We start from the raw sequence: 72,089 nt of genomic DNA on the forward strand, positions 1-72,089 counted from the left end.
AGTGTTTTGAAGATAATCAAATATATTACAAATATTTGTTTATGCAGGAATATAAACTACAACATCCGTTTGCTAATCGTTGTCGTGAAGGTTGAAAGTACAATTTTGAAACCTTTTTACAAGTGAAACGTATCCTTATTTAGTTAATGATCGAAATGTTGTAAAATGGCGTTCTAAAATTGATGTATTTGTCAAAAGGTAGGGTCGAAAACCAAGCAAAGCATATCATGTTCACCGAAAAATATGCAAAACGGGTATGTTTTTCCATTTAAGGTGTCTAATGATTCTGTTGCTTAGGAACCCAAATCTAGAGTTTCACTCAATTAAAAGGTTGCCTAGGTTTCGATAGTATAGTTTTCAGTAGCATCAGCAGTAACGTTTGAAATCTAACAAGGGGTGGATAGCTCACCGGTAAAGAGAACTAAATGGCAATGATACAGGTGGTTTTTTTAACAAAAAATGAACAAATCGGTTTTTGAAGAGCAACAGATATCTTTATGTGCGCATACAATTACTATTGTCATAAAAGGCCTTTAATAAACTTGTTTTAAGTATCGTGTCAATGTTTAATGAACTTTAAAGGGCTTGATAAGTCTGATATGAACGCTACACTTTGATTTACATGTCCAAAATAGATATATATTCTACCAATAAATGTAGGACATAACATCCCATGGACAAACCCTCCCATGTCCTTTTTGACTAGGTGGAAAAAATCTCCCACATCATTGTTATAGGGTGAACAAAACATCCCAGATCATTTTAACATGGTGCACAAAACACCCCAGATCGTTTTAACATGGTGGGCAAAACACCCCAGATCGTTTTAACATGGTGGACAAAACACCCCATATCATTTTGATACTAAAAGCCCATTAACAGTGAGGTAACAACCATTTACATTTAGAAATAATTTAATGATTACTAAGAAACCACCTTTGTTGTGATAATAAAGGTGTGTTTATACTGGCAAACATTATATAATATGTCCAAGATGGGATGTTTTCTTAACTATGTTTAAATGCTCGGGGATGTTTTGTCCAGCTATTCAAAAACGCAATGGGAGCCTTAGTCCATGGGATGTTTTGTCCGGCTTTCTCTAACAAGTATAATGATATCACGCAATGGGAGCCTTAGTCCATGGGATGTTTTGTCCGGCTTCCTCTAACAAGTATAATGATATCACGCAATGGGAGCCTTAGTCCATGGGATGTTTTGTCCGGCTTCCTCTAACAAGTATAATGATATCGACATCCTATGAAATTTTGATAAAAAAATCTCAAATAATTTTAGTGACAATGGCCGGGCCATGATTACGAATCGTCTCAAGTCTGAGTTCAGACTCAAGTGACAAAACTTCATATCATTGTATTTGAGTATTGATGGTGTAATTTGCTATATTATATTACTTTTTCAAATTGTACAATAATTTAAAAATATGTACAACTAGCGCAATAAAGACGATTCTTTTTAACTTAATAAAAGTGCTTTTCTGAGTCTGAGCTGGGAACAATACTCCTACTCCCAGGTCTGAGTCTGAGCTGGGACCAATACTCCTACTCCCAGGTCTGAGTCTGGGCTGGGACCAATACTCCTACTCCCAGGTCTGAGTCTAAACCCGGACTTTTATAGATTGTTCGTAATAAAGGCTTAATATCGTTAGTTTCCGTGCGTTATGAACCGCTTTTTTTGGCATAAACTGCTTTTCAAAAAAGAAATATTTTAAAAACCTTTATCGTATAGATTTTGTCAATAACAAAGTGATTGTCCTCGAGCACTCTTAAGCAGCGTATAAGGCTTTCCACTATGGTAGGTTATTCAAACAAGCCCTAGAGGACCGGCCTTATGTATTATATCATAACCAATTACCATTTCCAATAAAGTTATTTAACAACACTCCTTGCAAAGTGTAAAGGTTATAGTGAAATAACAAATCAGTCTCACCTATACTGTACTGCGTATTTATATAACATATCTTTCACAGATACATGGAAAATATCGGTGAAGGGTAAAAAAAGAAATATACTTTCAGCCCTCAAAGATTGCTTACGTCGTAAAAAATGTCATAAACCCGTCAAGTTTCATAATCATAAGGAATTGATTAAAATGAATGAACGTTTACATGTATTGAAAGTGTCAATAAAATAAATGAACTGAACGAAAGACTAGTCAAAGGCCCGTCTGCATATTAAAAGTTCAATACATGACATAATATAAATATTTTCTGTAATAGCTATTTTTCGGCAATATAATAAACTTAACATAGAAATTCGGTCAAGCGCTGTAATGATTCTAACAGCGACTAAATACTGTCAAGCTTGGTTATTTATACTCAGTTCAAACTGTTTGTTTACGAGTTTGGTTTGTTGGAATGAACAAGAGTTGAACTAAGACTCATTCGGGCCATCGGGTTAGAACAATTCAAACCTTTTGGTTATACATTTATATCCATTTTACCCATCGAGTAAGTCTCATTCGCCCATCGAGTAAGACTCATTCGCCCATCGAGTAAGACTCATTCGCCCATCAAGTAAGTCTCATTCGAATATCGAGTAAGACTGATTCGCCCATCGAGTTAGACACATTCGTCCATCTGGTTAGACCTGTTTGGCCCATAGGGTTAAACCTATTCGGCCCATAGGGTTAGACCCATTCGGCCCATAGGGTTAGACCCATTCGTTCCATAGGGTTAGACCCATTCGGCCCATAGGGTTAGACCCATTCGTTCCATAGGGTTAGACCCATTCGGCCCATAGGGTTAGACCTATTCGGCCCATAGGGTTAGACCCATTCAGTCCATAGGGTTAAACCGATTCGGTCCATAGGGTTAAACCGATTCGGTCCATAGGGTTAGACCCATTCGGTCCATAGGGTTAGACCCATTCAGTCCATAGGGTTAAACCGATTCGGTCCATAGGATTAAACCGATTCGGTCCATAGGGTTAAACCGATTCGGTCCATAGGATTTAACCGATTCGGTCCATAGGGTTAAACCGATTCGGTCCATAGGATTAAACCGATTCGGTCCATAGGATTAAACCGATTCGGTCCATAGGGTTAAACCGATTCGGTCCATAGGGTTAGACCCATTCGGCACGTAGGACAAGACCTATTCGGCCCATAGGGTTAGACCTATGTGGGTCATCGGGTTAGACACATTCATCCATCGGGTAAGACCTATTTGGGCTATCGAGGTAGACTCATTCGGCGGGTACTAGATTGTTTAATTTAAAACGTCGCCACCTCTGTAGTAGTGATATAATCATGCACAAATTTAATATTTCAATGAGACTGTGTCTATTCAAACATGTATGTTTACGCATACTAATTAAGTTATCATCATTGCAGATCTACAAAAACAGGTCCCTTTGGCATAATTCATATATAAAGAGAGCGACGTTTGTCCATTAATGTGGTCGTTCATTTGGTGGTGAAACGTGTTGTCACGTTTTTTTAAATACCATATATTTTTGGAATAGCGTCCTTAATGTTTCATCATACTTGTGTACAATAAAGGAGTATTAGAAAAGATGGAGGTTGCTTTCTTGTTTAGGTAATGTTTTTTGTCCATTCCTTCGTATCATGGTTTACTAAAATCTTTTTATTGTATTTAAAGTAGTAATAGTTTGCACTAAATTGTTATTTAAAGCATTTTTGTTATATAAATAAATAAGATTTTAGTTTTGGTTTGTGTTGCTAATATGTTTTGACGAACACGTGAACACGTGCACATGGTCGACGAGGTAAAAATCATTTATAGCATTGATTTACTAACAGTTTGGATATCTTTCCAAATTTTACCAATCCTAACTTTGTCAATTATTGTGTAGTATACAAATATACTCAAAATCTTTAAAGCACTGAATCATGTACATTTTATGCTGTGTCTAGACTAATCAATTAGGCGTACATAGTAAAGTCGAAGGGGGTATTTTTAATGTACATGTAATGAAATTGTACGGTTGACACATTGTGAACATTCAAACTGTCACATAAGCATGTACATGAAATATTTTCATAAATCACGCCCGTAAATGGTGTCCGCACGTCATTTCATTCAATTGATGCAATGTTTCATCGGCTCCGGTAGCTCATGTTACTCGGTCTGGCTAGCTCCATTACCTCGCCCGAGTAATTCAATATAAACACGCTATCCAAGGTCCAGTGACAGCCATGTGACATGTTTTAGGGGCAACCCTGACAAAAGCATCGTACTTGTCATCAAATTTGCAATTACCTGAGTGTATTTACAAGATGGCTATCACTTTTCCATCGCTACCAAACGAAAACATCCTCTGTATCCCAAGGCGCTTGGCTGCGGTTGACATGATGATCACGTGATCTCGTCACGGTCTAAAGTAACTTAAACTTTCGGATATTTTTCTTTTTTTCGGACTACAAGAAAATTGGATATCTGTGTCGTACTGTTTATTGAACATACATAAAAACGTATTTTTATGAGATAGCTAGTGACGTGTTAATGTTATCTATTGCATCCACCTTTGTTTAAATTAATTGTATGTTGAATAATTGAACATTACAGAGCCGGACATACAAGATTCCACACGGGATTTTATGCATGTATCTATACGAAGGATTTCAATATATTCATTTCAGATGTGAGTAGTAACTTCTTTACTTCTTAACAATATTTCATGTGTGTATATCTTGCTCGCTCTTAAATGTATTTGAAATCAAGAGTATATTTGTTTTAACTAAGCTCGGAAAAATCATTTCAAATATTTTGTGCAAATTGCATCGATTTTAGACATCTTTACACATATAGTATCGTATACTGACAATATATATATTTAACAAAAGTTATTCATTAATTGTATACAGATATGATGTCAAAAATATCGGCATACTTTCATTCTAACCTCAAGATGATCTGAACCGCTTATTTTCACGTCAAGTACCGGGTTACAGTTAATTAAATGGGGTGGATTTCTATTGTTACATATTTATGAGCTACTGAACACTACCCGGACACCTCGAGCGTTAAATTTCGTGTCACTGTTTGCACGGACAGCTAACATAAATGAAATGGATTTATTAAAATAACAAATTGTATACAAATTCGTAAATTTCCTGTATTTGCGCAATATCATTTACACATCAGTCATTATATTTTGCTTTTGAACATATACAAAGTGTAAATTATTGAAGGACATTTCATTAATTATCCGTAAATGGGGCATTTCTACTGACCAGTCGGACATCGGTGTAACAGAAATAAAATGCAATGTATTTTTTGGTTTAACTCATAAATGTTCCAATCAGGATATGAAGTTAACCAACACGGATGCAATCCGTACATTTCTGACTATATTGTTGTAAATAAGTAAAGTAGTTTGATTAATTAAGCGTCTTTTAATGGGAAGTTTAGTTTACGTTCAACTGAGCAGGTTAAAACTGTCCAGTATTTTTTTATTAAGTATTTATTACAAATGATTAATTCTAAACTATATCTGTTCTGTTGATTACGCTTAGATATATGTATACATTTTGATTTATTTGTTCGCGGTAAAACTTTGAAAAGCTAAACTATTTTGCAAACTTGTGGTGTTTAAATTTATGTTAAATTTAGTATGTTCACTACCAATTAAGGTAAGTTATATCTAAGCGTAATCAACAGAACAGAACAGAACAGAACAGAATATAAGTATATTACATCTTGAAGGCTAGAAGACAAACATGTCTAGTTATTGGCACGAACACCATGACGCCGCAAGAAAAATGCCTAAATTGATTGACTCACAGTGAACGCATGAATGTCCACAAAACTAGAGAATAAGACTGCGGGGTTAGCTGAGATGCAACCAAAGGTTAATGGCACCCTGAAGAAATGACTATAATGCTACGATTAAAGGAGAAGAAAATATCGACGCTATGTACACCAGAGTTGAACCACCCTGAATAAACGACCATAAAGCCACGAAAGAAGGAGAAGAAAAAATCGTCGTCTGTAGATCAGGGGTGAACCTCCCTGAATAAACAAACATTCACGAAGCTACGAAAGGAGAAGAAGAAATCGTCGCTATGTAGACTAGGGGTGAACCACGGGGCGACATCCTTGTCTCCTGCCTACATTCCAGCATGAGACAGTGTGTCCTCCCTTGGCTCGCTTCCGCCAACCTCATGACAGGCTCCCCTTGACGTCATTATAATTCGAAGACGTTATCTAACTCATCATTCACACCACAAGATCTTGAAGGAAGAAACAAGTGTACCTGGGATTATTTACTGGAATGACATGAATTCTCGGATAAAAGCTTTTCAGTATAGAATGTAAGTATTATGCTCATTCAGACAATTACAAAGGAACTATGATCAAAGGCACATAATTTCAATAAGACGAAATACTTCATATTGAAATATATGAAAGAAATATTGTTCTGGGCAAATCGGTGGCTCCTTGGGAAATATAAAACGTAATAGAAATATAATTGCATATCGGGAAAAAAAGCTTTACTCTAGGCAAGAAACAGGCCGAGGAAGGAAAATGAAACGACTTACAAACATCATCACAAACAACATCACACCGGACCTGATTTCTAAGGGTTGATATGCTGTTACCATGGTGATAACCTTTAGCATGAGACAGTGTGTCCTCCCTCAGGCTATACAGGTCGCAGTCTGCGGAAAACGAGTTAAAATTAATGTGGAATACAAGGAAAACGATTTGAAAATGGTAATATAAATCAACATGATCATTGCTGTTGTTGTTCTTTACAAAAAAGACTTTGGAAACATGAAGAGATTAATCAATTGATACTGTTTAAAAGGGAATGAGGAATTGAAAGAGTAGGTCATTCTGAAAGGGACTGAAAATAAAAGGGACATAAATGGACCAGAGAATTATCTCATTACTTGATTTTCAAGCAAATTGACAAAGACTATCGTTAAAGCTAGTTTATAGACCAATTTCTGTTTTTGGCCATTTCTGCAAACATTTTACTTCGGTTCTTAATGCTAGCTTGACTTTATATCTAAACGAGAAATATGTGTTGAATGAATATCAAACCGGCTTCCAATCCCCAATAAAGGACCACATTTTTCTTCTACTTAAATTAATTGAATGCCTGAGATCAAAGAGAAGGAAACTCTTTTGTTGCTCCTTGGTTTCGCTGTTTTTGATAATGTATCAATAATTATTCTTTAGAGAAAGTTAGGAAACTTATTCATACTGGTTCATAAATTATACCAATACATATTTAAGTAGAAGCAGTGTACTAACACCCAAATGTAATTAAATAGTTTAACTGCATAAAAAAAATCTATGAAAATTCTTATTTTCCCCGAACATCTTGTAAATAGAATATTTTTTTTTTTTGAAATCAAATAGCTACGCAATTGTACAAGCTTATTAATTAAAGTTGTTGATTAATTTAGATTGATTAATGATAAAGATCATTTGGTTTATTGTATGATTGTTTATTGTATTGTATTACTGTTACAATGAACAAGTCAAAATCAACATTGTTTTTGTTGAAACTAACTTTTAATACTAAAACATTATATATCTGATATGAAGGATTAGAAGTTAATTTCAACAACAAATAAATTTGGGTGCCAGTCTAATGGTGAAAATACAGGTAAGTTGGAGGTGCGAGGACAAAATTGGTAGTTACTTTAATTGGAGGCAATTAACGGTTGGCAAAGTGAGAACAAACCCTTTCTTATTTGTAAAACTTTGAGAACAAAAAAATACAAACTTTTCTTTCCCGCTAAAGTACAAACACTAATTATGCTACAACTTCAGGGGCGTAGCTAGGACCAAATTCCAAGTTCTTCCACCAAGAGGTGTTTAAAAACTATCGGATATGTGCATATGTGGGGAGCGTGCTGGAGTGGTGACCCATCCACACGTCGACAATTTGCTAAAAACTTGGTAAAATGATGCAACTTCAAGGGTATATGAACACATTAAAGTGAATTAATTATGCGCAAAACATCTTAAGTATTTGCATTTTGTAATGTCAAACCATTTTTCGAATAAACAATGTAATCCAATCTAATATTTATATTTTAATATTTAGAGCTACATCAAAATTGCACGGGTAATGGCTTCAAATATAGTCAAATCTAGATCTAGATCTAGTCTCGTACTCAACGTTTTCTTGGAACCGTAGCAGTCGTTAAGCACAATGTTTATGCTACCTGCTGTACGGGCCCTATCATGTTACTAGCATACATTTCTAACGCAGCTTAAATGATTGCTAAATTAAGGTTATGTGCTTTACAGCGATTGTGCAGAGCTCACAAGATTCGATGTTTTATCATTGCTTTTACATCCTTATGAATAACAGACATGTTTGCGGCACCGTCATAGCCCTGGCCACGCTTTTTGCCCAAGTCGACATTCGCTTGTTCAAGGTTTATCAAAAACGCGTTGGCCAACAACTCGCCCCTGGTCGACTTACATTTAGCGAATCCTATTAAATCTTCCCGTAAGTCACAGTACCGGAGACATTATATATAGGTGAGACTCCGACTTCGTTTAGCTGACAATGATTTTAGAAATGACTTACTCTAATACAGGAAAAAAATCCTCACCAATGTCTTAACGCGGGTGGAAGGTCCGGCAGACATGTGGCATTGGGCACACTTAACACCTTTAGAGGCCAACGAATAGCGTTACCAGGAGTACGACACAAAATAGTTCGGTTGAAGTGTTCGAAGCTTTCATTGGGCATACCTTAACATAAATCATTAATAGTAGATTATGAAATATAAGCAAAGGGGACCGTACTGATTTAAGTATACTCAAGTCGGGACCTTGGCAATTTGTATTTCTAAGACCTACATGGAGCAAGTTCATTTTTCATGAAGAAACATTTTTTTTGTATATATGATAGATCTACATGTACACGTGTTCGAATACTTGTAGTTTCAGTTTGGGTGTCTTCGACGTTAACCCTTACTGCACGGAACCATCAATATCCTTAATGATTATTAATGATTATATATCCATTCATTGCGCCTTTGTTGTGTAAGAAGGCTCTGTATTCATTGCACAGTATATTGCTCTGAAATTATGAAAAATCAACCACTGAACGTTATTAAAGCAGTTTTGAGTCGGGGGAAATGTAGCATGATTTTCAATTCACAATTGTAATGTAGCTCTACATCATATCTTACATTGTTGGAGAGTCATTCCAAGTTCTCGAAAGCAGATTGTATTTAAGCTTCTTGCCGTGAAACTATAGAACGAGCGCAAGTTCCGTCTTCTAGAAAAATGTCGGGATACAGCAGTCCAGACGTTTAATGTAAAAGAAGCAATTTTATATTTTTGTTGAATCCACTGTTTATAGGTGAGTCAAATTTTACGAAGAAAAAAAGACGATATGTGCCAATGTAACCAGAATACAATGATAAACTAACTATAAAAACGGACGATAAAAGTCTGTTACAGTCAAAATATGAGATTCAATGAATTGTTTGTGTATACTGTAAATAACCTTATGTTTTATATATGTCCATTATGTGTGTGTTTCTATGTCTATACTTTGTATTGTTTATAGTTGAAAGGCTATACTTATCTGGAGGATAAAAACAATACAAACTTAACCAAACAACAACTTAGGAGTAGGTAATGAACAAAACAGAAATATAAAAAAATCTTATTCAGAAAGTTTTTTGTGTGAAAACTGCGGAAAGCTAAGAAGACAGAAAAAATAACATCATTTTGAAACATTAGGTGAAAGTGAGACTATTCGGGAAAAAGGATCGGAAGAAAGGGAAGACGGATCACTTTCATAAGTGAATAATACGATACGAAAGTTGAGACCACTTGGAAAAAAGATCAAACTGCAATGTTAAGAGTTCAAACACACTTATAAAGATAAGTAAGCGCAGCGAGATCAAATTAAAGTGAACGTTCTTTTCAAGTAAATAAATGGAGATACATTGTTAATGCAATGTTAAGGTACATTTGAATAAGTATTTTTAGAACCTACAAGGGCGTAGCTAGACCATTTTGATATGCAGGCATCAAACTATTGAGACTGACTAATGGCGCATTTTGACATCTATCTAAAGGGGATTTTACCCTGAAAGTTCTTAGCATGTCTAATTTACGGTATTTTATTCTTTCATAACAGGAAAAAATGATGTGCAGACCGGAGCCCTTAAGCCTAGTGGAAGCTTCGCCACTGGCCTATGCTAATTATCTTTGGTAATATCCTATCACATAATGCACTTAAACATAGGTGGGCTTATAGCTGCTGAAATTACTCTTTGTCTAAAGTAAATGCCACATCGCTCGTTCATATCCGTGAATAATCTCGCTTATATGCACCTCGCTTTTATTTCATTCTGGTATAAAAATGGCGTGTCAGACGCTGGAGATCAGCAAATCTATTTAAGGTTAAACAGTACTAATTCATTTCCCTATACATTTCTAAGTAAACAGGCAACACTTCTGGTTGGGTCAAGACGAATGTTGATGTTAGGCAGCAAAGACGCGGCTGAATGGGGATTGACCCAAATGGACGTCAGTATCACCGTTTACGTTACCATAGTAAACATCAAGCATATATTGCGGACAAAATAAATCATTTCTAAACCTAATGGATGTTGGCAAATCATTATGCGATAAATATCGAGCCTCGTTTATACTTTCGACTATGTTAGAATACAAAGCATTTCCCTCATTCAGTATACAGTCTACATCGACAGCCGTTAATGAGGACATGTGGTTGTGTTCGTAACTAAAAAAAGCCAATAATGCAACCAGAGCCATAGCGGTACATTGCATGCCATTGTATGGAGAGTTTGCCCTTGGTGAACATGTCCTAAAACACCTCTTACCATAGTGAGTTTTCGCGTTTTCTTTCCCCGCAAAAGAAGGAGGAGGAAGCTGAATCGTTGTGGCACGTGAAAAATATCGATACCCAATTGGCTCAATAAAGTCATGTGACAATATATACAATTGTTAAAATTCCGAATAAACACGGACATAGCCGAACTATGACGGTTTAATCAACTTTCTAGATCGTAGTTACTCGGTCGTCTCCGGCATGCGTAAATTATTTAGACTGGTACCTTGCATTATCACCGATAAAATTATTGGTGTCGAGTCGATTCGGCCGAGATATCATTTCGGCCTGATCCTTTTCGGCCTACTTTTATTCATGAATGTTTGTTTTAAATCGTGTGAATTACGCTTTGAACTTTCATTTTATATCAGTTAAATTTAAATTGTGTTAATTTTGTTATTGCGACCTATATTTGTTAGTAAAATCGTGTGAATTAAGCTTTGTACTTCCATTTTATATCACTTAAATTTAAAATAGTCAATTAATGTCGTGTTAAGGCACTTATATTTGTTATCAAATGCATAATTTAAACTATTATTCACAATATGCCCGTATATATTCTCACATGCTTATTTACTACCACAGCGTGTATATAAATCGTTTTCACAGAAAGTAAATTTCTAAAATAACGAACTCGTATGACCGGCGACCAGTCAATACAAAAAACACAGAGAATAACTTTTTTTAATTTCCCGTTTTAAACATTAGGCTTATTCGTTTTATATGACGTTTTGGAAGTTTTACACGCATCAAAACGGTTATTGACGACAAATTTTAAGTAAAGTTGAATAAGAGTTGATATCACTAACAAATTTTTTGTTCATAACTAAAATTTATCCGTATACACTTCCCCATTGACAATTGCAAACATGTATCCCTATGGACGCGGCCTCGTCGAATAATTGCCATTTCTTGATGTACGTGAAGTTAGCGGCCTAGCGGCGTGAAGTGAGCGCCCTAGCGGCCTAGCGGCCTAGCGGCGTGAAGTTAGCGGTCTAGCGGCCTAGCGGCGTGAAGTTAGCGGCCTGGCGGCCTAGCGGCGTGAAGTTGGCGGGCTAGCGGCCTAGCGGCCAGGCTGCCTAATTATTTTTTCTATTTCCAAGCAATTGTTAATGCGTTTTTTAAAAAAACAACTGATATATCATTCTATCACTCGCAATCTTGAATATAGAGAGTGCACCCTTGACCACATACGGGCACTAATTTAAATGGCATTTAGTTAAAAAGTACCCTAATGTTTTCCATTAGAATAACACCAAAAGAAACGGTGCACGGACAATAAGTAAGTCATCACGGTCTAATACAGGAATCGACTCAGTCACGTACCTGGTATATAAAGGTATCTTAAATATGCTAAGAGATGATAATATTCACTCAATAATTGAATCTTGAAGAATGATTGGGTATAGTATCAGCCACAATACGAAGTCCTCAAAATTGATATTCAACACTTTCATTTAAAACTTTCCGTAATTGTATATAATTCGGCAAGCTGAATAACCTCGTGCGATCCTATGACATGAAATATTAAACTTTTATTGAAGTTAATATTATAGAAAATAACAATATATTCTTACAATAAGCTCATGTTCTCCTTAATGTATGCAAAACTCGTATTAATATCGCAAATTATGCGATGTTTACATTCCACACGATCTCTTCAAATATCTTCTTAAATATTTTTTATCAAAATTATACTATCATACATGCTATTAAAATTTTGAAACTTTTAAGGACACAATCACACACGGTAACATGTATGTACTGTTTCTTAGGTTTACCGATTTTTCGTTGAATATCGTTATGGAGGGTTGGGATACACGACGACTCAATGTTTATGCAAAGACATATTTAAAGGGACTGTACACCAGATTGGCACAAAAAAAAATCTGTAACGAATCTGAGGACAATTATTTATTAAAATGTTTTACTCTTTGATATCATACTTGAAAAAAATCGAGTCGGAGACCGGGTTTGAATCGGTGTCGCCAAAATTGCATTTTAGTGTTGTATCCACTGTGCTACGAAGGCTCACTTTAAACAGTTTGAATATTTAAGGTATATATCTAACTTGGTAATATCACGTGATAACATTGACCAGCCAATCACGCATAAGGAATGAATTCTACTAGGTAGACATACCTACATGTAGTAATCTTTTTTTAATGGAAAAATACGAAAAAACTGCGAAAAATAAATTAATTGTAAACTATGTGGTACTTCAGTTAGTAAGTATCAATGCATTGTACACATCGATACCAAGTTTATGTCAGTTTTCGACAATTTTTTTGTTTCGCTATTTCATCATACATAGCCCCTGGACTGCTGGATTTTGCATTGAGGTGCGCAGCAGTGGACGTATAAATAATAGTGAGGAAAGGAAGTAAACTACATAGCGCAACCTAACAGGAAACTATAAAAAACATATACCAGGAAAATAATGATTTAACAAAATTTCAATCAAGAAACTGTTTCCTTAAAACCGATATAATAGTTTTCAAATATTCATGGAAGTTAACATTTATGTTGAACACCACAACTCGTAGCATTGCATTCAAAGTACTTCGGACCCGTTCTACAGTAAATTATTTTAAAGTTTAGTAAAATATTAGACATTATACTTAAGTTGAATGAGTGAATTGCAAATCAGATATGCTTTCCGTACACATTGTCCTAACTTGAAAGCATATCCGAAATACATTTTCACTAAAATTCCGATTATAGGGCAAGAACTTAATTTTGAGCAGAAATAGACTATTAGTGACAAGTCAGCAATTCGAAGAACATATTCGTACAAAAAACTGCAAATATAACAAACAATAACAGTGTGATTTTAGCAGTAACATTCCCTTTAAATGAATACGACTTCAACATGAGATTATAAGTAGCTTCCATGACCGAGAGTGTAAGATAGGTTCAATCCGACCCGAGAGGAGGGTGTTTTGCGGTAACGAGGTTTACCGAGTTTCCGCAAAACACCATGCGCGAGGGTCGGGATGAACCTATCTTACACGAGCGGCTATGATAGATGCTTTTTCTACCACCTCAGTTAAACAAAATTAAGTAAAAATGTATTTTTTGCTGGAACTCTTTTGTGCTTAGTGAAAATAATTGCGTATGGATATGCGACAATTTGTGGTTGTCATGGATTTGCGCGCAGTGATTTAGACTATGTGAATAGTCAAATCGGTCTTTAAATTCTTAGGAGAGTGAAGCATTATTTATTGAAAGGTGCGTGAAAACTGTTTTATGGTGACATTTGAAGCGGGAAATAATTAATAAGCGTTCTAAATATTGTCACAAGACAAGATTTCCATGATGTTACAGACGACAGTCATCAACAAGGGAGGTAATTACTGTGTGGTAACCATTAAAAAGTAGTTCCATACGGGCATTTTATCTTCGCCTGTGGGCAAGATTATAAGTATCTTCCATGGCCGAGAGTGTAAGATAGGTTTATTCCGACCCGAGCGTAGGGTGTTTTGCGGAAACGAGGTTTCATCGGATCATTGGATCCTTTTTATTAGATAAAATTAGATAAAATCATTGGATCTACTTATCTGAGGTGGGAGAAAAGAATTTCTAGCATGGTTAAATTATTGGATCTACTTATCTGAGGTGGGAGAAATGTCCATTCGTTTGAAATGCTCTTTATAATAAGTAGATATTATTAGGAAACAAGAACAAATCATACAAAAGACGGATGATGACAAAACTCAGCGAAGAGAGTTCTACATTTTTACCTTTTACCTTGTGCGTAAATATACCTTTATATTTCATGGTTGAAAATGGACTAAATATCCAGGTCCGAGGTGGGTGAAAAACGTATTCAAGATCAGTTTGGTGTGTGAATTCATATGAAAAAATATAATGGCATCCATAGCAACCTCAAGGTAAGGTTTTAGCGGTCTGTAGTATATACAACAGAGATACAAAACAAAACAGTTACTAGACTGTTAGCATTAACTGAACTCAGGATTGCCTGACTCGGATTCATTTACTGACGAAACCCGTTTTCTCAACGAAAATACCTCTAGCCTTGGAAAGTTCGAGCCAAGCGATAATGCTTACCGTTAACGTTAGTGTAAAGTATAAAGAAATCGACTGTACATTCAGCACCAACTTGATACATGAACAAGATATGATGTTTTAAAGAGCCGCCTTCGAAAACTGATGTCTCTTCTTAAACGAGAGCTTAGCTGACGATATATACAACAAATATGAATGTGTCCATTCAAAAAGGCCGTACACTATCATAGAAATGTTTAAGTGTCATTTGAAAATTGCCGCGTTCATCCACAATGCCTGAAAATGTCATCCCGAAAATGTTTAAAAACTACCTTTGTACCAAGTTTCAATAAATGTCTTCAAGTAGTTTTTGATTAAGTGTCTTGAAAGTTTGCATTATGAAAAAATGAATAAGGGGGAGATAATTTCAATAAATTTCTTCAAGAATGTTTTGAGCAAGTGTCTGGCCAAATGCATAATGAAAACTTTACAAGGGGAGATAGCTCTGCAATAATGTGCCACAGAGTTTTTAATCGTAAGAAATGAACAAGGGGAGATAACTTTGCAAGTGCCCAAGAGTTACAATTCATGCAAGGTGCACAACTTCACATCGATATCTATATATGTGCCTAGTTTCAATAAATTCCTTTAATGAGTTTTTGTAATTTGAATAAGTGACAGGACAAAATTTACATTTAAATGTTTAAGTAATATTTTAATGGCCGTGATCATCCAAATTGCCGGATAAAAATGTGATCCCGAAAATGTTTTAAAACTACCTACCTATGTTTAAAATTTCAATAATTTAAATGATGATATACATGTCTGTATCTCACCCGATAGGTCGGTGTTCAAATCCATTTGTGTGAGAGTGGTCTAGTGGTATACGTGAGAAGGCTGGGTGTTCAACCCACAGGGGAATGTTCCCTTTGATGCATCAAAATGGACACCAGTTCTGGTTCCTACCTATGAAATGGACTTGAGCATGATTCACAGTAGATAACATGTAACACTCCTGTCAATCAAGTAAATATTTGGGCACAATATAAGAATTGAGCAAACATGGAAAAATACATGTGTATTTTGACTTTTATTATATCTCAGATCTTTCCTATTACATGAACAAAAGTCAGTGTTAAGACAATGTTGGTTAAAAATGCATGTAATTAAATAGCACACTCGCAATTTCTCATTCACACAAGTATTCTGTTTCGAACTGAATATGAAAGCTCACAATTGACACAGACAGGAACAGTAAGTTCATTTACATGTACACTTACATCTACATTTTGTCTTGAAATTGTGTTGTGAAATGATGTGGTGGCTTTACATGCTCAAATGGAAAATAATACTTGGGTATTCAAGAACATTTTGATATATCACATCAGGTATAAACTACCAGATTATTATCTGAGAACTGTAAACAATGCAACAAAATATTAACAATTGTTTTCAAGGTAAATGAAAGTTATGATAAAACATAATTACATAAATAATGACCTAAATGCTACCTGCAGTATATATAATACATTAAAACTAAGGGCCAGTACCCATAAAACATCTTATTAAAGTCATTTCCTAACTTAAGTCACTTTCCTAATTTAAGTCACTTTCCTAACTTAAGCCACTTTCCTAACTTAAGCCACTTTCCTAATTTAAGCCACTTTCCTAATTTAAGCCACTTTCCTAACTTAAGCCACTTTCCTAACTTAAGCCACTTTCCTAATTTAAGCCACTTTCCTAATTTAAGCCACTTTCCTAACTTAAGCCACTTTCCTAACTTAAGCCACTTTCCTAATTTAAGCCACTTTCCTAATTTAAGCCACTTTCCTAACTTAAGCCACTTTCCTAATTTAAGCCACTTTCCTAATTTAAGCCACTTTCCTAATTTAAGTATCTCAATGGTCATATTAAAAAAAAAGATAGTATTTTCAGATATACTTTGTTTTCATTAATTTTATTGAAAACCCATACTTGAATGGGTAAAACTTTCATATTTTTCTCTATGAACATTTTAGGAAGATCCGAAATCAACTTTTGTTTGTAGATGTTTTATAAATAGTGGTCCAGTTCCATATATATGGTTTATTCTACCTACAGGGGTGAAAGTGAAAAGGTTTTATCTTCTTCTTTATTTAATGTCACTTAGAACCTTTTCGCATTCACCCCTCAATGTGTATGTATTTAAATATTAAGTTACAATGTCATGAATACACTTATACAGTATAACAAACTAAATGCAAATAATAAACTGACTATGTTGCAAACACTATACAGGATTCCATTCTTGTATATGAAGGAATACATGAAAATGCATGACAAAAAAGCACAAAGATTCATCACAAGGGAGCAATAATTATCACAGATATACACAGTATTGAGCTTTTCAGCAGATTATAATATAATATACATTTATGTATGTATGAGCCACAATGGGCCGATTGTTCAGAACTTTGTTAAAGTTAACAATGTTGCTAACATTATCAATGTTAACTTTCAAATCATACTACTGTGATAGTTAATGGGTACACTAATGATCTGCGGTGTTTATAACTAGATTTGTGACGACTGTTTCAGCTGTACTTGTCTGAAATCTATGTGCCCATAATCAAATATTAAAAGTTTAAAAGTTAACAACGATGTCGTTAATCACATTGTTAACTTTAATTAAAAGTTCTGGACAATCGGCCCAATGTTTGTTTAACAAAAATGCAATAGTTTGTTAATCACATTGTTAACTTTAATTAAAAGTTCTGGACAATCGGCCCAATGTTTGTTTAACAAAAATGCAATAGTTTATACAAATATATAGAGGATAATTGTTTGTTCGAGTGAAAGATCGCAACATATTTCACTGAGTGAGCACCAAAAACTATGTCACGAGAGGCATAGTATCTTTTTATTACTTGCTACAAGTGATATAACATGACATTTTATAGTTGTTTATATAGAAAAGCACGCGCAATTGTAAGCAAAAGATTGTTATTTCGGAAATGATGTCGCTGAAATTGTGTCGCTGAAATTGTGTCCCTATGCCCGCTGATGTTTGATGTGCCCATAATAATGGGCTAAAATTTTAAAATAGTGAAAAATATCAATCAATATTTTCACTGTTTGAAACAGTGAAATATCATTTTCATTTCACTGATAAATCTCTATAAACCACCAGAAAGCATATAATATATGTTGATTAAAGGGACATGTTCAAGATTTATAAGGTCATACTTAACTAACTTAATTGATTTAACTAATTTAAGAGAAATATTAACAAAATGCTCGTTTCAGTGATAAAATATTAACAATTCAAATAAGAGCTCTTTTGTAAATAATAATTCAAAGATATGACAAAAAATGGTGTTTTGCTGAAAAAGCGTTTGTAAAGCTTAAACAAATTGACTAATTTTCAGCTTAGATTTACAATTTTATGTTGAAATGAGTAACTGCCAGACACTGTTTTTTCATGGACGTCACGAGAACACCTTGCTTTCAACAGAGTTTAAAAACATAATTGCCGATATGAAATCTGTTAATGAGTCCCTGGGTTAATCAATGTTTAAATCATTTATGTACAAACTGCTACAGTATAGGCATAACTCATGGCAGTAGGAAAAAGGAAATACAAAAATAAGATATGATGTGTATTAAATGGTTATGAAAGTATTGCAAACAGACATGTCTACAAGAGAGCCATTATAAATATATCAGTTATCTTCATTTTATTATGAAACTGTTGAAACTATGTATATATTTAAGCATTTAGTATTATTGCATAAAAACATGTCATTATATTTTAAATCATTGTTGTTGTTTAAAAGAGAGCCTTATGTGTGAGCCATCTATGTCTGTAAGTAACTGTTAAAACTGTGTATTAATATATCCCTTTACATAGCATTGCAGAGACCAAAAATAAGCAATTTTGCTTAATATTCACAATTCTGTATACCTTATCTTTATCTTATACAAGTACATAATATCATTGTCTAAATCAGAGTCTTAATCAGCTATACGAGTCATCTGTGTCATTGAGAAGCTGTTGGAACTGGCGTGCGGAGGCGTCCCGGTACTGGTGGTGTTTTTGCTCCACATATTTGCCATGGTCTTTTTCTGCCTGCAGTTGGCTGTACAGGTCATTCAGCTGGTGTTTTGTCTCGACATCAGCAAGATCAGCACAGTCGCTTAGTCTTGATATAGTCTGCCGGCTTGCCTGAATCCAAACAAATCCAAGTCATTGAATGCTAATGTTCTAACTAACAGCTTTTGTTAAACCAGAATATTGTAAACATGTGTACACATTTTCTTCATTATTGCAACACATTTAAGTAGTATTAAGTACCTGTATCATCTGTCTGGCCTTATCAGCAGCCGCCTGGGCTTTCCTTCTCTCACCGTCTAACTTTTGTCTCTGTTCTGTGTTGTCACTCTCCAGTCTCTCCTGTATACGCCTTCAAAACAATTGCTAGAGTTAAATAACAATTCATGCCTTCAAAACATTTTACATATTGCATGCCTGAAAGTCATGTTACATGATGCATGCATGCAAGTCATGTCTAATAATGCATGCCTGCATGTCCTGTAACATAATGCATGCCTGCATGTCCTGTCACATAATGCATGTCTGCAAGTCATGCCACATGATGCATGCCTGCAAGTCATGTCTAATAATGCATGCCTGCAAGTCCTGTCACATAATGCATGCCTGCGAGTCATGTCACATGATGCATGTCTGCAAGTCATGTCTAATAATGCATGCCTGCAAGTCCTGTCACAAAATGCATGCCTGCGAATCATGTCACATGATGCATGCCTGCAAGTCATGTCTAATAATGCATACCTGCATGTCCTGTCACATAATGCATGCCTGCACGTCATGTCACATAATGCATGTCTGCAAGTCCTGTCTAATAATGCATGCCTGCAAGTCATGTCTAATAATGCATGCCTGCAAGTCCCGTCATATAATGGATGCCTGCACGTCATGTCACATAATGCATGTCTGCAAGTCCTGTCACACAATGCATGCCTGCATGTCCTGTCATATAATGCATGCCTGCAAGTCATGTCACATGATGCATGCCTGCAATTCATGTCTAATAATGCATGTCTGCAAGTCATGTCACAAGATGCATGCCTGCAAGTCATATCATATAATGCAAGTCTGCAAGTCACACCAAATGATGCACGCCTGCAAGCCATGTCTAATAATGCATGTCTGCAAGTCATGTCACAAGATGCATGCCTGCAAGTCCTGTCACACAATGCATGCCTGCATGTCCTGTCACATAATGCTTGCCTGCAAGTCATGTCACATGATGCATGCCTGTGAGTCGTGTCACATGATGCATTCCTGCAAGTCATGTCTAATAATGCATGTCTGCAAGTCATGTCACAAGATGCATGCCTGCAAGTCATGTCACATGATGCAGCCTGCAAGACATGTCTAATAATGCATGCCTGCAAGTCAGGTCACATGATGCATGCCTGCGAGTCATTTTACAAGATGCACGCCTGCAAGTCACGTCTTAGAATGCATGCCTGCAACATATTAGTGAATCAACTATTTAATATTCATTTTACTCTGTGGGAGAGTAATGATTTGCATTTTACTGAAATGTTTTTCTTCCTAGATACAACCTACATTTCTATCCCAGAGGCTTACCTTGAAGACAGGAGCTCAGTCTGAAGGTTGTCAAACTTGTCTTTAAACCATTCATGAGCACTTTTCAGGTGGTTTGAAATCTGAAACATTTAAAGAAACTTTGTGCATTAAACGGATGTTCAATGTCAAAACATAAGTATTGCAAAAATTGGAACAGGTAATACAGTTCAAGTCTTTTGTGCATCATCATATTTAGCTCCCAATATGAATATGTACCCTAACGCTACCAAATCACATTGTTTTAGCTTTCTGTCACAAAAATACAGATTCTGAAAACTTATTTTATTTTAATTTGGCCCAATGCAGAATCTCAAGATGTTTACTTTGTTTTACTTAATGGTCATCAGATAACCCATTCCTATTTAACTTCTGTTAAAATCTGTCCCTGTCCATCATAAAGGCATATAATAAATTAAACAGGAGCACTGTTGATTTTTGCAGTCAATAAGGGGCATAACTTAATGATTGATACTTGTGATGTTGGCCTAGCTACACATGTGCATACTGTCCCTAGTAACAAAAGTCTAATGGAATATCTGAAAAGATAATATGTAAATTATCTTATATTGGTAAGTTAACCAATGTAAATTTTGCCTAGAGCTATCTCAATACTTCGACTTTCATTCCAAAAACAGACAACCTAAAAAAGTGGATCACAATAACCAAAGGTCATCACTTGAATTATTTCAATGCTGACTAACCTCCATAGACTCCTCTCGCACCTCGTTGAGTCGTTTCTCTGCTCCAGACTTCATAGTGTCCAGTTCGTCCTCACGTTTTCTTGTTGCCTAGTAACAGATAGTAGGCCATTGGTAATTAAGTGGTGCAGTAATCTACCATGATTGCTGAACACATATTCATCAAGTTATTATTCTCATATTAGACATAAGTAATAATTGGTCCCTACTTTCATGCACTTCTGCGAAATGAATACTGACATACAAACTTGCAAAGTCATTAAGTGTGTTAAATCATGAAACCCTTATGGATGAGAACTCCATTGCTACCCCCACCCCCTCTCCCCCCCTTCTCCGAAACAAAACTACAAAATGTATGACATTCTGCCAATCATAGCATAATCAGACATAAACATTTAATAAGACTAAATCTTATATCTTAATTTCACATATAATTCAATCTAATGTTGTTATGCAACAAAAATGACCTTCAGTTTATGATACTATGTGCACTTCATGCAACCTTTACCTTAGTTAATAAATTAAAGTCAAACAAAACTTTCTTCTCTCATTATTTAAGAAAATGCCAAGGTATATGTTTTTACAGTATGACAAAAGGCTGCCAATGACAACAAAAAGGTTATGACAATATCTCAATCTTTTTCTTAAAAAAAAGACTAGCTTAAAGTATTTATCAATCACATCTTATCAGTGATACAGTGCCGTTCAAATTTGTTAGGAACATGATGTTTACCTTGTATCTGCGCCGTATGTCTTCCTTGAGTTTGCGTTCCTTCTCGATAGAGCGTTCCTTCTGCACAACAAGGTCAGCCGTCTGTGTGTGGGCGTGGGCAAGTTGACGTAACTCAGTCTGCAGTGTGTTGATCTGGGCCATGAATGTAGATATCATCTCCGCCTAGAAATAAAATGGGAAATGATAAACAGTAATTCATATTTGTAATGAATGAATGAATGCCGTCTGCACCTGGACTAGCTGGCATAGCTCTTTCTTTAGTGTATTGATCTAGGCCATGAACATTGATTGCTGATTTGTGTTTATATTCAAGAAGATGCACTTATTCAATAATGTGATTGATTGATGATATCATTTCTGACATGGAAACTCCGGGAAATGTCGTGTAAAATCTAAGTGCAGTTTTGTTGGCTTAAACTAAAAGCGGTGCATTTAAACATGGAAATAATCAAAGGAGACTGATATTGAAAGGAATATTATGACACTCAGGACACTTTTCTGATGACCTGTTTCATGCTTATTTGATGTATAAACATGCACCTGTATAGACTGCTATGCTGTCTTAAAGGGTAAGTGTTTACACACCGAACTTGATGTGATACAAGACATCAGAAGCGTTTAGTCATAATATCCCCATATGTATCTGCAAAAACTAATTCCCCAATCAACTACCTGTTCCTGGTTCTTGGCAATGTATGTATCCCTGAGAGACTCCAGCTCCTCTATGTCTTCTTTCATCTCCTGTAACATACCTATAGCTTCACATACACTGTCATTTAGTACTAACATCATTAAGAAATCACATTATTCATTATTAATACAAATAAAAACATATCTAAATTGCAAATACTTGGTACATATGCCCAATAGAAACATACAAATTAGGGTTTCATTCAACATCCTACAGAGTTTATAACTAAGATTTGTTCATTCTTATTTTGCAGTTCATACTTTTGTTTCTTCCAACATTGTTCTAATTTTGTTTCTTTACCATGTTAAGAGTACCGATATACATATATTTCTTTCATTTTAACATTGCTATAATTTTTCTTTCTCACAATTTTCTAAAGAGGAATTTTCTACCCATTAAGTTATATATTGATAACAAACCATTTTTATGATAATAAAAATTGAAGCCAATAAATGAAAACTCCACCTTCATTTTCTTGACATTCTCCTCCACCTCTCCGCGTCCCCTGCGGTGGTAGTCTATCTTGCGTTTCTGCTCCCCAACCTTGTCCTTGAGGTCTTGTACGGTGGCCTCAAGGTCGCGGGTCTTCTGCCGTAACTCCTGGTTGCCTTTCATCAACTCCATGTTCCGTACAGACAGGTTCTCGTTCTGCTTCTTTACCTGAGGTATGATTTCATTTATATGCATTACTAACCTTATATGTTTTGTCCCACACATGGCCCAGTGGGCACATACAGGACTATAAACAGTAGGTATAAATTCCAAACTGTTTGGAGTTTAGACCTTAAATTGAGGGTAAATAAGTGATAGAATAACAGAGAGGGGGATGGGACAAAAAGGGCAATGATATACTTGTTGGTGTCTTTCTACAGAGAGTAGACAAGAAGCCACACTTGTGCATGTGACCTCCATCAAACATATACATGTAGACATAGCAAGAGGTTACACATCAACTTTTTTATGCCTGACTCCAGGAACTTTAAATTTCTTGCCTCAGAGAAGGGATATTGATGAAAACAAAATGTTCAAATCCCATGCCATTAGCATTTGTTTCCAGCAATCTTATAAATGATTCTCTACTGCAGACATTACCTCTCCGATGTCCTTGCTAGTTTTCCTGTGTGAAGCGTCCCTCTCCCGTCTCAACTCCTCTCTCAGGGCCTCCATTCTCTCCTCAAACCGCTTCATTTCTCCTTTCCACTCTGACTGATCTCGACTCCTGACAAACAAAACAGTAGAGTTATTAAACTGTCATCTACCTCCCAACCCAACAAAATGTCAGTTTAAGTCTTCCTGTGTAGAATGTCTCTTTTGAGTATTCCCTCCTTATGCAAGGCCTCAATTCTCTCTTCAATTTTTTTCATTTCTTACTTTCACTCCAACCGCTATGCACGCCTGGCACACAATTTTATAACAAACATATATTTAAGAGTAAAGCTGTAAAAGGGTAGGACAATGTATGCAGGTTTAAATATCTAACACAGACAACAACAGGTGACAGGCTACTGATCATGTCTCTGTAGCTTTCAATGTTTTTTAACTAAGCCATCATCAAAAATGCAATTTATATTCAGAACAGACAGACAATGGTGTTTGAGTGCTTGCTTCGTTTGGGTTTTGATCTATCGTCACAATATTTTATATGCAAATAGAAGGAATAAAGGTCGGGACTTGGCCTGGACTTCGGCCAACCCGCAATTCTAAAGAAATTGCCTACTCGAGAAATGAAGTTTACTGTACTAGTATATTCAGGTTATACTCTGAACTGTGAACAAGACAAACTATGAACCAGGTATTTTTTGCCCACAGCCAGCAGTAATGTTGAATTCACTTAATATATTGACCATGCAATATTTTACATGAATTTTGGATTTTTTAAAATGATTTCGCCACATTTACGTTTTGCGAGACAAAAATGGTACTCCCCATAGATGGTACTCCCCATAGAAAATGAACAAAAACCTCACTTTTCATTCTTAAGTCGTGTGATGTGCGAGTCCTTCTTGCCCAGCTCCACCTGTAGGCTCTCGACAACGCTCTGCAGCTGAGAGTGTGACGCCATCACTGACTCCAGTGTTGAGGCAATCTCCTTGTTTACAGCCTTCCCATCCTCCATGCTCTTCTGTAGTGACTTGATCTGCAAGATAGAACAAAATAAATATGATGCCATCTTTTTTTTTAGTTCCGAAGCCCTTGTTCCACCCTTCAAACCAACCCTTCCTTTTCCATTGGACAACTCAAGTTTCTTTGAAAACTTATTAATCATGAAAGTTTGGTTTGTGGTCACCAAGCTGTAACAAGTGCGTTTCATACCACTACTCTGGTTACCCTCACAACATAGGACAACACTCTGATGAAACATCCCGCCAACAACAGTGATTAAATTTGATGATGTAATAACATGTTTAACTTGTACAGTAGAACTGCGATCGCTCGAGGTCGCAGGGGACTGAGCCTAAACCTCGAGGGAACCCATGACATGTTTCGAACGACCCGATTTTCAATTCTCCAGTCTGTTATGAAATATATTTCAGTGTATTTCAAGTATGAAGTACTCAAGTAGTCTGTTTACTAAGACACCAATTATGTGTTGCATTGGGGATATGTTCAAAGGATGTCGTTTACTATATGTATACTAAATATAAATTGTAAAGAAATATCAATAAATCAATAAATCAATTTTTTTTTACAAAATGGCCATATTGCAAAGCAAAGCGACAAAAAGTAATTCTTTTCAGAGATTCCGATGTTGGATCGATATGGTAGTGTTTATTCATATTTTTATTACTCATTTACATTTCTCACAATTAACTTCTCATCATTCACTTCTTATAATTTCTTCTAAAATGCCCATATCAACTAATATCAGTCATGCGTTAACAGTGTTAAGTGTGAAATTATGATATCGAGGGAGCCATAAGGTTTTGTGCATGATTTGTGTACTTGGGACCAAGAATATTGCTCGACTCTTCGACATAATTCGGTTTCGATGCAGCGTAGGTATATTTTATATGAAAATAGAAGGAAAAAAGTTCGGGACCAAGCTCCGACCTCGAGGGAACGCCGGTTCTCGAACGACCGCTTGTTCGAACAACCGCAGTTTTACTGTAATTGTAAAAAAAAGTTTAAACTAAAGATTAACAAACCAATTTCATTTTCAAAATGAGGACACATAACAATTTACAAACCTTTCGTTTTTCCCGCTCCTCAGAGGACTGTAGTTTTGTGAGCAGACGCTGGTTCTCCTTGAGCAGTTCATCCTTGACAACAGAGATGGAGCTGAAATCACTATGGCGACTATCCAGCTGAATGTTGGCTTGCTTCAGCTGGGCTTCCTGTCGCTGGATCATGACCTTCAACTCACTTATCTCTGTCTCACACTGTAATGGGAAAAATCACATAATAATATAATTATGCTTTATACTTAAGTCAAAACAAGATTGAATGTTATTGAAACAAGCTTGACATCTTTGATTCACAGATGAAGTTATTTTTTTGGGTGAAGATTCTTAACCCATAACATTTTGACACAGTGCTTTAATTTTAAAAGTGGTCACCTAGATTTAAACTATTAATGCAGCTAGCTGTATTTAGTGGTAAGTGTGTCAGCCAGTGTCTTCTAATTGTTAGTGTTGATGTTGATGTACAGCATCACTTCACCTTGCTAACATGAATCTGGGTATATTTTGTGGCTTGTGTTTCAGACAGTGTCGTAATGCCTCACCTAGAAAGCACATACCTCGCTATACTTAGTGGTGTAATGCCTTACCTAAAAAACACATACCTCGCTATATTTAGTGGCATAACGCCTGACCTAGAAAACACATACCTGGCTATACTAAGTGGCATTTTGCCTCACCTAACCTACAAATACATGGCTATTTTAGTGGCTAATGCCTCACCTAATTAACACATACCTGGCTATATGTAGTGGCATAACGCCTCACCTAGCTAAAACATACGGGGCTATATTTAATGGCATAACACCTCACCTAGCTAACAAAACCCTGGCTTTTTAAGTGGAGTGACGCCTCACCTGGCTTACACATACCTGGCTATATTTAATGGCGAGTGTGTCAGCTATAGTCTTATACTTGTTGGTGTCGAGGTCAGTGGAGCGTAGTGCATCCAGCTCCCCGTTAGCCTGTTCCAGCTGTGTCTGCAGACGCCCCTTCTCGTATGCCAGTTTGTTCTTCTGATCCATCATCTCCTTCAAGGTCGTCTCTACATGCTTCTGGGCTTGCTGGATAAACCAAGGAAAACAAATACTACATATTTCAAATAAAGACGTTTTTGTAGCTGTTTTGTTGTAACCCATTTACTCAAGTTTTAAAATTATATTAAACTTTTTTATTTTGGTTCTCACTATTTCTTGTACACTTCCGGTAACTAAGTTTCAAAATGCTTTCACTGAATTTTCAGATATACTGTGAAATCATTAATGTTCGTGGGGCATTAATGTTTGTGGTTTTCGTGGGTTGGTTGATCCACGAATTCAAGATCCCACGAAATATAGACCCTTTATTCACTTTTTCAATTGCTACGTTATGTACATACTCTAGATTTTCGTTACACTGAGACCGCAGTATACAGGTTAATATACGTCTCACTGTATATCTTATTATCGCTTTGTTAATATATTATAACTGCCTTTAAAGAATAATAAACCAAATCATTTTAATGTGTTTTATGAACCAAATGACAGAAGCGTGTGCCTAAACATGTGCTGTTCATAAAAAATCTCCAGGCTAACAAGATGTGAGTAATGAGTGTCGGTTCTCGATTCCTTTCTTCAATGAAACAAATAATCGATTATATTGGAGGTTTTGAGCACCCAACGTGACAATGTACAAAACAATGCGTTCAATACACTAATTAAACAAAAACATGTAACTATATAAATATTGATCATCAGCTATCTTTTGGGATTGTTTTCTCAAATAAACGGACCTTCTCGGTGTTTTCACAGTTTGCAAAATTCCTCATTGGCACTCAATGGCTTCGCCTATCTGTATTTATGACCAGGGTACATCTTCTTTTATGACCTTAATTTCCAATTAAATCGATAATGGACATGGGTATATGCACTCAATTGGCATGTAATACCACTATAGCAAGTGTCATAAACCGTGTGACGTAAAACACGGAAATCACGGGCCAGCACGTTGAGATAACGCAGACGATCTAGGACTATTGCAGTTTAGATTTTTTTCAAAAATGAAAAACCACGAATTCAAGTACCCACGAAATTGTATTTTTTCGGCAAACCACGAAATTTCATGCCAACGAATATAAATGATTTCACAGTACTTATTTTTAATCTACAAAATTAAATATATTTTTATAAAACATCAAGGAGCCTGAAGGGGGCTTAAATATGACACAATTGTAATGTACTTTCATTTAATCCCTGAAATAAATACTTATAAATAAACAAAGTTTATATGGAAATCAGGAAAACAGAGGTTTTTCCTTATTCATTGGTTGTTAACAATGACTTTATATGTTTATAAAGTGAAACACATTTGATCTCACTTAGATTCTTTTTAATCTACACAAAACATATCCTTTAAAGAACATCCTTTCTATACTAGCATTGACCACAACACAAGCTCAGATTTATGATCTGAACAAGAGTTACTAAAAATAAAGCAGTTTTGAAAAAATTCAGACAGTATGAGCAATATTTTTTCATTTTTTTATTTTTATCAAATATCAAAATTTAAACTGAAATAATAAGAACTTTCAGCAAACAACATTTTATGGAAAAGAATAATTCTTAACAGAGATGAAATATAAGCTGTTTATACTATAGAGCATAATGCTATACCAGTAGAAATGATCTCATGCAAATAAAAGATATAATAAACAACATTAAAAAAACCTGTATGAAAAACATCATTATCTTAATTCCATAGCCAGAGTAATTGCATATGACTAGAGTGAAGCAAAAGTTCAGTATAACAAGATTCATTGTAAGAAATCTACAAATGATATTTAAACACGTAACATGACGTCAGATTAAAAGCATGCATGCATGTATACATTCCTATACCTGGTAACAAGAATGGCCGCAAAGGTCTGTTATATCCTTAATCTTGGGCAAAACATAATCACAGTTACAGTGAACGCCAAACATATATGTACATTTATTATAAGCGTTATTGGGTATGATTAAACAAAACACATACACTCAGGCCTAACAAAGTAATAGGTTTGTTTCTGGTTACAGCTGGAAAATATGGGTCAGTCATTTTTGTTCCAAATACACAACAGTTTGTTTGAATTATACTAATTCTTCTTATATCAGGTCAGATAAACATTTAATTTACATACTGCAAAACCGTTTGGACCCTCTTTAGTCAATGTTTTTTATGTTTTTTTAAATCAGTCTCCGGCAACAAAACACGATCGATCAGGTAACTTGAACCAAACCCATTTTTTTAAGCCTCATGGGTAAATGTTAGAACTAAACTTTAAAATTAATTTTCAATCAACTATCATTACAATACTTCAAAATAATAATGTCATTATACATTCTGTTTGGTTAAATGATTATATTTACTAAATTCATAAAATTGCAGATCATTCAATACGCTTTATTTGGAAATCATATATTGCATGATTTTCAGCACGCAAAATTTAACAAGTTACCGGTAACTTTCTATAATTAACGTAGCTAAATAAGCATGCCATTAGTTAGAAATGTTTTTTAAATAAAATATTGAAATATACAGTCAGTTTAACTGCACTATTTTAATCATTTTTCGAACAACGGAAAACATACATTTTTAAATATTTCAAAGGGTCAAAATATTTCAGTTTCGAATTAGTTTGTTTGCATGAATACAGAAAAACACACAATGGGCCATTTGTTCCGAACTTTGTTAAAGTTAAAAACGTGATGAACAAATCATTACTAACATTGTCATTGAAACATGAAATAGTTAATGATATGCTCATAGATTTAAATAAATCAAGAAAAGCTGAAGTAGTTGTCTCAAATCTTGTCAGAATTACTGTGGATCATAAGTGTATCCATTAAACTTCCGAAGCAGGAACGATTTGAAAGTTAACAACAATGAAATTAACAAAGTTGTTAACTTTAACAAAGTTCTGAACAATCAGCCATCCAAATGACATCCAAATAATGCCTATTGAGAAATTCTGAGACCAAGTAAGCCTGTGTAAACATTGTTTCGATTTCAACAAAAGAATTTAATTTTTCTCAAACACTAACAGTTGGATCTATAATTGTTAGATACGCACAATCCTATTGTGAACCTACTTGTACTTGTTATTACATTAACTGTTTCCCCAACATGGAACGTACCTCATTTATAACCTTTTGTTTTGAAGAAATAGAATTTAAATACATTTGAACATATAAACTTGTGTATACAACATAATAATTTACGACATAAATGCTGTGTCGGAAGGCAATATTTTGCTTCAAATGAAAACTTTAAACAAAGATTAAAAAGTTAACTTTTATTTTTCTTCACCATTTTAAATGAAACAAAGGCCGGTCTATGTCACTTAAAGAGCCCTGTCTTTGTTTTATTACCTGAATTTGATAAGGAGTTTTCTCAAACACTTCAACAAACATATTTCCAAAATAATGTTTGACAGTGCTTCGTCAGGCAGTGGTTTTGTGAAAAGGTTTGTCGAAGTGTTGAAGTGCTTATCAAATTCAGGTAATAAAACAAAGGCAGGGCTAGTTAAGGTATCTTTTTTTAAATTCTTCATTTGAAGCAAAATACTGCCTTTGGACGGAGCATTTATGACGCAATTTATCATGTGGTATTCACACACTGGAACTGAACTCTGAAATATTGAACATTCTTAAAAAAACAAAAATATACCTGACACATATATATTGAATGCTAAAATAAAATGATAGCTTGACTGTTAAAAAGCACTATTAATAATGAATGTTAAAAATTGCAAAGCTCACTACAATTCTTACATACAACCAAACATTTTATATGAAATAATGAAGCTTAAAACCATTGCCGAATACACCTGGTATACTAAAACATTCCGTTTCATGAGTACTTTGGGACAATTTGCTTGGTAAATCTCGTAATCATGAAACATTAATGAGGCAGTTTCATTGGTGCCGAACGGAGACCTCTTGGAAGTCTAAGCAAATGAAAATACATTGTGTGTTGTCTAATCTTTGTTTAGTTACACAACACCAGTAAGACGCCATGGTAAATCTTCCAAATTACAGAGCATTGAATTGTAACATGTGATTTCATTGAAACAGGGGTTTTCTACCATTAAGCTCATTAATATTCATGAAAACATGATTTTTTACATCACTTCCCCATGGTACTAATGTAGTGTAAACACGTTTAACGTTTAAACAAAATCAAGTACCATGGTTTCCGACAATGGCTAAAAACTAGTGACCATTCTTTTTTTGTTTGTGAGATATTTTAAAATTTGTACAAGAATAGCACAGTATGAGACTGATATTAATTAATTACTTAAGAAACCATTCAAAACTGGGAATACTTATTCCACCTATCAAAGTTAACAATTCAAAATAAACGATAATCCATCAATATGAAACATTTCTGAATTCAGCACATAAAAATGCTTCTCCAAGCTGCAATGGTAAAGTAACAAGAGGGCCAAATGGCCCTGAATCGCTCACCTGTCATATATTGACCGCGAATGACCCAATATCGAACTTGACCTATATTGTTCTAGAGATGATCATTCTGACCAAGTTGAATTGAGATAAGCCTAAAATTGTGACCTCTATTGTGTTCACAAGGTTTTTCTACTAATTTACCTAGTGACCTAGTTTTTGACCTGGGTTGACCCAATATGGAACTTGACCTAGCTTATGTTAAGATGATCATTCTGACCAAGTTTCATTAAGATTAGGCTAAAATTGTGACCTCTATTGTGTTCACAAGGTTTTTTTACTATCTGACCTAGTGACCTAGTTATTGACCGCGGATGACCCAATGTGGAACTTGACCTAGATTTTATAAAGATGATCAGTCTGACCAAGTTTCATAAAGATTAGGCTAAAATTGTGTCTCTATTGTGTTCATCAGGTTTTTCTAATATCTGACCTAGTGACCTAGTTATTGACTGCGGATGACCCAATATCGAACATGACCCAGATTTTAAAGAGATGATCATTCTGACCAAGTTGCATTAACATTAGGCTAAAATTGTGACCTCTATTGTGTTCACAAGGTTTTTCTACTAATTGACCTATTGACCTAGTTATTGACGGTAAATGACCCAATATCGAACTTGACCTAGATTTTATAGAGATGATCATTCTGACCAAGTTACATTTAGATTAGGCTTAAGTTGTGACCTCTATTGTGTTCACAAGGTTTTTATACTTATTGACCTAGTGACCTAGTTATTGACCGCGAATGACCCAATATCGAACTTGACCTATATTTTTCTAGAGATGATCATTCTGACCAAGTTGAATTGAGTTAAGCCTAAAATTGTCACCTCTATTGTGTTCACAAGGTTTTTCTACTAATTGACCTAGTGACCTAGTTTTTGACCTGGGTTGACCCAATATGGAACTTGACCTAGCTTATGTTAAGATGATCATTCTGACCAAGTTTCATTAAGATAAGGCTAAAATTGTGACCTCTATTTTGTTCACAAGGTTTTTCTAATAATTGACCTAGTGACCTAGTTATTGACTGCGTATGACCCAATATCGAACTTGACCCAGATTTTATAGAGATGATCATTCTGACCAAGTTGCATTAAGATTAGCCTAAAATTGTGACCTCTATTGTGTTCACAAGGTTTTTGTACTAATTGACCTAGTGACCTAGTTATTGACCGCAGATGACCCAATATCGAACTTGACCTAGATTTTATAGAGATGATCATTCTGACCAAGTTGCATTGAGATTAGGCTAAAATTGTGACCTCTATTGTGTTCACAAGGTTTTTGTACTAATTGACCTAGTGACCTAGTTATTGACCGTGAATGACCCAATATCAAACTTGACCTACATTTTATAGCGATGATCATTCTGACCAAGTTGCATTGAGATTAGGCTAAAATTGTGACCTCTATTGTGTTCACAAGGTTTTTCTACTAATTGACCTAGTGACCTAGTTATTGACCGCGGATGACCCAATATCGAACTTGACCTAAATTTTATAGAGATGATCATTCTGACCAAGTTGCATTGAGATTAGGCTAAAATTGTGACCTCTAATGTGTTCACAAGGTATTTCTACTAATTGACCTACTGACCTAGTTTTTGACCCCAGATGACCCAATATCGAACTTGACCTAGATTTCATAGAGATGATCAGTCTGACCAAGTTTCATAAAGATTAGGTCAAAATTGTGACCTCTGTTGTGTTCACAAGGTTTTTCTAATAATTGACCTAGTGACCTAGTTATTGACTGCGGATGACCCAATATCGAACATGACCTAGATTTTAAAGAGATGATTATTCTGACCAACTTGCATTGAGATTAGGCTAAAATTGTGACCTCTATTGTGTTCACAAGGTTTTTGTACTAATTGACCTAGTGACCTAGTTGTTGACCGCGGATGACCCAATATCGAACTTGACCTACATTTTATAGAGATGATCATTCTGACCAAGTTGCATTGAGATTAGGCTAAAATTGTGACCTCTATTGTGTTCACAATGTTTTTCTACTAATTGACCTAGTGACCTAGTTTTTGACCTGGGTTGACCCAATATGGAACTTGACCTAGCTTATGTTAAGATGATCATTCTGACCAAGTTTCATTAAGATAAGGCTAAAATTGTGACCTCTATTTTGTTCACAAGGTTTTTCTAATAATTGACCTAGTGACCTAGTTATTGACTGCGTATGACCCAATATCGAACTTGACCCAGATTTTATAGAGATAATCATTCTGACCAAGTTGCATTAAGATTAGCCTAAAATTGTGACCTCTATTGTGTTCACAAGGTTTTTGTACTAATTGACCTAGTTATTGACCGCGGATGACCCAATATCGAACTTGACCTAGATTTTATAGAGATGATCATTCTGACCAAGTTGCATTGAGATTAGGCTAAAATTGTGACCTCTATTGTGTTCACAAGGTTTTTGTACTAATTGACCTAGTGACCTAGTTATTGACCGTGAATGACCCAATATCAAACTTGACCTACATTTTACAGCGATGATCATTCTGACCAATTTGCATTGAGATTAGGCTAAAATTGTGACCTCTATTGTGTTCACAAGGTTTTTCTAATAATTGACCTAGTGACCTAGTTATTGACCGCGGATGACCCAATATCGAACTTGACCTAGATTTTATAGAGATGATCATTCTGACCAAGTTGCATTGAGATTAGGCTAAAATTGTGACCTCTAATGTGTTCACAAGGTATTTCTACTAATTGACCTACTGACCTAGTTTTTGACCCCAGATGACCCAATATCGAACTTGACCTAGATTTCATAGAGATGATCAGTCTGACTAAGTTTCATAAAGATTAGGTCAAAATTGTGACCTCTGTTGTGTTCACAAGGTTTTTCTAATAATTGACCTAGTGACCTAGTTATTGACTGCGGATGATCCAATATCGAACTTGACCTAGATTTTATAGAGATGATTATTCTGACCAAGTTGCATTGAGATTAGGCTAAAATTGTGACCTCTATTGTGTTCACAAGGTTTTTGTACTAATTGACCTAGTGACCTAGTTGTTGACCGCGGATGACCCAATATCGAACTTGACCTACATTTTATAGAGATGATCATTCTGACCAAGTTGCATTGAGATTAGGCTAAAATTGTGACCTCTATTGTGTTCACAAGGTTTTTCTACTAATTGACCTAGTGACCTAGTTTTCGACCTGCGTTGACCCAATATGGAACTTGACCTAGATTTCATAGAGATGATCAGTCTGACCAAGTTTCATAAAGATTAGGTCAAAATTGTGACCTCTGTTGTGTTCACAAGGTTTTTCTAATAATTGACCTAGTGACCTAGTTATTGACTGCGGATGACCCAATATCGAACTTGACCTAGATTTTATAGAGATGATTATTCTGACCAAGTTGCATTGAGATTAGGCTAAAATTGTGACCTCTATTGTGTTCACAAGGTTTTTGTACTAATTGACCTAGTGACCTAGTTGTTGACCGCGGATGACCCAATATCGAACTTGACCTACATTTTATAGAGATGATCATTCTGACCAAGTTGCATTGAGATTAGGCTAAAATTGTGACCTCTATTGTGTTCACAAGGTTTTTCTACTAATTGACCTAGTGACCTAGTTTTTGACCTGGGTTGACCCAATATGGAACTTGACCTAGCTTATGTTATGATGATCATTCTGACCAAGTTTCATTAAGATAAGGCTAAAATTGTGACCTCTATTTTGTTCACAAGGTTTTTCTAATAATTGACCTAGTGACCTAGTTATTGACTGCGTATGACCCAATATCGAACTTGACCCAGATTTTATAGAGATGATCATTCTGACCAAGTTGCATTAAGATTAGCCTAAAATTGTGACCTCTATTGTGTTCACAAGGTTTTTGTACTAATTGACCTAGTTATTGACCGCGGATGACCCAATATCGATCTTGACCTAGATTTTATAGAGATGATCATTCTGACCAAGTTGCATTGAGATTAGGCTAAAATTGTGACCTCTGTTGTGTTCACAAGGTTTTTGTACTAATTGACCTAGTGACCTAGTTATTGACCGTGAATGACCCAATATCAAACTTGACCTACATTTTACAGCGATGATCATTCTGACCAATTTGCATTGAGATTAGGCTAAAATTGTGACCTCTATTGTGTTCACAAGGTTTTTCTACTAATTGACCTAGTGACCTAGTTATTGACCGCGGATGACCCAATATCGAACTTGACCTAGATTTTATAGAGATGATCATTCTGACCAAGTTGCATTGAGATTAGGCTAAAATTGTGACCTCTAATGTGTTCACAAGGTATTTCTACTAATTGACCTAGTGACCTAGTTTTTGACCCCAGATGACCCAATATCGAACTAGACCTAGATTTCATAGAGATGATCAGTCTGACCAAGTTTCATAAAGATTAGGTCAAAATTGTGACCTCTGTTGTGTTCACAAGGTTTTTCTAATAATTGACCTAGTGACCTAGTTATTGACTGCGGATGACCCAATATCGAACTTGACCTAGATTTTATAGAGATGATTATTCTGACCAAGTTGCATTGAGATTAGGCTAAAATTGTGACCTCTATTGTGTTCACAAGGTTTTTGTACTAATTGACCTAGTGACCTAGTTGTTGACCGCGGATGACCCAATATCGAACTTGACCTACATTTTATAGAGATGATCATTCTGACCAAGTTGCATTGAGATTAGGCTAAAATTGTGACCTCTATTGTGTTCACAAGGTTTTTCTACTAATTGACCTAGTGACCTAATTATTGACCGCGGATGACCCAATATCGAACTTGACCTAGATTTTATACAGATGACCATTCTGACCAAGTTGCATTGAGATTAGGCTAAAATTGTGACCTCTATTGTGTTCACAAGGTTTTTCTACTAATTGACCTAGTGACCTAGTTTTTGACCCCAGATGACCCAATATCGAACTTGACCTAGATTTTATAGAGATGATCAGTCTGACCAAGTTTCATAAAGATTAGGTCAAAATTGTGACCTCTATTGTGTTCACAAGCAATTGTGAACGGACGGACGGACGGACGGACGGACGGACGGACGGACGGACGGACGGACGGACGGACGGACGACGGACGAAGAGTGATCACAAAAGCTCACCTTGTCACTACGTGACAGGTGAGCTAATAAAATGCAAAGTATAAAAATGATAATACAATCAAAAAAATCCTTTGAAAGCATAAGTACATCAGATTCAAAAATACAGTTGAATCCAGTTGGCTGGAACTCGCTTGGCTCGAATTCCTCGTTGGCTCGAACTGGAAGTAAAGGACCGATTTCTATATACTAAAAGTAATCATTTCCGCTTGGTTGAATTTTTCGAGGTTCGAGGTATTTTCGTTGGTCCCTGGGAGTTCAAGCCAACAAGGTTCGCCTGTATGCAAATACATGTACTTCAATCCCCATACCTGTTGCTGCTCAAACCCGGAGACCCTCTCAAGTAGATGAGCGTTTTCATGTTCGAGTTTACGCCTTGCCCGTGAGTGTCCATCCAACTCTAATTGAAGCTGTTGGACCTCCTTCTGTAGACGCGCTCGCTCCTCCGACATAGAATCTACAGTCTGGTTGACCTGAAAGTAGCAGAAAGATTGTCAAGGTTTGTTACAATGGAATTAATACAACAATCTTTTCAGCCAATTTCACAACTCTACTTGACGTGTCTGATACACAATTAGGTAAATGTTTGATGCCTGTTGACCTGCCTGTTGACTATACCTTTTATTGAAAAAAAAACATAAGCAAGAGCTGTCACTGTAAGTGAGGAATGCCCTCAGGGTTCCAGATAAATCAATGGAGTACGCTTACATTCAGGAAGAGCTTACATAAACAATAAGCATATATATATAGGACCCTATGCTTGTTGACTTCAAGAGAGGGAGAGTTATGAACTAAAAGAGGTAGAGATCGGGGACTTGCGCAGCACACATCTTGAGAGAAGGACTGCATCTTGCACCTGGCATGTCCACTTTATGTGCCAATCATCTGTGCCATAATGACCTTCGGGTACAGGCTAGGTGTTACATGACAGAAGTCCAAACTGTGTGCCTTACATCTGGCCGAGTTGTTTCAAAATTACATCATGTATGATAAAGTTACATCCTGGACAAAAATAATACCGACACACACACGCACATCAATTTTAATATGCCCACCTTAGGGAGAATTAAAAAGAAACCTCTATTACATAAACAATGTCTACAACTCTTACAAAAATCTGACCTAGCAATCTAGTTTTTGACCCAAGATGACCAAGATACCAATTTGTCCTAGAGTTTATCAAGACAGTCATTTTGACCAATTTTTAGAAGCGTTGTCAGGCCTCTGTAATGTAAACAAGGTCATTTTACGACTTGTCCTAGTGATCTAGTTTTTTATCCAAGATGACCCATATGCAAACTTGTCCGTGATTTACAGAAGTATCGGTTTAAAACTGTAGCATCGAGAGTTTAATGTGTAAACAAAACCAATTGTTGACAACCAAAAATGACAGTGGTCAACCAACCTACAACAATAGCAAAATAATCCAGTTTGATTATCTCAATTTTATCAGTTTTTTGGCAATATAGCTCAAATAATTTGATATAAACATAATGGGTTTTATTAACCTCTTCAAGAAGTGTTCCTTTGTCCTTGAGTATCTGGTCCCTCTCCTTGTTCTGCTGCTGTAGCTGGTCCCGCAACGACGCCAACTCCTTGCTGAAGCCATCTGCTGTCTGTGTCAGCTCGGCATCCTTACTGCTCAAACGCCCCTGGAGCTTACATACCTCCTCCTCTGAACGTTTGCTGAAATGGATTAGCAAATTATAAACACAGAGCCACTATTGGTTGTTTCATGCAACCCATTTTTTGACTGAAAAAAACACCAGACACAGGCCACTCTAATTTAATGGAAAAAACAACAACATTTAGGTATAAGGGCTATTCCATTTAAACATATAACGCCCAGAGGGAAGGCACTTTTAAAATATACCACCACCCTACAGAAGCAAATTTAACCTTTCAGGATCCAAATTAGCAAAAAACACCCCCCCCCCCCCCATATTTATTTTACTGGAATAGCCCTAACAGACAGTGCCGAGAATACCTTAATAAGGCTTCATTGAATGCAATAACTTGACATATTTGAATAAGAGTGATAAAATGTCCTGCACTTCCTTGATAATATGTGCAACAAGTTGGGATTGAGAACATATCAAAAGGAGGTTTTTCCAATATTTGCATGACAACAAAGCTGGCAAGGATCAGTCAATGGATAACTATATCAAATAGTATATATAAATAAATACTACTCACATTTTCTTCCTGAGGTCTATGTTTTCTGAGGAAAGTTCAGCAACGCTGTCCTTGAGTCTCGAGGCTTCGTCCTCAACCACCTCCTTATCTCGAGACTTCTTGCGCTCAGTCTGGAATGTATTTAATGATATTTTCAACCACTAAATGTACTGAGCCTTTCAAAACCCTATATCTAAATGGCTAGAATAGGCAATTGTAAAGTATACTGTATATATTTATGGTACTAAATTAACAGTCATCAAATAGTAGTAAATTTGTTTCATATAGATAGTAGAACTCTCTCAAATTCAACCACAATATTTGAACTCACAAATGGTTAAATCTAGCCAATGTTAATACTATGTTCAATACCTGCAAGGAAACCTTTCGCTCACTTATTAAGAAGCTCAATAATGTTTAATGGTAGCTTAAACCGGTTGGTTCCATCTCATAATATTGAGGACATTTTCTTACTTCAGAACAAAGTTTGGGAAATGCTTTATTTTACAGACAAACTGAAGTTGTGATGCATTTCTATCTTCTAAAGTTTTTAGTAGATCTACATTTATTTGGAAGAATTTTAACCCCTACAGGTGAGATCACACTATCCTACGCTACCAAAAGGGTACCTCTAGTTCCCGTCTGAGTTGTGCATTAATTTTATTGTGCTCCTCGCCAGTGGTGTGCAGAGTTGCCGTAAGTTTCTCATTGGCCTCCACCAACTCCTTGTTCTTGATCTAGAAATAACCACAACCATGTGTGCGTGTCTTTTTGTGCATTTCAGAACAGCATGTGTAGAAATAAATAGTCAGTGCTTCATTTTATGCAGCAGAAAAAGTAAAATGTTTTTAAATTATATAACTTTATTCGAGGATTATTTAATATATAAATTATGTTACTATCATTCAAGGGCTTTTATAACATGAATACCATAATATATCCAGTTTTAGGTAGTATTTTTTTATTGTAAAATTAACAAATACATGCCCTTAAAGCTGTACAAACATGGTAGTCAATTGAATCAACATGATTCTAAATGTCACACAATTTAAAGCTTTTTTCTTCTCATGACTACAAGGTGTGCATTGAAAAAATATGAAAAAGGTCTTCGATGAGCGTCATCATTATTTTTTAGTTGATTATTATGACAGTGGAATATGAACACTAAGATCTTTAACATAAATTTATTCATAATACATATTTCTAACGAATGCATTTAAAACCCTTACGAATAATTCTGATAAGCCCACAGAGGCTATGATATGATTGCTGAGCATAAAAGGATTAAAGGTTATTTTCAAATATTTTATTAACTAATCAAACCAATATGCATAAATTATCATCAAAACAAATGCATCAATTGGGCCGATTGTTCAGAACTTGTTTAAAGTTGACATCATTGTTAACATAATTGTTGTAAATTTTTAAATCTTTACTGCACAGAAAGCTTACTGTGATCTGCAGTGCTCTACAAATTTTGAGCAAACTGTTCAGCTGTGTTTTATTAAAATACATCTTTGCGCTTTATAAAATATTATACCTGTAAAAGTTAACAACAGTGCTGTTTACAATATTGGTAACTTAAACAAAGATTTTAGTTGCAGACAATCGACCAAAATTATTTTGTTAATCAAATTCAACACCAAGAGCGTTTTGTTATATCGGCATTTCCACAGCATCATTTTAACCCAAATTACATTAAAAAGCTAAGCCTTCCTTCGTTGGCATGCAAAATCAATTTTTAAAGATAGCTGTGTGAGTGGCATCTTTCTCACCAGTAACATTGACAAGTCATCCGCTCCTCTAAGCTTATCACCTAGAAATATTTCCTAGAACAGAAACCTTTTAGACATAAACTTTTAAAATATGCGATGTAATTGACCTGGCAGCTGAAAAGCTGAAAACAAATTTTCGATGGGTTTTTGGGCACTTCAGGCCCGCCTGGGTATGGGGTCAAACTGGGTGAGACTGACCCTGCTGCAGTAGCAAATATGGTTTTTAGAAGCCCTATTGGAGGCTCTCCTGACTTCAAATTTAAAGCAAACTGGAGTGTCAATACTTACAACAAATTAGGTATGAACAAATACCACCTTTCTTTAATCAGTAAAAATGAAACCACCGCCCCTTTTATAGGGTCTGACATTAAAAAAATAATTTTATGTGAAATGTCAACAAAGGTCTTGCTACAATGACAAACATCAAAAACAGTTCAAATTAGCGCTCGTAGATTACTAATTATTAATGAAACTTGTAGGCACAAAAATACACACAATTAAGTAGCTGCCTGTTCGTGTATGGTGCATATATTTCATTAAAGGAAGGAAATTAGATAACTTAATTACAAGTTGATAATTATTGTTTTCAACATTATATTCAGTGAGTTAGTCCCTTCTACCAAATTTTTTAGAAAATATTTCCCAACAATAATTTATTGTGCAAATATGATGATACGATGATTTCAGTAATATAGGTATAGGGGGGATAGGGGGGAAAGAAACTTAAAACATTATAAAAGTTGATATTATTCTTGGACCAATGTAATGGCACTTATAATATTTCAAACAATGTTTGGAATTATGGTTTGTTTCATAATTACTGTTGTTTTTTATTTTTATCTGATCAAAACTACAATAACATGCATTTTGTATCTGCAGCTTTACAATATGGCATATTGACTCTAGAGAGATTTATGTGTCACATTTTCAAATACACGTCCGAACATGATACAATGTACATGTAAACAGTCAGAGATAGTATAACTGTCAATAGGTAAATCCTCGACCCTCTATCCTGAAAAAATACCATTTACCAAATATGCACAAATAATATGAAAGTGAACCTAAATGAATAATATGTGCTAATATCTCACTCTTCTTCTGAAGTCTTTGCCCTATTCCATAACAGAATTGAAATACATGTACATATAATAGTCTCTTAAATAATTATGAAAAGGTCAAATTCTCTGATGAAATTGTTTTATATCACCAGTTAATTACTGAAATGGCTCCTCACTTCCTGGCAGAAATATGAAGAAAACTGATTTTTTCTGTAATAAAGTCTAGCAGCATCTGTATGTTTCTAATTGTGAAAGCATTTGCAAATAATATATAAAACAAAGTAATATACAGTTCCTGAAATATAATCACACATCTTCATATCACTGCTACTATCCAATTACTATACTAGGTAGCCTTCAAAATCAGCATCCCCCTTTCAAAAGCTCCACTCCATCGCCCACCAGACCCACCTGCTGTTTGTCAATGATGTCCTGTGTCTGCTCCATCTGTTTTATGAGGTCTTCGTATTGCTGTCGAAGACGGGTAACCTCGGAAATCAGCAGCTCTCTGTCACTCTCACAGCCACGATACTTCACAAGTAACTCATCTGAATACAGAAAAATAGTAAATACATTTTCTACTTCTCAACCATTTTGAAGAAATTGAGACATAACACTTATAACCTTAATTGAACTGATGATATACTTATATGATATTTTGATGGTGAAACCAAAGTATCCATTAAAACACACACACACTTGTCCAGCTTTGTTATCATCAATAAAACAATCATACTTTGTAATCATCAATAAAACAATCATTTATGCACTTAGACGAGAAACTGAACGCAGTCACCTTCATTAGAGGCAAGTTTACTAACTACTGCTCCATATGGACAAGTAATGGAATGTGATGTCAATTTAAGAAGCCATATGAGTGAAGTGTATGGTTAGGGCGGGCATCAAAGGTGCTAGGACTGATCCAGCATTAAAACCAATAGTCATACTTACCTTTTTAACCACAGAGCATCTTTTACTTGCTTTCCACTTGGTTTCCTCCTTCTGGTGATGTAGATTTATATTTATAAGCATAGTAAATCTTGGTATACCTTTTTCATCACAGAGCATCTTGTAGTTGCTCTCGGCGATCTGTTTCCGCTTGGTTTCTTCTTTCAGTCTCTCCTTCACGCCCTCACACTCAGCCTTCACATGCGCAAACTCAGAACTCATTGACTGGACCTTGAAGAAGCAGGATTTCATATCAAAATAAGACACCAATCACCTAAATAATTTATAGCAAAGGTAACAGACAAAGTGAGAATGCCTCTTAGCTAAGAATTCAAACATTCACTTCCAGACTTGAGTGTAATAACAATTTCCACACACTGCAACCTATTTTGGCAGCCATTTGGAATGTCTCCTGTGTAGGTTTAAATGATCGATAATATTATTACTATAAGTAGTGACAAGGTAGCAAATAAAAAACTTTTATAGTCATGATTATCATGACTTATACCACTCAGATCTGAAATAACATCTCCGACAAGCATTATTAGCTTTAGCTATGCAATGCAACCTACCCCAGACCTCTCCATCTCCACCACGTTTTCCATCTCTCGTACACGAGTGAGCAGTGTGTTGTGTGACTCCTCAAGGCTGGCTCGTAAACTCTGCTCCCGTGATACCTCCTCCTTCAGGTCACTGATACGCTTCTGTAGTTTCTGCTGTGACAGGCTCAGACCTTCAGCTGTCATGGCCGCCTCCATCTATAAAATAGGAACCTATTGCATGTATTTGTGGGCAATATAGCCATTGTAAACAAGAACAAGTAGGGAGAAAGGTTATAAATGACTGGTTTTTGCAGTGACAGATTCAGCCATTCAGTTGTCATTATAGCCTCCATTTATAAAACAGGAAAAAAACAGGAAATTTAAAACAAATGTCTTGTCTATATATATTTTAATAAAGATATGATTAAAGTTTAAAAAAAAATAATTATAATGTCCCTGTCCCTCCAATAGCTGAAAGTATCTCCAGTTTCTGCATTGACAGGTTCAGACAACTGAAAATTTTTATTGGCTATCATGCCCCCTCATCATGTTTTGTCACAAATATGTCTTGGTAAACATGGACTGGACAAATTACAAACAGTTTTATAGCAATGGTTGAACACACATGTTTTAAGGCAGTGTTAATTTATTAAAACTGGCAGTCTTTAATCTATATCAGACATAATGAAAAAAAATTGTACCAGTATGCAATTATTTCCACATAAGCTTTATTACCTAGAAGGGATTGAATGTTACTGTACATACCCGTGTTTCAGAAGACTGACTAAGGGCCTTCTGTAGATCCTGTATCTCTTGTTTGGCCTTTCCTTTCGCGTTCACCTCCGAGCCAAGCTCCTCCTTTAGGTATTCCACCTGCCGCGTCAGCTTACCTGGGAATGGTATATTGAATATAACAGTACTTCACTGCATGTGGATGCCGACACTCATCTCATATGGGGCATCACTCAACATATAATTGAACTATTTAAACATAAATTATACATTCCGTTATTGGTAAGATTCATATGACTACATATGAGATAGTAAGGAAGCTAAGTATAAGGCAAGCAGTTTCTTTCATGAGAACACCAACAGCATTGATGATACCTTAACTACCTTAACCCATTAGTGTTTTATTTAAAATATTCATTATTCCAAATAAAAACATGAAAATGTCCACACAAAAAAACACATGGGAAAATTTGACTCGGGGGGGGGGGGAATTCACTCCATGGGCAAATGTTGGGCACATAAACAAAGCATAAAAGGTAATATATTGGCTGAAGTTCTTCAGCTAATTAATCAGAACTATACTTTTTACATTTAAGGGACTGTTTGGCAATTATTTAAAGGTTATGGTTTATTGGAAATACACTCGGAGACAAACATACATAATATAACATTACTAAATCTTACCTATTTCTTGTTCATATGCTTCTCTTGCATACTGGAACTTCTCTTTCATCTCTTTTAAGTCCTGTTTTTGATTTAACTTCTGGTCCCCTTGCAAGTTTACTAAATTCAACTTCAAAGTCTGCATAGCACTCTCAGTTTTACACACTCTTGATACCATACTTTCATATTGAGCCTTGAATCGCTCATAGTTTTCCTGGTTCACAACTTTTGTCTGCCCTCTGAAGGGTGATACTGGTTCATACAGTGAACTCTTCCCATTGTCAGGTGGATTCTCAAACCCCATACTTCCCAACTGCTCAATGAGCTGTCTGGTGTCCTGCTCAGCTGCTTTCAAACGAGACTCCAACATGTTGTAACTCTGTTGACCGGGGACTGGGTCCACAGTTAATGGTGGAATCACTGCTCGTGCTGACATGCTTTTATAATGCTCTTTATGATATTTTCAAGTAGTCTTATATTTCAGTTTTGTATTTGATAATGCATATCATGTACTTTTCCTCAACAGTTTTTATGTTTTACTCACCGTATAATCCATTGTGATTGAGTAAAAAATAAAAAAAAGTCTGTTTTAAATCTGCTTACATCCCGATAAGGTAACTTTATTTTCAGTGAGTAAATCAAATTCAACCCAGTGCAATAAAACACTAAATAAGAACCATTTCAGCACTTCATTAAATCGTTTAACTTCTCACATTCATCAAATTTTTGCACCCAAATTTCATTAAAACATGATTGCTGAATTTCTAATCTCCGTGATAGATCAACATAGCTGTAGTTCACACCAATATATCATCATTTACGATTTACACATGAAAGTACAGATCCACTATTCAAAAGGCCTGAGTAAACAATTACTTCATCCGACAGATTACAGAAACACTATAAATCAGCTTATAGAAGTAGGGCTTCACATTTTATACTGGTTATGAGCGTCTTTTGACAAAAATGTTGAGTGCTCTTGTCAACTTCTCAACCATCGGTTACAAGTCAGTAACTCAACAGACTGAATATTTTTACCTGAAAATATAATATATACATACATTTCCAATTATAAATTGTACCTGTATATAGATATAGTTAAATATTTATGAAAATCTTTGCAGCATTTGGAGATCAATTGTAATAATTTACCAGCGTCAAAAACAAGATTTTATGAAAAGAATTTTTGTCAATGTAATTGAATTAACTTGGAAATGGAGGAAATGAATACATGAAGACATTTACCCATAGTTCTGAAGACAGCCATGACATTGTTTATGCAGCATTATATTAACTGTAACAACGCCTTTATTCTAATGGCATCATGTAAATCTCCTACAGATCCAAAAGAACTTAAATCATGAATGAAACAGAGCATTCAAAGTTTTAGTGAAAGTTCATGAGGTGAATTAGAATAATCTTTGAAAAAAGTTTGAACAAACCAGAATTTTATTACGGTATTAATTCTCATGTCAAATCCTGTTTGTATTTTGGGGAGCTATTTTTACAAATCATCTTCTTAGTGTATCAAACTTAATAATGAAATAAATTGTCAGAAAATCAATGGTTATCAAAGGGGCATTTAAACACAAATAATAAAGTCTTACAAGTTACAATACAGGTTCAGCCTTTACATCATCAATGACTTTTATATCAAATTTCAAAAAACAAATACAGATAAAATACCTTGTAAGGAATATCATTGAATACTACAATGAGCTAATCAACGAAGATCAAAAATAAGAAGGTGACTTTACACTATTATTATTAAGTCAAAAATGGACTGTAGATATAAAACCTATTTCATTCAAAAAGTATTGTCTACTTTCAAAAATAACAGTCAAATTCTAAATTTTATCAAACACAGTGATTCATTTCAAATCTACTTTAGTACATCCCTTCGGACTTGCATTTTTCATAGCAAAAATTTGAGAGTCCAAAGCGTTGTTGCATTCACATTATTACTGTCAGAGTGAGTCCCTGAGTAAGATGAACATATTAAGGAACCCTAACACTGGTCCTCCAGAAAACATTGACTTAGGTGTACTTGGGATGCATATGAAGCAACATGATTCACTGTTAAACTGTTAAGGTTCATCAAATTATTATTAAACAATTATAACAGCAATTCAGAATCCTATCTCAACAATGACAACAAGATCAGAAAAAAACGAAGTACAGGGCTCATCCTTGGGAGTGATTTGGTTGATATCATCACCTTGAGTTTATTGCCCCTATATACTAAAATCAGAGAGAAGTCTGAACTTTGCTGACAATTCATTGAATGCCTAGAAATTGCTTTTCAGTTGTCATATGTCTGAACACAAAAATCAGTTGTTCATATATATATATATATATATATATATATATATATATATATATATATATATATATATATATATATATATATATATATATATATATATACATTTCTAAGTATTCCACAGAATAAAACTGATTATGCTTAAAAAATATTCAGTTTTGTAAACAACCGCTAATATAAATGATTGACATTAACAATTAGGGGAAAATGAAAAAACAACAGAGTTCATTCAAGAAAAGTTAGCAAGCAGAAACACAAAAGTTTTCGGAGATGATAAAAAAAAGCAAACAACAAAGGTATGATTGATTTGGGTAGAGAATGATTATATTTGACTAGTCAGATAGAAAGTAAATGAATCCATTTGATCTCATGTTGTCCCATTGTATCATTTGTCCCTGCAATTTCCTATCTATATTATGTTTCACTTTCATATACTTTTTATAGTGGCTGAAATTTGGTATTGCCTTTCCATACTTTGAACCAATCATGTAAAATTTCATCAATATAATTAAAAAGTTATTAATTTAAATATGTGTTTGTCGTGACTGCCTACTTGGAGCTGATAATTGATAATATTCAGTTTACATTTATGTTATTGTTGTTTAAAAAGTGTTTAAAAAGGTTTACTTGAAACTGGGAAACGTATTATAATGCATGAGTAATTTTTGTGCAGGGCGACTATAAGTTCAGGTTCACTCGCCCTGCATGGCAAGTGACTTAAAATAAAATTTTGAGGCCTGAGTACTGACAAAACATGTTTTGGGGGAAAACCGATTGCTATAAATAAATATGAAAATTTGTCATTTGCTATGTTAGGTCAATCTCACGCGACCAATACATATTTCCCCCATGTGAGAATTTGCAAATTTGATTACATTTTCGTATTTTTGAAACACCAATCAAAAAATCTGCATGACTCTTTTGAACTTTTTTAACTTTAACAAAAGAACACATTTTACATAAAAAACATTAACAATTGCCATGAACAAGATAAACCAAAGGAGGAAATGACAATTGCTGGTTACTTCTCCCTGATAGAAACAATGCACTCCAACTAGTATATATATATTTCATCTACTTGACAGAGGGTCAAGAAGTCTTTGCCGCACCAACAGAGGTTTGAACAATATGTCATCATCATTATCTGAGGCTGAGTTGCACTACTTGATTTTCTTGCTGCAGCAAACAGTTCATCAATTGTTTTGAAGGGATGAGAGTGGCCTAGTGATATAGGTGTCTGCCTATCATCCAAGTGGTTGTGGGTTTGATCCCCAACAGGGGTAATTTCTCATGGCATTTCAAAACAGGACATAGTACTGGTTGCTGCACAGGAAACGGACTCAAGAGTGACTTTATAAGCTATCGGCTTTCGTCACAATCGAGCAAATATAAATTATTATAAACCAATTGTTTTTGATCCCTTAAAAGTCATCTATATCTGATTCTTCCACAATAATTCTTGCTTTTGTGAGACAATTGTCATAGTGCATTTCCAGTTCATATTCAACATTCCATTACATTAGCCTTGCGTATTCTGCCAATCAGGACCCATATGCTTTTTGGTTGAAAACAACAAAGAAATGTGAGGACACTCGAATGCAGTATTAATTTATTTTTCGGGTCCGCGGTACAGTATGGTTGAGGAATTTTTCGTCTATGTGGTTCATAATATAGGTGGTTTGATTTGTTTTGTCAAATTAGTTAAACACTTGTATAAGGCTTTTAGAATGGGTCAAATAGTCAGACCTGTGGGAGCATAGAAAAGGCCCTGCTCGTAGGAGTCTTTTTAAATAATGAAATGGTAGTATGTAACCTCTTGCACAACTGTATACTTCTCTATTTCCATACTTCACAATGTTTCACGGCATGTTGTTAAAATGCGGTCGATGCAAAATAAACATTCTAAACAATTACTTACATTTTTTTAAAGAAACATTAAGGTAATGGTCGTTTAACAGCTTATTAAAGTTACAAACTCTCAAGTCACTGCTTGTTGTTATGAATCATAGTCGGATTGATGCTTTACGAATTTTATCGTTGATTTCCGAACGGTACCGAATATACGGTGAAGTGTAAAAATGTCCCCGTTACAATTGCCCTAGTAAACAATTCCAACGTGTTTTCAATTTCTGCCAAAAATGAAAGGAAGAAAAGGACCTAACCGATTTAGACAAGAAAAGGATGATGCCAAATTCGAAACTGAAGCATTTGCCTATCTGAATGAAGACACAGATGCTGATACAGGCAGACCGAACAAAATAAAGCGTTTTGATAGTGATGATGAACTGTCACTTTCAGGTTATACTCCACTGATTTATTAATATTTAAATAACATTTGTGTCAGTTGCATAGAATAACTGAAATACGCATTTATATCACTATTTATGATGTCGTACTCACTTCCCAATTTTAATTAGCAACAATATTGTGCATATAGGGAACTTTTTTAACATTTGGATATTCATTTTGTAGTTCTGGCTTCCATAACTTTAATGTTGATATTTATTTTTTTGATGTTTACAACACATCTGGCTTCCATAACTTTAATGTTGATATTTATTTTTTTGATGTTTACAACACATTAAACACGTCCAAAAAGGTAATATATAACGTGTTCGCTGAAGTTCTTTAGCTATTCATTTTGTAGAGTCGCCAAATCAAAAATCGTCAAAAGACTCTGAAGCTATCTATCTCTGTTTTATGTCAACTCCTCTTCCGAGTATTACTGACATGAAGTGGCTGTTTATATGGACTAAATTTTAATATGCAGTATTCAGTGGCTTTTTACAGAAAACTCTTTACTCCAGTCCTGTTAATGTTTTGCATGTAAGCATGTACATATATTATTATCTCAGCAACTACTTGATGTATTGCATTGAGACCTTGTTTATTTGTGAATGGTTGTCAACAATCAAACATTCTTAGATTATCAACTAAGATAACTCTGTTTGTAATTATTAAACTTAAAAGTGACGTTAAAGTCAATTAATAGTTGTAAAATTAATTTAATATCACTTTTTCACCTTCATATATTTCACCAATATTTAGAAAAGTATTATACATGTGTTATAACATGAAAATAGCCAAAAATGGTCTTAGAAATTAGGCCATATTATTATATCATATTTTTTTATATCAAATCATCTCTTATAAAGGTATAAATCTCTCTGTAGAGCAAGAAGAGTCAGGTCCAGAAGACAACCCTGTGGAAGATGCACCAGTTGACGATACTGGTAGTGATGATGAGGCCCCAGAAGATGTTGGTTTCCATGACAGTAAGCAGTCCGTTCTTGCCCAGCTCAAGTCAGCCATGAGACAGGTGGACACGGGGAAGGCTCGTAGGAAGGAGCTCAGGAAAAAAATGGATGCTCAGTTTAAAGAGCAGAAGGTGAGTATTGTGCTTTAAGTTTGTCTGTTGTTGTTTTTTAAAAGAAAAGTTGAGGTATTGTCATTGCCTTAATGTCATTGGCAACATTTTTGTGCAAAAACTCTCTACCTTGGCCAGAAGCCATTAAAGAATGAAAATAATTACACATGTTGCCAGAGACAATATGCACACATAGGTATACCAAAGCCCATAACTCTGGCTTTTGTGTAATTATTGAATTATACTCTTTGTTCTTCTAAAAAGAAGACCATGTTTTGGCATTTGCTCAAATAATTATCTTCTGAGTAAAGTTAAAAATGTATATACCTTTTGTGCTGAGAAACTTAGTACTGCTGTATTATATGAGGTACAGGGTGAAGGTTTGAAAGTTTAGTACTGGTATATTATATGATGTATAAGGTGAAAGTTTAGATCTGGTATATTATAATAAAAAATTATAGGGTATAGAGTGAAAGTTTGTTCTGGTATATTATATAAGGTATAGGGTAAAGTTTAGTACTGGTATATTATATAAGGTATAGAGTTAAAGTTTAGTACTGGTATATTATATAAGGTATAGGGTTAAAGTTTAGTACTGGTATATTATTATGCCCCCCTTCGAAGAAGAGGGGTATATTGCTTTGCACAGGCATGTCGGTATGTCGGTCGGTCCGCCGGTAGACCAAAGCTTGTCCGAGTGATAACTCAACAATTCCTAGACGTATGGTCATCAAACTTCACATGAAGGTTGGGCCTGACCAGTAGATGACCCCTATTGATTTTGGGGGTCATCGGGTCAAAGGTCAAGGTCATAGTGACCTTTAATGGTAAAATAATTTTAAAGCTTGTCCGAGTGATAACTCAAGAATGCCTGCACCCATGGCCCTCAAACTTGACATGGAGGTTGGGCCTGACCAGTAGATGACCCCTATTGTTTTTGGGGGTCATCAGACCAAAGGTCAAGGTCACAGTGACCTTGAATGGTAAAAGGTTGTTCGAGTGATAACGTGACAATGCCTGCACCCATGACCCTCAAACTTGACTTGGAGGTTGGGCCTGACCAGTAGATGACCCCTATTGTTTTTGGGGGTCATTGGGCCAAAGGTCAAGGTCACAGTGACCTTGAATGGTAAAAGGTTGTCCGATTGATAACTCAACAATGCCTGTACCCATGGCCCTCAAACTTGACTTGGAGAATTGGCCTGACCAGGAGATGACCCCTATGGTTTTTGGGGGTCATCTGGCCAAAGGTCAAGGTCACAGTGACCTAGAATGGTAAAAGGTTGTCCGAGTGATAACTCCACAATGCCTGCACCCATGGCCCTCAAACTTGACTTGGAGGTTGGGCTTGGCCAGAAGATGGTCCCTATTGATTTAAGGGGTCATTGGGCCAAAGGTCAAGGTCACAGTGACCTGGAATGGTAAAAGGTTATCCGAGTGATAACTTGACAATGGCTGCACACATGGCCCTCAAACTTGATTTGTAGGTTGAGCCCGGCCAGAAGATTGTCCCTATTAATTTTAGGGGTCATTGGGCCAAAGGTCAAGGTCACAGTGACCTTGAATGATAAAAGGTTGTCCAAGTGATAACTCAACAATGCCTGCACCCATGGCCCTCAAACTTGACATGGAGGTTGGGCCTGACCAGTAGATGACCCCTATTGATTTTAGGGGTCATAAGTCAAGGTCACAGTGACCTTGAAAGCAAACTCGACAATTCTTGGACCAATGGTCATCAAACTTGACATGAAGGTTGGGCCTGCCCAGTAGATGACCCCTATCGACATTTGGGGTCATCAGGCCAAGGTCAATGTCACAGTAACCTTTAACGCAAAAAGTTAACAAATCTTCCCCCACTGATATCTCAACAATGCCTGAACCTATGATCATTAAACTTGACATGGATGTTAAGCCTGACCAGTAGATTCATAGAGCCAAAGGTCAAGGTCACAGTGATCTTGAATGGTAAAAGGTTGTCCGAGTGATAACTCAACAATGCCTGAACCCATGGCCTTCAAACTTGACTTGGTGTTGCATCTGACTTGTAGATGACCCCTTATGATTTAAGGGGTCTTCGGGTAAAAGGTCAAGGTCGCAGTGACCTTGAACGAAAAAAACTTGTCTTGTGATAACTTGACAATGCCTGCACCTATGGCCCTCAAACTTGACATTTAGGTTTCTGGTGACCAGCTGATGACTCTGGATTTTGAGTTCATAGAGTCAAAGGTCATGACGGTCATAACACACTTTATCCTCACACTTTAATGGTCATAATCTTAAAACAGCAACAAATCAGCTGTCATTTCGGTCCATGCATATTTCATTCAATTGTCCATATAATCCTGACAACATGGCGCTCAGGGGGGGCATAATGTTTGACAAACATCTCTTGTTAAGGTATAGGGTTAAAGTTTAGTACTGGTATATTATATAAGGTATAGGGTTAAAGTTTAGTACTGGTATATTATATAAGGTATAGGGTTAAAGTTTAGTACTGGTATATTATATAAGGTATAGGGTAAAAGTTTAGTATTGGTATATTATATAAGGTATAGGGTTAAAGTTTAGTACTGGTATATTATATAAGGTATAGGGTTAAAGTTTAGTATTGGTATATTATATAAGGTATAGGGTTAAAGTTTAGTATTGGTATATTATATAAGGTATAGGGTTAAAGTTTAGTACTGGTATATTATATAAGGTATAGGGTTAAAGTTTAGTATTGGTATATTATATAAGGTATAGGGTTAAAGTTTAGTATTGGTATATTATATAAGGTATAGGGTAAAAGTTTAGTATTGGTATATTATATAAGGTATAGGGTTAAAGTTTAGTACTGGTATATTAGATAAGGTATAGGGTTAAAGTTTAGTACTGGTATATTATATAAGGTATAGGGTTAAAGTTTAGTATTGGTATATTATATAAGGTATAGGGTTAAAGTTTAGTACTGGTATATTATATAAGGTATAGGGTTAAAGTTTAGTACTGGTATATTATATAGGGTATAGAGTGAAAGTTTGTTCTGGTATATTATATAAGGTATAGGGTTAAAGTTTAGTATTGGTATATTATATAAGGTATAGGGTTAAAGTTTAGTACTGGTATATTATATAGGGTATAGAGTGAAAGTTTGTTCTGGTATATTATATAAGGTATAGGGTTAAAGTTTAGTATTGGTATATTATATAAGGTATAGGGTAAAAGTTTAGTACTGGTATATTATATAGGGTATAGGGTAAAAGTTTAGTACTGGTATATTATATAGGGTATAGAGTGAAAGTTTGTTCTGGTATATTATATAAGGTATAGGGTTAAAGTTTAGTACTGGTATATTATATAAGGTATAGAGTGAAAGTTTGTTCTGGTATATTATATAAGGTATAGGGTTAAAGTTTAGTATTGGTATATTATATAAGGTATAGGGTTAAAGTTTAGTATTGGTATATTATATAAGGTATAGGGTTAAAGTTTAGTATTGGTATATTATATAAGGTATAGGGTTAAAGTTTAGTACTGGTATATTAGATAAGGTATAGGGTAAAAGTTTAGTATTGGTATATTATATAAGGTATAGGGTTAAAGTTTAGTATTGGTATATTATATAAGGTATAGGGTTAAAGTTTAGTATTGGTATATTATATAAGGTATAGGGTAAAAGTTTAGTATTGGTATATTATATAGGGTATAGAGTGAAAGTTTGTTCTGGTATATTATATAAGGTATAGGGTAAAAGTTTAGTATTGGTATATTATATAAGGTATAGGGTTAAAGTTTAGTTTTGGTATATTATATAAGGTATAGGGTTAAAGTTTAGTATTGGTATATTATATAGGGTATAGAGTGAAAGTTAATTTCTTTTACTCAGGCGAAGAAGAAGGAAGACCTTGCCAAGTCAAAACTGCCTGAAGATTTCTTGGAAAGCCTTGATGAGAAAATACCACAAAAATCTAAAGTGGTCAAAGGGAAACGGAAGCAGAAAAAACTTGAAGAATCTGGAAATTCCGAGGGTACTTTTATCTTATAATTGTTGCTGTGGTGATGGTATTTTTCCATTGTGATAGGTGTATAATAGGATTGTTTGAAATGTTTGTTACTCTGATAGAAATCCATGTCTTTATTCGTTCAACAAATTTTTGAGAGACGCATCAGTTACCGTGGAATCTCAATCAGAAATCTGAAGATTTATTAGTTGAGGTTATCTTAAATTGGATTGTTTCAATTGATTTCCTTAAACAGTGTGTAGAACAACGGGTGAAATCTAAAAAAAAGTTTATAATTGAGATGTTTTTATACATTTGTCTTTGCAGAAGATGAAACAATAAAATCTGTTCAGAAGAAGATCAAGATCTCTTTCAAAGAGGACTTCATTTCACTGACTGACAGGTACTTTTGTGACCGCAAACTAGCTTGTCTCCTATTCAAAGAAACCGGTTAAGGTATTTGCATAACCTTGGTGGTGTTAATGATGGTGTTGTTTTTATTGTGCAAAATCTTTGACCTTGGACATAAACTATTTCACATTTAATATATTTTCATGAAACTTGGTGCACCTGTTACAAGTGGCAATATGTATGTGTGTATCAAGGCCCATAACTCTGACTTTAAAAGCAGTAAATATGTTCTTCTTCATCAAAAGAAAAAAACACAATGCTGAATGGAGTGCTGGCCTCTACTTGTGAAGCACTTGTTTTTGATTTATTATTCTTATTTTCTTTTACTTATCCGAATCTGCCAAACATGTACCTGTCTTTAACTTTTTTGATAAATCTTTTACCTTGAACGTTGCTAAACACCATTCACTTTATTCTCATGAAACTTGGTGCATTTGCTCAGAGTGACAATGTGTTCATGTGTATCAAGGCTCACGACTTTGGGTTGCATGAAAGTAAAGGTATGCCTCTTTCTCAACTGAAAAATCTACATGATTGCAGTTCTGGCATCTTCTGACAGTGCTGTATTTATGCCCCCACAAAAATGGGGATGGGTAAGCATAAAAATTGCCCTTGTCCATCTGTGCATGGGACAGAGTGTGAATCATTGATTCAGTAATTATTTTAAGTGTTGCTCAAAACTCCAAAACTATATGACCTAGAGACATGAAACCTCAGGGGATTGTTAATTGGGTGATCTTATTGTGCACCTGGGATTTTGTTTCCAGCTGCACGTAGTAAAACTAGAGTTATGACCCTTGAAATAGCAAAAGTTGGCATTACTGGACTTTTGTTACTCAACTCCTAAATTATATTACCTAGAGCCATGTAATCTTAGGGGACTGTTAATGCGGTGATGAAGTTGTTCACCTGGGATTTCATTTCCCACTAGTTTGTGGGGCTCAAAATTTTGATGCACATTTATGGAGAATAAAGCAAATAATGGCCCAAGTGCTTTTGTGACAAAAGCAGCTTATCAGGGCATCCGAGTCCTATGGACATATTTCTAGTTTTTAAATCAAGTTTCACAGAGAAATTAGCAAGATTTCCAATAATAATGGCTAATGAATAAATTTAGTGATTTTTTTTAACTAAGTTGAACACTTTCATGAAGAATCTTTATAAATATAGCACCATAACAAAGAGCGGGACTTGAAAAGTCTGAGAGGTGCATTTGAAAATATTTTCAGAAATATCAACCTGTTCCTTGTAATCTTATTAAGAAATATAATTTTAGCATATTTGAAACATTCATGCAGTATTGAAGGACCACAACATAATGTCTTTCTTGTTTCTCTTTTTTTTAGTGTGAGTGGTGTCGAGGTGGCAGATGTCAGGAAGGTGGAGAAACGAGGTCAGTCCCAGGTCCAGACTGCAGCAGACTTCCGAAATAACAGGCTGTACGGAACCCATGTACGCAGGGAATCCAGTAAGTGTTTACTTCCTTGCTGTTGGGTACATGACTTTTGTAACTTAAAAGGGAAATCATTTTCTAATAATTTTTGCGGCTGCAACATTGACATCTGGACAATTTTCAAATTTCAATATTGAGTACAAAACTATGTAATGGCCATGGATGTGTGTAACAAAAGGGACCTTCTGAAACACTCAATTTTAAGTCCTTGTTCAACTCATGGTCAGATACCCCAGGAAAACTCCTACGTTATGCTTCATTGTGGACTGTGTGCGATTTGGCTAGGACAATTTCGTATTCATGAATAATTATTGAGGCAGTTTCATTGGTTACACAAGGAACCAGATGCTTAACTTTAGAAAAATATTCTTGCAGAAGTCTGAATTGAACTTGGTCTGCCATTTTAGTATAATAATTATTGTCGGCAGTCAAGACCACACAGCCATGGAGGATACTGACTCTACAGGGTTACTGAAGAATATGTAATTGTAACATGGGAAATCATTGAGAAGAGTTGTTTCCCCTGCCTCATGCATATTCATTAAAATGAGATTTTGTCAATCAATTGTCTTATGGTATTTTTTATGTATAACAGACTTAAGTTCTGTGGTTGCCAACGATGTTCTTAACTCTGTTTAGGTTGATACACAATTAAGACATATTGAAGCCTATTCAGTTCCTCTAAAACATGGCAATTATCTTAATTATTTAAAGATTGTTCTTGTCTGGTGAAGCTCTGTATGAACTATGTATTGTTTCTTTCAGACAAGAAAAGAATGGCAAAAGCAGAGAAGAGAAAACAGATAGGAAGATGAAAGATGTTTATAAGCATCTTCAATGTAATTGACTTGTACATGGAAAAGACTCCTGTCCAGCCGTATTCTAACATTCACAGGACAGGCTAGCTGAGTTAATGGCTTCATATGGGACTTCAGTGAAAAGAATGCTCCAGTTCCAGTGTATATGTTCTAAGATACTTGTCAGAAACAGTTCATAGGAATATCAAAGTGTCTCTTGTTCATATAAGATATTTTATGTTTAACATCATTTGTTATTTGTAATTTTGTTCTCAGTCTCATTTTCAAATGTTTGTTCGCAATAGAGCTCCTATATGACAACCGGTATGTTTTATAAAAAAAAGAAGCATTTTTATTAAATTTCACCCAAAATAATAAATTTTGTTCAATATTTGACCCAATAAAACGCTGTAGCCCTTTTAAGATGCACTATTACTCCCAAATATGATTTACCATATTTAATACAAGTGTTTTAATTTACGAAAAAGGATTAAAAAATGTCAGAAACAATGGTTCTTATGAAGGATATTGTGTTTGATTTGAAAGAAAGGTGCAGAAAACATGGTATTTTTACCATATGAGACGATAGTAGATCACAGTAAATCTTTTAGCATTCACCAATCATTTGCGTTTTCAGCTATTAAATACACGGTTATAATCTTGTTATCAGTATTTAATATTTTCCATAAATGCATTATTTAGTAAATAGTTGAAGGTTTATTACTCAAAATTTATGTTTGTTATACATGTGTATGTATTGATTTTGAATAAGAGTACCACTTTAGAATAATGATTACTTTTGTTGCAAGGACTCCACAGTCCTTCATAAACATTTGTTTGAGATCTATGTGGATTTTTTATATCCCCACAAACGAAGTTTGAGGGGGTATATAGGAGTGAGCTTGTCGGTCGGTCTGTCTGTCTGTCGGTCGGTCGGTCTGTCGGTTTTCATGGTTTCCGGACGATAACTCATGAAAGGCTAGACAGATTTTAAAATATTTTTGGTACACAGGTGTAACATCAGAAGATACAGTTTGGTACACAGGTGTAACATCAGAAGATATAGGTCAAGTTCGATATTGGGGCTGGAGGGCAAGGTCAAGGTCACTGTTACTTAAAATAGAAAAACGGTTTCCGGACCATAACTCATGAAAGGCTTGACAGATTTGAACAATTTTTGGTACACAGGTTTAACATCAGAAGATACAGGTCAAGTTTGATATTGCGGCTGGTGGGGCCAAAGTCAAGGTCACTGTTACTAAAAATAGAAAAACGGTTTCCTGACGATAAATCATGAAAGGCTTGACAGATTTGAACAATTTTTGGTACACAGGTGAAACATCAGGAGATACAGGTCAAGTTCGATATTGGGGCTGGTGGGGCCAAGGTCAAGGTCACTGTTACTAAAAATAGAAAAACGGTTTCCGGACGATAACTCATGAAAGGCTAGTTTTTATGCCCCCGAAGGTGGGCATATTAAAATCGCACCGTCCGTCCGTCCGTCCGTCAATCCGTCCGTCCGGCTCTGTAACTTTCCCTTGTATGGACAGATTTTAAAATAACTTGCCACATGTGTTCCACATACCAAGACGACGTGTGGCGTGCAAGACTCGTGTCCCTACCTCAAAGGTCAAGGTCACACTTAGTGTTTATTCACAATAGAGTGCTGCATTTAAGGACATAGAGTATAGGTTGTCGTGTCCGGGCTGTAACTTTCTCTTGTATGGACAGATTTTAAAATAACTTGCCACATGTGTACCACATACCAAGACGACGTGTCGCGTGCAAGACCCGTGTCCCTACCTCAAAGGTCAAGGTCACACTTAGTGTTTATTCACCATAGAGTGCTGCATATAAGCATTGAGTATAGGTTGTCGTGTCCGGGCTGTAACTTTCTCTTGTATGGACAGATTTTAAAATAACTTGCCACATGTGTACCACATACCAAGACGACGTGTCGCGTGCAAGACCCGTGTCCCTACCTCAAAGGTCAAGGTCACACTTAGTGTTTATTCACCATAGAGTGCTGCATATAAGCATTGAGTATAGGTTGTCGTGTCCGGGCTGTAACTTTTCCTTGTATGGACAGATTTTAAAATAACTTGCCACATGTGTACCACATACCAAGACGACGTGTCGCGTGCAAGACCCGTGTCCCTACCTCAAAGGTCAAGGTCACACTTAGTGTTTATTCACAATGGAGTGCTGCATATAAGGACATAAAGTATAGGTTGTCGTGTCCGGGCTGTAACTTTCCCTTGTATGGACAGATTTTAAAATAACTTGCCAAATGTGTTCCACATACCAAGACGACGTGTCGCGTGCAAAACCCGTGTCCCTACCTCAAAGGTCAAGGTCACACTTAGTGTTTATTCACAATGGAGTGCTGCATATAAGGACATAGAGTATAGGTTGTCGTGTCCGGGCTGTTACTTTCTCTTGTATGGACAGATTTAAAAATAACTTGCCACATGTGTTCCACATACCAAGACGATGTGTCGCGTGCAAGACCCGTGTCCCTACCTCAAAGGTCACGGTCACACTTAGTGTTTATTTACAATGGAGTGCTGCATATAAGGACATAGAGTATAGGTTGTCGTGTCCGGGCTGTAACTTTCCCTTGTAAGGACAGATTTTAAAATAACTTGCCACATGTGTTCCATATACCAAGATGACGTGTCGCGTGCAAAACCCGTGTCCCTACCTCAAAGGTCAAGGTCACACTTAGTGTTTATTCACAATGGAGTGCTGCATATAAGGACATGGAGTATAGGTTGTCGTGTCCGGGCTGTAACTTTCTCTTGCATGGACAGATTTTAAAATAACTTGCCACATGTGTACCACATACCAAGACGACGTGTCGCGTGCAAGACCCGTGTCCCTACCTCAAAGGTCAAGGTCACACATAGTGTTTATTCACAATGGAGTGCTGCATATAAGGACATAGAGTATAGGTTGTCGTGTCCGTGCTGTAACTTTCCCTTGTATGGACCGATTTTAAAATAACTTGCCACATGTGTTCCACATACCAAGACGACGTGTCGCGTGCAAGACCCGTGTCCCTACCTCAAAGGTCAAGGTCACACATAGAGTTTATTCACAATTGAGTGCTGCATATAAGGACATGGAGTATAGGTTGTCGTGTCAGTGCTGTAACTTTCCCTTGTATGGACCGATTTTAAAATAACTTGCCACATGTGTTCCACATACCAAGACGACGTGTCGCGTGCAAGACCCGTGTCCCTACCTCAAAGGTCAAGGTCACACTTAGTGTTTATTCACAATGGAGTGCTGCATACAAGGACATAGGGTATAGGTTGTTGTGTCCGGGCTGTAACTTTCCCTTGTAAGGACAGATTTTAAAATAACTTGCTACATGTGTTCCACATACGAAGACGACGTGTCCTGTGCAAGACCCATGTCCCTACCTCTAAGGTGAAAGATACACTAAGTGTTTATTCACAAGGGAATTCTGAATATAAGGACATAACAGTGTAGGTTGTCAAATATGGGTGGTATTTTTTATGTTCAGAGGAAATTTAAAATAACTTGCCATATGTATTTGACACATAAAGGCAAGATCAACTTTTCATGTACTGACCTTGTTCGTAGGTCAATGTCACATTCGGGGGCATTCGTCACATACTGTGACAGCTCTTGTTCTTGTCAGCAGTGTAACTTCTAAATTACTCAACAGATTTAAATAAAACAATACATGCATGATAAAAGAAGATGCAGTGTGCCGTAACCTTGGAGTTATGGCCTCTTTTCAAAGGAATGGTTTGCCATTCCTGTGTCCAGGCGGCATTTGGGGGTATTCGTCACTCCTGTGACAGCTCTAGTTTAATTTGTAATTTCATGACCCTATCATTGGCACACAAATGTAGAAGCTCGTCCTCGTTCAATCATGCGTTCCATTGAACGAATGAATATCAATTTTGATAAAAATATTTTTCTTACAGCATAAAAATAGTCTGATAGAATAATGTACTATTGAGAGAAAAAATATATTGAACCGTTTTAGAGGGACATATAAACTGCATGTTAAAAAATGACTACAAACAACAAGTAAACTGTTTGATTTCTCAAATTTGATGTTTTATTGTTCAAATACATATGAAAAATATGTTTTCTATTTTACTGCCCCTCACCCGCCCCTTAATATATATATATATATATATATATATATTCGGGTTTTTTTCTGTTTAGGCAAATGTGTGTCATTTTCACACTTTTAACCATCGCCAATGGATAAGTGTTTACTGAAGTGCTCTATTAAATACAGCACGTTTTCGCATCTTTCTATTGCAATAAAGTATCAAAAAGATACAGCGAAGATGTGAAAAATGATCAGAAAAAGTTGTTCTTAGGAAAAACAAACAAGGGTCAGTTAGTAACCAGACTTTTTAGTCCTACGTACATTATAACACTGACTGATCGAACGTAGTCACCAACTATGTCTAGTACAACATTTATTTAACTGTGCTATACTGCCATACATAATAAATTCAGTTTTTGAGGTTTTTGTTTAAGATCTTTGATTTCATTTAGTTCATTGATAACATAAGTTGGCCGAAAAGGTTTGTTGTAGAGTGGTCATCTGCGAATCCATCAATCTCATTAAAATCATATCGTGACGTTCACTTCATTACGTTATGTACATAGCGTAACGTCGTGAAGCGTGTATTAGGGATCTGATTTTAATGAGATTGCGAATCCATAGAACGATGGTTTGATAACATAAAATAATGTTCCAGTGTATGTGAGCTAGCGCTAGGTAGAAGGCAACTGCCTTGTCACACACTATTTTAAGCACGCGGAGATGTGTTGCGGTGCTGGCGATGTTGACAGCTACAAGGTTGTATGTATGAATCGATCCATCTCGGAGCTTAATCGGTGACTCCGTACTGACTCTGAAGTACACCAAGTAAGATGTTATGGTCCACAGTATCAAAGGCGACAAATATCGATTGCATTAAGCAATGTTACCTCTCGATGTCATCTAGCTGTTCACTTACAAGTTTGATAAAAGACGTCTCGCAGCCTGAGTGAACACAGACTTTACTGAATTTGAAAAGAAATGATGAGTTACTCACTAGTCTATAATTACTAAATTCAAGTTTAAAACCAACCGTCTTTAAATGTGGACTAATAATATATTGTTACCACTAGAAGGAAATACTCTTAGTCGTAAAGACATATTGACTAGTTCTGTAATGATGTAGAGAAGACTTGAATATCTTGGCAAGCAATACGTCCAATTCACACGAATCGACATGACAAGTTCACTGATAAGCCCTTTAACCCTCGACTCAGTTAGGTCTTGGAACTGGTCAATACACGGAACATTTTTCACACAAATATCGGGTGTCTGTCGAATCTTCGAGGGTTTATTAAAAAAAAATACCAGTATACAGAAATGATAGATGCATTTTTCAGATTATCTATGAGACAAACATCAACAACAAAAATTATAAACGTTTAAACTCAATTTGTCTCTTACCATTTTGTTAATGATATTGTTTTTTTTTTTTAAATACACGTGTACACGAATGACAGGTATCAATTTGTTTGTTTGGGCTAATCAAACGGCTTCAATGTTTTCGGAAAGGATTCAGCACGAAAACCACGGCCAATAACATTACAGTTTCAGTACTGTAGGCAGGGAGAGAGGACGTTAGAAAAATGGCGTACGAGGAGAGAGACGACATCAAGAAAGCCGGTAACGGAATAGGGATACAGCAGTCCATGGAAATCCGGGACGCCAGAAAAGCATTATATCATATACAAAAAAGGAGGACGAGCGGAAGGGGAAACGAACATATTTCGTGGGGGAAAAGCTATTCGTAAACGGTGAGACGTATATCGGGCCGGTGCCACGAGCCACGAACGCACGCGCCGGGGAACAGCAGCCGCGAGGGAGAGCCCAGACGACTACACACTGGGGGCGTCGTATGGGAGAGAGTTTCGCTGCATTAAATAGTTCAAGAATTATGGACAATCCTGACTTTTAACAATCTACACTAAATCGCATTGTCATTACCTGTTGTAGTTCTTCTTTTATTTTCGCAATGATTTGTAATAATATAATACCGACTATTTTTATATATAACATATAATACATGTATTTGTTTTTAGTGTTTAAGTGACATATGATTGACCTATCCATTTTTCTTGAACAATAGTTTTTACAATCATTGTTTAATGTATACGTTAATAATTTCTGCAAATGATTATATATACAGTTTGTCAATCACAGGTAATTTATTATTATGCATTTTAGACAATACGACTTCAATTTTAAGTAAACAAATCTTAAACGAATTAATCCAATTCGTTTTCTTTAAATTGTGTAGTTTGTCTTTAAATGATGTTTCATTTCGTACAGAATTCTTTTATCATTTCAATTAAAGTGACACTCTTATTCAAAATCAATACATACACATGCATAACAAACATAAGTTTTGACTGATAAACCTTTAAATACTTACTTAATAATGCATTTATGGAAAACATAAATATAACTGATAACAAGGATGCTACCCTGTATTTAATAACAGAAAACGCAAAAATATTAAATGATTGGTGAATGCTTAAAGATTTACTGTGATACAACTATAGTCACATAAGGTAGAAATACCGTGTTGTATGCATATTTCTTTCAAATTAAACTCGGTATCCTTCATATGAATAAATGTTTTCGACATTTATCAATCTAATATGGGTGTACGACTGTTCATCTTTAAAATTCTTCTAAAGTATACTGTATAGTTTATACTGTATAGTTCTACCGTAACAGTTGGTAGAGTATACTTATTTACATTTCAATGTTTTCCTTTGTCTTTACAAATATGTACATATGATACCTATTGAGTTTAATGAAATCATTGCTCCAAACTAAACACATATGCATATGTTTTAGTAGTTATGATATTTTTTATTCGTTATGGCCATGTCTCAGAACCTTTTTCCTTCCATCTAAGCAAACCTGTTTTTATATTCTTTACGAACACATAGATACGTAGTTATTAATAAAAAGGCAGTATAAGAAAATCATATTACATGACTTATTGCCAATGATGCCAGTAAAAATTTAGTTATTATTTGGGTTGTTCAACCAGTAATAATGTAATCCTGCATTAACGCTACTGTCAAACTCTGCTGTGCATTTTTTGCTTGCGTTTTTCATGGTATTTTTTTATGATTTTGATCTTGTTTTAAATGCAATAACGAGACGTTGGATGCCATCTTGATTTACATTCGGTATTAAATTATTACAGTATATATCAAATTTTACATTTCCTGTGAGTATAATTACTTCTCTTACTTTATTTACATTTTACACTTAGTTTATATTGATTATGTAAAAGAAAGCAACTTCGTATCTTTGCCATATTTACATCTCTGTCACATCCTTCTATTTATTATAAAAAAACAACATAACTATAAATTCCTGGCGTCCTTTGATGCTTAACACCAATTAATAGTCTTTCTTGCACGAGGAGTTTCATATCGTCACATTAATTGAGATGCGCGTGCAAGTCAATGGTTGATTTGTTATTTTGATGAAAGACACATCATTAAAGATAACGAATACAATCTTGTTATAACAATTATTACTTCAAATAAAACTTTCTGCTCTTCTTAAGATAAAAAGGACAACTATTGAAATCTTGATAACAAAAATCAGTTACAAATATTACCTGCTGTTAATGGTGTTGATTAATATTGCAACAAAAGCGCCTCGTGGAAAATGACAATGCTGGTCTGTTTTAGTTATCTAACAAGGAGAAGAACTCGAAAACGCCGTCGACAACGATGAAATGTCTATATGTTGATATAAAAAATTGCACATACGTGAAAAAAATAATATGCAAATGATAAAACATGAGGATGAACTGATAAAAACTAATCATTATGTGTTATGGAAGTTCAATGTTTAAGAGCTTCTATTATATATTTAGATAATTGGAATAAAGTATTTTTGTTGTCTGACTTAAGCAGTTATATAAACTTGTGCATGCTTGGTCTGACATAAAAAAAAATTCAATGTATTTCCTTCTGATATCGTTATAACAAGGACATATTACTATAAAATGAAATTCATCTTCTAGATCATGTGAATTACAAAAAGTACAATAACGTTCATTTATAGGAATCTACCGATGTGGATCCTTAATGAATGAGCAGACACTCTTAATCTAGTAATATAAAATCATGCGGTAAAATGTACTTTTAATATAATTACACAGGTTTAGAACACTACTTCTAGCTTTGTCATTAGCCCATGTTTGCTTAAATGTACTAATTAATGTTTCTCTGAATATACTGACAATAGTATTAACATTATATAACTGTACATTATCGAACACACATGCAAAGCCATGTTTGCTTAGAATACCTTTACATCAGTAACCCAATTATGTTTACCATTTTGACAGTCTTTAACAGACATTATATGTTTCCTTAAATATAACATTATCTGTTTCAATAACTTCAGTATTGATGCGTCCATTTAAAATTCTTAAAAAAAACTTTAAATGAATGCGCTCGATTACTTTTGATTTTCCGAAACCCCAAACCTCAGACACATTTTGTGCCTTAAGAGCTTTTCCAAATATGTGTTCATGATTCCTGTAATTGAAAACAGTTCCCAAATAATTGAAGTCGCTATCAACTTTATTCCAATTATTTTTGCATAGAAACTTCTTAACAGACCACCTCTTTTACGAAATACCATGGCTTTTGTTTCACTTATATTAACCTCTAGACTCCATTCATTTCAGTAACTTTCTAATAATGACAGTGACCTATTCATATATTCAGGTGTGTTGCCTAGTATAATCACATCGTCCGCAAACAATAGTGTATAATTATAAGGTCATTAATAGTGAGGCCTGAATTCATATCTGTTTGTAAAAATAGTTCTATGTCATCTAAAAGCAAGGAAATCAAGACCGGAGACATGACTTCACCCTGCCTCAAGCCTATGGGATATTCGAAAAAGTCAGAATAATTATTTAACACCTTAACAGCTGAATTTACTTTTTCATAAATATCTTTAATAACTCGTAATACTGTACCTTTTTATACCGGTTTTATACGTTTTTAGCCATCGTATATCTGTAAATGCAATCAAAAGCCTTTTTAAAATCTACAAGAACACAATACAGACGTTTATTGTCGTTTAAATTTTTTTAATAATATTTGATAATACAAATTGAGCCTCAATTTTTGATCTACCTTTTCTAAAACCATATTGGGCATATGATACAATATTTGCTTTATCACAGAAAGATATTATGACATGATACTGGTCAAAATCACGTGACGTTATTCAAAGAGGTCAACATTTCTTTCCTATTTAAAATCGAGGATATGTAGCAAATGCTTAAATCTTTAAATCAGGATTAAATATCAAACGGTGTTAAAACGTTAAAGTCCACAGTCATTTCACTGAATATTGGGGTTATCGTCTTACCGAAAGGGAAACCCATCCGGCACCAACGACGTATTCAATATGGAGACCAAGCTTACTAAAACAATTTACACATTGACAGCTCACGCAAGTACACGGGCTTACAATTAAAAAAGGGTACAGGTAATAATTGTCAATCCTACATCACCAGTCAGGAGTCTGTTTAAGCTTGAAGAAAAGTACTTCAAACTGTGTTTGATCATAATATCCGCGCAAAAAATATTTACAAATACACACATTTAGTGTGAAGTTAAATGTTCAATCTTGAATTTGGGATTAATTATGAATTCGGAACCATTGAAAATAGCAAAAAACGTTCCCCGGTCACATATTAAACATTAAAAATACACACAAACTGACTATACCAAGACCTCGGATTTTGATCCTCCGAACCAAGTTTTGCAATGTGAAAGTTCGATAAAGTATGTTCTGTACAGTTATGTAGAATTTGTCTGCCTTTTGTCTCTTTGCATTTTTGTGCATGAGTGCAAAAAGTATGTGCAGAAATATTTTCAAAATAATGTAATAAACAAGGCTTTGGCTTAGTGTGATAAAGGGTTGGCAGTACAGCTATTGCCGTCTCATATAATTTCAAGAGTCGGAGAGTTTAGTTTTCGATTCAACTAGATTTGCTAGAGAAGGCAAAATAATTGCTTTATCAATTGGTGTCGTTTTTCTGCCATTTTAATGCCAATTATTACATAATGAAACCGAAAGTAGTGGGGAAAAATACATTATGAGCCACACTTATTCATTGATTTATCAATTTATTTCAATGCCATTTAACGTATCTCTAAAAGCACACCTATATCAAAACCCGTAGAGACTCTTGTTGGACATATAAGTGTCTGCTTACTAAGATCTACAAATCATACAATAAAGAACAGCACGAAATTTTATTTCTGTTCACATTTCTGAACAAGACAGTACAAGGAAATACATGTACCTCAATGCGTTGACATTATGCGCTACTGATTGAGGAATCTGATGATTTACGCCAGAAACAAAACAGACGTTTAAAGCCGACCTTAAAACGCTTGTTCATAACGCCGTAAATAATGGGATTACATCCGCTATTTGCATAACCTATGAGCAAGGTGAACATGTGAAACTCTCTTGGAATGTTCCCGCTTGCAAATATAGATAATATCATAGATATACAATAAGGCAACCAGCATATGACAAACACGACTACAACAACAGTTAGTGATAATGATAGCCGCAGTTCCTCCCTTCTACGTAACGGTGGTGTTTGGCGCATGGTCACATTGACATATACGGAACTGGATGGTCTTTTTTTGATTGACATATTTGAGGTTGATACAGGTGAAATTGACCGGGGACGAGGATTTCGAGCCCATTGATCCGCTGTTGATTTCCAGCAGGGATGTAACAAAGAAGTGTCTTTCATCAAAGGACCTGTACTGTGTTCTATCTGACTGTTGGTATAAGATTTGCTGTCCATTGTTGCATTGGTCTTGTGCCCTCGTGGCTTTACTTGAAACATTGACTCAGTAGAAGATTCCTCTGGTATTGTTTTGATTAGACCGGCGTCTGATTTTATCGATGTTACTTGAAACACTATACCATCTTTTTTTATTTCGTTTGATTTCTTAGTCACGTTTTGATTTGTGTCATTCTTATTGTTGTCGAGTTTTTCGATATCATAGTTATTGATATAAGTTTCGTTCTCAGCCGTTTCATCATCGATTTCAATGATTGATATATCTTTATCGATGCTTTCGTACACTTTACCTTTTGAGTCCATATTTTGTATACCAGAAAGATTGAACGAAGAGCTCTCGACATCGTCTGCTTTGTCATCTTTGTGTATAATACTGACATCGTTGCTGATAGTAGTATGTCGAGATCTTTGAAAATATGAATCCTTCGACGAGTTTATATTTCGTGAATTGGTCCTCACTCTTAGTCGACTGTTTCGAACTGTACGGACTATGCATATATTACACACGGTCATAACACTGAACGGTATCCCAAAGCAGCAACCAATCATAAAGAAGGCGTATGACATGTGGTTCACCCAATTAGCGAAGCAGAAAGAGTGAGTGGGCGTGTACACATACTCGGACCAGCCAATCAGTGGCGGTGTTGACAGCAATATAGACAGGGTGATCACACCTGAAACAAAACTGTATGAATCAAAAATGAATTATGAAATATAGACAGCTGTAAAGAGCAGTGAAAAAACCAGAGCAGTTATAGATAAGTACCGACAACTTAATGCTGGTGAAAGCCGTATTAAAGCAGTACTAAACTGTTGAATTATTTTATTGTTCATCAAATTATATCTATATAAAATTATAAACACACGCCATTGCTGAACGCAACATTTTATTGATATAACTGATTGTATGTTTATTTTTTTAATGATTGGATGCATTCAAACCTTTAGTTTTATATGCGATGGAATATTGAGACAAATAAAAAAAAATGATTTTATGATGTTGATCAGTTTTCAAATATTTAGCGTATAATTCCATTCGAGATTAATTAATAAATTACCCAACATTCAAATACCCTTAGTGTGTACTTTTAATCGCTCAGATCTTGAAAACACTCATGTCGATAGTTTTGCCTCTTAAGACAGCGTTATAAATCTTATTGTCACATTCACATTAAATTGTAGACCACACTGTAGCATATTTGTATTCGAAATATCATTAAACATACGCTGCCTTCTGATGAGGCCTCAGATTTGTCCCATGAAATTCATACAGGAGCGCTCGTGGTTTTCTTCTGACGTTACATTTGTCTGTTCCATTGTATCGTGAATAATAATTAAGGCATTTTAGACCGCTTATTTACAGTAAAACTGATTTAATAAGGTCAAGGTTGCTTTCAATTACAACTATATTAAATACTGAATCAAACAAACGTATAAAAACGTGTATTAAGACCTAGGTTAATCATCCTTTCAAACCGGACAGTCTTGAAATAAACCCAAACTAAAATTAACATAAGGACCTACGATGAAACCCAGGCAGGGCATATCTGCAAAGCAGGATTCAATAAATCATTTTGCTAAAAAAACTATGTAGGTATCGAGCCTGTTGCTGATGCGTTTTGATATGATTAAATACGATGTGATTTCCTTAATGCATCTTACCTATAATCATGAGCACAGCGTTTCGAACTGTATAGATGTCCTTGAACTTCGATGGGTGGCAGACCATGACGTATCTATTTAAAGAAATGTTGCATAACGACAAGACGCTTGTTACTAAGGTCAGCATGTTGATAAACCCTGCTAATACGCATGCGTTGTATCCCAGGTTCCATTCTCCCATCACTAGGGTGTACACGGTCAAGGGCATGTTCACTGTCGCAACCAGTAAATCTGAAATAACAATTTCATAATTATAATATAATAATAGCTTATAACTATAACTACTTATACTTTAGGTTTAAAGATAGTCGTGTTACATCTCAGCCAAACACTCTTCAGTAACTTATAGGTAACACAGTGTATAAGAGGATGCACTTGTACTTTTTAGCATTTTTATGTTGTTTTTTAATTTTAACCTCATTCCCGTTTATGTATGCAAACAATAATCAGCAGAATTGAAATGCAATATTTTCTACCATACATGGCAAGCAATCCTTGGAACCATAACATTTTTATGCGTTGAAAATGCTCCAACATATCTCAAATTGCAATGCCTGTTGTATACGTAGTGTGTCTGTGAACAGACGTAAACAGTGAGTATGTTTTTTTTTTGTTTTTTTTTGTGTTTTTTTTTTTTTTTTTTTTTTTTAATTTTTAGAGGCTTTTTCAATTTAAATTATAAAATCGCAGATTGTATTTCTCCACAGGATGTACAATGTGAAATATCTGGATTTTCATGAACAGTATTATCGTTTCTTCGGTTACAGCAATTCTGTGACATTGTTGAAGATTTTGTATGGACAAAAAGTTGCCTCACTTCAAATCGTGAACGTCATGGTGCCAATGAATATGATGTGGTGCCCATATATTGTAGTTTTGTAGAATACGATCTGTGAAAACAATAAAAAATAACCTTGGATCTTTTTCATAAACTGTATGACAGTTGTTGTTGCAAATACGTACCGGATATCATTTATGTTTAACCATTCAACAGGATCTAAAAGCAACATACATGCCACATTATTGAGCGGGAGAATTGTCAAGGATTTTGTTTTCAGAAACATCACGAAGACTATCTTAGTAATATGTCATCCCGTACTTACTTTTTATGTTGCAACTACCATTCTTACAGAGACTGCGTCCGGAAGTCCTTAATTTAAATACTCCTAACCATGTTCGATGTGCCACTAAACAGGGTTTATTTTTAAACTTTCGATCACTGGCCTTGTCCCAGTATTTTAATTGCATTTTTAGCATTGTGATAGGAGAACAGCTTTAAAGGTAAATGTTTAAACTTTTGGCTTCTGAGCGTGTTTCTGTAGTTTTTCATCTACAATTTGATACATACCGTTTCCAGATTCCCATCTTAAGACCTCATTTCCATTGTACTCGATGAGAATTTGTTTGCTTTCGCAAAGGGACTTTGGTAGAGGAATGTGTTTTCAGACGCCGATGAGTTTGGGCTTAACATAGGATGATATTTGACTTCTGTTGGTAAACTTATGAGTATTTTCAATGAACGACAGAAACCGTGCTCGTTTGAAAAATAGGGGGTACTATTTTTTCCACTGTTGCAAGACAGTTTTTTTTTCTTTCTAATATTCCAATGGAGTGCTCGATATTAATAGGTTGACGTTATGAAAACATAGAGAGATTTTCTTCATGGCAGGAATAGTCCCCGCCACCATTTCCTTTTCATGACAACCATCTTGATAATATGTAAACACAGTCGTGAGTTCTTAGATTTAAACGTAGGAATTCGGATGATCTAAAACTATATTAACAGGTTTTCTACATTTTGCACAAAGATCAACACTACGTATGTATTTTAAAATATAAAGCCAGATTTTGGAACGTTGAATCATATTTGAAATTTGGGCCCAAATTACCTGAAAATACAAAATTAAAACTACGACGACCATTTGCAATTAAGTATTCATTTATTAAATACCAAGTGAGCCTTAACGTCCACCAAGCAGTGCTGTAGTTCGACATAACACTGATATTAAATAATTTAATTGTTAATTTTCGTTTCATGAACTTCTTTAAGTTTTTTTCACTGTCCCTTTCCATTAATGAACACCACAACCTATTCGTTGGCACCACAATGTTCCCAACATCAAACCCAAAGCACCAAGTATAACACACACAGTTTCAACATTTATAATGGGGCAAAATTTTGTCAATGAAAAGCTATAATTGTGCGAAGGAATTGCTAAACCCTGAGGCACGATAACACTTCAATGAAAATCAAGATTCTTACGTTGTGTACACTAAGCTCTAGTAAGTTTTGCACGTTCAAGACGACTCGAGTTTGATTTTTGTTAAGAACTTTTACATTTAACACAACACATTGTCGATTCTATGTGGAACTACATTCCCCGATCTCTTTCATTTCACTATTATAATAGTGCAAGCAACAATATTGAAAAATAAGAAACCATACCCACTGCTTACAACCACTTTTCAATCATTGGCATTATCACTGAAGCGGCGTTGGAGCGATTTCAACGCATAACAAAATGTTATGGCTCAAATGAAATATAGTGCTAGAATTGCACATATATAAACCAATACGTGATATGTAATTGATACTGTGCCGGTTTACTATCATTCGATGAAATGAAAATATACTAATAAAATTGAACTAGTCTTCTGCAAACCTTCTATAAGTAAATATAGCAACATTTGACCTCCATTTGACTTTTACTATGTAACAGTTAAATGTAGACTGTGATGTGTTTAGTTCTTTCTTGTTTGTCCATTGTTAATGACGCTGTTGTTTTGGTGTCATGAAATTCGAATTATATGGAGTAGTTTTACTTATTCCATGTGTGAAAACATT

At 35.3% G+C, this 72,089-nt stretch overlaps 3 protein-coding genes across 6 annotated transcripts in view; 1 reads left to right on the forward strand and 2 right to left on the reverse strand.

The window, feature by feature from the left end:
- Positions 1-15,917: 15,917 nt before the first annotated feature.
- On the reverse strand, positions 15,918-48,636 carry LOC128209558 (coiled-coil domain-containing protein 150-like). 4 transcript variants are annotated; one of them, XM_052913633.1, is made up of 23 exons: positions 48,547-48,636; positions 44,327-45,343; positions 43,676-43,800; positions 42,941-43,126; positions 42,470-42,599; positions 41,832-41,968; positions 40,360-40,413; positions 39,214-39,321; positions 38,606-38,715; positions 37,918-38,095; positions 36,721-36,882; positions 28,665-28,706; positions 26,661-26,852; positions 25,798-25,989; positions 24,577-24,746; positions 23,702-23,828; positions 23,075-23,269; positions 22,591-22,659; positions 21,919-22,080; positions 21,189-21,275; positions 20,488-20,567; positions 19,165-19,273; positions 15,918-19,035 (listed from the first exon to the last, which is right to left on the reverse strand). In XM_052913633.1, exons 2-23 carry the CDS (start codon positions 44,739-44,741, stop codon positions 18,829-18,831), a joined length of 3,237 nt encoding a protein of 1,078 aa, XP_052769593.1. In that variant the 5' UTR covers positions 44,742-45,343; positions 48,547-48,636; the 3' UTR covers positions 15,918-18,828. The 4 variants fall into 4 exon arrangements, with proteins under 4 accessions (XP_052769593.1, XP_052769596.1, XP_052769595.1 ...); XM_052913636.1 differs by lacking the exon at positions 39,214-39,321 and adding an exon at positions 41,454-41,474; XM_052913635.1 differs by lacking the exon at positions 40,360-40,413.
- Positions 48,637-48,716: 80 nt separating this feature from the next.
- LOC128209005 (uncharacterized) lies at positions 48,717-58,835 on the forward strand. Its single transcript, XM_052912802.1, has 6 exons — positions 48,717-48,926; positions 49,802-50,016; positions 53,864-54,005; positions 54,306-54,381; positions 55,736-55,857; positions 56,608-58,835. Exons 1-6 carry the CDS (start codon positions 48,767-48,769, stop codon positions 56,655-56,657), a joined length of 765 nt encoding a protein of 254 aa, XP_052768762.1. The 5' UTR covers positions 48,717-48,766; the 3' UTR covers positions 56,658-58,835.
- An 8,118-nt stretch (positions 58,836-66,953) lies between these two features.
- Positions 66,954-72,089, reverse strand: part of LOC128207833 (alpha-2A adrenergic receptor-like) — a 9,037-nt gene continuing 3,901 nt past the window's right edge. Inside the window, exons 2-3 of the mRNA XM_052910986.1 lie at positions 69,245-69,475; positions 66,954-68,256 (exon numbers count right to left, since the gene is read on the reverse strand). Coding sequence (XP_052766946.1) covers positions 67,079-68,256; positions 69,245-69,475 — 1,409 coding nt within the window. The 3' untranslated portion in view covers positions 66,954-67,078. The remainder of the gene's footprint in view (positions 68,257-69,244; positions 69,476-72,089) is intronic.

The sequence above is a fragment of the Mya arenaria genome, chromosome 11 (assembly GCF_026914265.1).
Source record: "Mya arenaria isolate MELC-2E11 chromosome 11, ASM2691426v1".
Classification (NCBI taxonomy): domain Eukaryota; kingdom Metazoa; phylum Mollusca; class Bivalvia; order Myida; family Myidae; genus Mya; species Mya arenaria.

Coding starts and splice junctions, on each gene's coding strand:
- LOC128209558 (XM_052913633.1), bottom strand. CDS start 44,741: ATGTCAGCACGAGCAGTGATTCCACCATTAACTGTGGACCCAGTCCCC. Junction 42,600..42,940: donor TGGAGATGGAGAGGTCTGGG/GTAGGTTGCATT, acceptor TGCTTCTTCAAG/GTCCAGTCAATGAGTTCTGA. Junction 22,660..23,074: donor AGAATGTCAAGAAAATGAAG/GTGGAGTTTTCA, acceptor GGTATGTTACAG/GAGATGAAAGAAGACATAGA.
- LOC128209005 (XM_052912802.1), top strand. CDS start 48,767: ATGAAAGGAAGAAAAGGACCTAACCGATTTAGACAAGAAAAGGATGAT. Junction 50,017..53,863: donor CTCAGTTTAAAGAGCAGAAG/GTGAGTATTGTG, acceptor TCTTTTACTCAG/GCGAAGAAGAAGGAAGACCT. Junction 55,858..56,607: donor CCATGTACGCAGGGAATCCA/GTAAGTGTTTAC, acceptor TGTTTCTTTCAG/ACAAGAAAAGAATGGCAAAA.